Here is a 72,089-nt window from a genome sequence, read left to right on the forward strand (position 1 = left end):
ACCCATTGGGTTAATTAGATCGCTTGGATCGGTGCTGACCGAGCGGGACTTCCTCTTGGAAGTCCGCGCCTTGACTGGTCAGGCTTTGCTCGGGTCCTGTAGGGAGCCCTGTCGGTCAGTCAGTTAGACGAAGTTGCACGAAACGCTCATTTTATTTATAATGTCAACTGTAGTACATTTTTAGGTGCGACGCGTTTCATGTGTTCGGTATTTCTCTGCCGCTCAAGTATTCCAGCCGATAGGCTCCATTCTGCAGGCTTTCGGTCACGCGGAAGGGGCCTTCCCAATTCGGTGCTAGCTTTCCTTGTGCTGACTTTTTGCGCGCTTCGTTGGTTTTCCTCCACACTAAGTCTCCTCGGATAAAGCTCCTCGGTTTGACCTTCGCATTATACCTCCTTGCCACCATCCTCCTACACGCTTCAGCTCGTACGACCGCTCTTTCTCTTCGCTCGGTCGTCCAGTCCAACTCTTCACGCAAGCGTCCACAGTTTACCTCAAGATCTTGCATGTCCCGCTGAAGAGTTGGCTCCCCCACTTCAACTGGCAGCATAGCATCCGTTCCGTACGTTAAGTTGAAGGGTGATTCTCCTGTCGTTCGTGCGGGGTGCACCGATAGGCCCAAAGGACCTACGGCAGTTCATCCACCCATGCTCTCTTGGCTTCCCCCAACCTTTTCTTCAACTCCGCCACTATGACCTTGTTCATGGCCTCCGCCTGGCCATTGGTCTGGGGATGCTCGATCGAGCTGGTTACGTGGCGTATCCCCACTTGCTTATAAAAGTCCTTTAGCTTCTTGTCGATAAACTGACGGCCGTTGTCGGTGATGATGGTGTGGGGAAGGCCGAAGCGGCAGACAATGTTTTGCCAAACGAACGAATGCACCTGCCGAGCGGTGATGTTGGCCAGGGCCTCTACTTCGACCCATTTGGTGAAATAGTCCACCGCGACCAGTATGAACTTCTTTTGCGCTCGGCCGACAGGGAAAGGCCCAACGATGTCCATACCCCACTGTGCGAACGGCCAAGGGGCTGTCAGGCTATGTAGCTCGGTCGGAGCCCTCTTAATGTCGTTTCCATGGGCTTGACAACCTTCGCATTTGCATATCATGACTTCGCAGTCCTGTTCCATGGTCGGCCAATAATAACCCGCCCGGAGTATCCTTGCTTCCATCGTTCTCCGACCGGTGTGCATACCGCAAATGCCATTGTGGACTTCGTTCATGACATACTCGGCTTCTTCTCCCGATAGGCAATTGAGGAGCGGCGCTGTGAAGCCCCTCTTATATAGATCTTCTCCAATGACAACAAATCGGAGTGCTCGTTGTCTCTCCATCGGTTTTACTTCTTCTCCCGCGTCACACCTTCTCAGGAGTTCTCGCACCTCCCACATCCAATCTGCCGACCGGTCTGCTGCTGCGCATTCTCCTGCTGAGGGTCTCATCAGGATTTGCCTTATGACGGTTTTCAGCTGTCCCTTCTCTTTTCCTTCTGCTAGTTTGGATAGCCTATCGGCTTTGGCATTTTCCGCTCGGGGGATATGGTGGATGGTAATTTCTTCAAACTCCTTCATGGCCTCAACCACCTTGTGATAGTACTGCAGCAACAGGTCATCCTTATCCTGATATTCCCCCTGCACCTGCCCGACCACGAGCTTCGAATCTGTGTTGCACTTTAATCTCATTGCGCCCAAGTCCTTCGCTAGCCTTAGCCTAACAATTAGCGCTTCATACTCTGCTTGGTTGTTCGATGCTTTAAACTTGAACTGTAGGGAGTGCTCAACCGTGAAGCCGCCCGGTCCTTCAATGACGATTCCTGCTCCAGCATTGCGTTTGTCCGATGACCCGTCAACGAAGAGAACCCACGTTTGCCCCGACGGATGGGTCAGTCTATTGAGTTCGGCTGCGAAATCTGCCAAATGCTGTCCTTTGACAGATCCTCTTGGTTCATACTTGAGGCCGAACTCAGATAATTCGACCGACCAGGCAATCATCCTTCCGGCCAGGTCGGGCTTTCGGAGTATTTTGGCTATGGGGTGATCGGTTCGGACGATCACCTGATGGCTCTAGAAGTACTGGCGCAATCGGCGCGCGGCTGTCAATAGCGCTAAGGCTATCTTTTCAATTAACTAATACCTTGTTTCTGCGTTTTGCAACACCCGACTAATGAAATATACAGGTCGTTGCTCTGGATTTTCTTGTATTAAAGCCGCGCTAATCGTGTCGTCCGAGATCGATAGGTATAACTGCAGAGGCAACTCCTCTACCGGTCGGCTCATAATCGAGGGACTGTTGATCATCTCTTTTATCTGCTGGAATATCGCTTCGCACTGATCGTCCCACTTATCCGCGGTTTGCTTCTTCATGATTTTTAAAATCAGCTTAATCTTTTCAGTGAGCCTGGGCAGAAAACGCGCAAGAGAGGTTAGCCGCCCGACCAACCGCTGGATCTCCTTCAGATTCTTGGGGCTCCTCATTTCGGCAATAGCGGCGCACTTGTCCGGGTTGGCCTCTATGCCTCGGGCGGTCAACATGAATCCTAGAAATTTTTCGGTCGGCACTCCGAAAACACACTTCTCAGGGTTGAGACGCATGTTGTACTTGCGCACTTGGTGAAAGATCTCCTTCAGAAGAAACAATGGTTGAAGATGTATGATGCATGAAAATGCTCACTCATGTTATGATGTCAAGATATTTGTGCTTTTCGAATCTGGTGTCAATACATGAACGATGATATATTATGCAAATGGTTATGCATGATAGAAAGCATGTTTTCTTATTTTTAAGCACAAGGGATCAAAACATTATTGTAGAGATCAAGATCATGAAATGCATGAATGCATGATGAAAAACTTGTTATGCTCTGCATTTTGAAAATTTTTGCTAAAGTCAATTGTTCTCTTTTTAATCATCAGACTCATTGTTATAGAAATATGTAGAATGAAATTCGATGTATTTTGAAATGGAGTAATGATTGCAAGAGAGAGTTGACAAGGTATTCAAACTTTGGTAGCCATGTTCTTAAAGAGAAGAAACACTGTGTTGAAACCTTGACAGAATGTTGAAACCCCAACTTAATAAGGAGAAAAACAAGATGTAGAACCTTGGCAAAGCGTAGGAACCCTAACTTAGACAAGAGGGACAGGATGTTGAAACCTTAGTGCAGGGATTAGGGTGTTGTAACCTTAGTGCAGGGATCAGGGTGTTGTAACCTCGATATGTAGGAGAAACAAGGTGTCAAAACCTTGGTGTAGGGATTAGGGTGTCGTAACCCCGATATGCAAGAGAAACAAGGTGTCAAAACCTTAGTGCAGGGATCAGGGTGTTGTAACCCCGATATGCAAGAGAAACAAGATGTCAAAACCTTGATGCAAGGATGAGGGTGTCGAAACCCAGATATGCATGTAAAGATGAATGCCTGATGAAGACAATGTTGGTTGTGTTTTTTCCTTTGATTATTCTATGCAAGTATGAGCCAACTGTTTCATTTGCAATCATCAAACTCATATTTATTTTCAATGTTTCATGAAAGTGAGGAATGTCACATTTATCGAGGTCTAACATCTGAAATGAGTATATCTTTGACTTTCTTTTTTATGATATTAGTGCACGCATGTTTGAATTCACAAGTGAGTGAAAGCTAGAAATGTTTGGGAAGAGTTTGAAGGAGACTGAGATAGTCGTGCGGGCACGTTGTCTCCACACACCCTTCAAAGGAGAAGCAATATGTGAATATGAGGTTGAAAAACACAAGAATCCCAAAAATTGCCCCAGTTATGGTGTATGAGAAAAAAGGTACAAGGATATTGATCAATGAATGTGAGGGTGAGATATTCATGTGAAACCCATGAAACTACCCAGTTTTGGTGTTTGGAGAAGAATTTGAATGAACGAGGGATGTTGTTTCAAAAGGGGTAGCGGAAATGAAGGATTGGGTGAAAAGGATTGCCCTAGTTGGTTTATTTTTCTTTCACTTGCCTTCGGTCAGATAATAGGGAACTCCCTTCTTCATGAGACATTATTTTTCTTTCACTTTTTCTTCACTTTTGAAATCAATTCTTTGGTCTGATCAATTTATTGAAAAACTTTTTATTTTATTTCTTTTGAAGCATTATCTAAACAACATGTATGAAATTTCCGATGGCTTGGAAGGGGTTGGGTGAGATGACAAGGACCGACTAGGGAGCTGACCCAATTTGATTTAGTCTCAGGGCACCAAGTATGTTTGGGCTTGCCCCAACTATTGATGACATGAAGAAAATGATATGGACTTCAAAAGTTGGCCCAACTTGAGAGTATGGATTGGCTTCAAGGTACAAAATGTGTTTGACTTCCCCATTTATTGATGAAAGGGTTAGACAAATTAAGAGGACTTCAAAGATTTCTCTGATTTGAGGACCTGGATTGACACACAGATTGTGTTTGATCTGCCCTAGTTATAGTAAGGCATGAAGAGGTTGAAATGTGGTAGGGACTATAGACGTTACCTCTAGTGTAACCATGATGGTTAGGGTGAAAGTGCCCTATCTTGGAATAAATGACAAGTCATATGAATGGTGAAATGAAGCAACTGTATAGTTTGGATTTTAGAGAAAAAGGTTGGACAATTGTATGAAATTGTTGGATAAGTTTGGTATGAGAGTAGAGGATATTGTAGGAAATGAAGATGAAATCCATGAAGAGGGTGAGAATGAAACAATGAAGGAGGATGCCCCTTATCTAATTGATTAACCAGACTTATTTTAAGCAGCTTTAGGCACATGTGAATGAAAAACTGTCTGAATCACTGAAAGCAAATCTCAAAACATATTTTTCAATTTTTATTTTTCCCTTTTTTTTTGAATTTTGGACAAACCTTTCAGCACGTCAATATGATTTTCATGAATTAAACTTTTTGAAAGGTACCGACAATCAGTCTTGGATCTGTGTGGGCTTTATTATGCTTGTATCATGGTCAAGGCTATGGGTATGAAAGCAAATGTGGATAGTAAAAACTCAAAAAGATGTGATGGTATTTTGGAACAATGATCTTTAAATAATGTTGCATCATAAATTCATTTGCCCCTTATGTGTTCACCATTTCTCTTTTTTTTCTCTAAACATCGATTCTCTTTTTTTTGTTTCTTCTTGATGTAACCAAATCATCATCATCATTTTTTTGCCTTTTTCAAATTTTTTGATTCTGATGGAGTTTTTTATTGGTGAACCGTCTGTCAAACAAAAGTGAAAACCATCAATGTGAGATGACCCTTGTTCAAGGTAATTTGAAAGAAAAATATTTGCTCTTTTAAGTCTCAAAGGGGTAACAAAGGATCACATTTTGTGTTTTATGATAAAGAAACATGGCCACACATCATTTCCAAAACATGATTATTTTCTCTTTCAAGAAATTTTAACTCAAGAAAAAAAAATTGGTTCATGTTAAAGTTTGTCCCTTGCTTTTATTCTTTTTTTTTTTGCCTAAACCACCCTTTCAGGTTTTCAGTCTAGCAGACACTTTTATTTTTATTTTCATGCTAAGAGATTTGCTCGCAGTCTATCCAGGCCAGTGTGCCCCTTTTATGTTGATCCTCCATGAAATTCAAAATGTAGGCTTTATGGCGAAAATGTAATGAAAAAAAAAGGGATGAGTTTGAAAATCTCATGTTATACAGATTATACAAATGCTTCAAAAGATATGATATCAAACATTATCTATTCATTCAACCTACTAATTTGACCAAAGCATGTTTTTTTTTTGCCAAAACTGCCTTTTTTGGTTTTCAGTCTAGCAAACTTTATTTTCTTCTTTTCTCATTTTCCTTTTTTTTAATGAATTTTTTTTTGTCTCGATGGATTCAAGGACCACCCAACAAGTGTAGACAAGGATAAACTTAGAAAATCTACCAACTCTAAGGGTTTATGTTTATCAACTTGGGTAATACCAATGTTGATAGGGCAAATCCTTCATTGTAGGGAAGCCGAAGGATGGACTGTTTCAAACCATGCGCACACGAACGTCTCAAAAGAAAAAGTCAAGTCGTTATTCTTGATTAAACATTTGACCCCAGAAAAGCGTGACACCCCATTATTCTTTTTTTTTCAAGAAGTGAATTTGATGATTTGCGAGAAAAACAAGTGACTCAAAATGTAACAACATTTTTTATTTCCTTCCTCTCTTTTGCAGAGTCTGTTTATTCATATGAGGTGAGATGCATGATATGGATTAAAAAAAACTATGTACATGCCACTATGACTAAAAACAATAATTGCAACGCAAGTTTGTGCCCAAGAGGCACTTACTCACTTGTATGTCGATGCGATTAAAGAGTACCATGCATAATATGCAACTAATTGAAAAAACCTACATGAGATGTAATGCATGTGCCTCAAGAGGCATTTATTCCCATGATATGATGATGAAATGTGATACAAGTATTTGGAAACATCATGCATGATATGTAGAGTGACATAATGAAATGCATGAATGTAGAGTGACATAATGAAATGCATGTTTATGCCTCAAGAGGCACTTATTTTCATGAGATGTGATGTATGATATAAAAAGGCCATGCGTAATTGCGCCTAAATAGGCACTTATTCACATGTACATTAAGCACACAAACATATGATGATTAAAACAAGCAATCTCCCTTTGTGCTTAATAGAGGGTTTGGCACTTAAGGTCTAGGGTGAAGTACATGCGCTCACCGGGATGGTTCCCTAAACTTAAGGATCAAGGTCACTAGAGTTATGGCTCACTTCATGATATTTCCCACAACAGTTGGTATACAACAAGGAGTGAGAGTACCAAGGAAACAAGTAAACTCTAGTTGGGGTTCTCACAATGACCACTTGGGAAGTTCATCCACTATGGCACTGCTACACAATCCCCTCTAATTATAAGTTACACAGACCCGGGTATAAGGCCCCACTCATGATATGCACAATGTGTGTGTGAAGGGAGAATGATGCATACCCAAACCCCCCACCTACAAAACAACCAGAAAATTTCCCAGGCAAGTAGAGCAATTCCATATATATCAAAATAAGCAAAGTAATTCACACACAATTAATCCAAAAAGAAAATATATACAAACACATATAAAGACAAGAATACACAAATGAAAGAAATGGGGAAAGAAAACATTAGGAAAACCACATCAAGTTTGCATATGTAATTAAAAGGCTTGACTCTCTAGCGTCCCTAGTGGAGTCGCCATCTATCGCAACCAGAATCGCGACGGGAAGGCGAACCGAAAAAAGATGGGGTTAAAAAGAGATCGGAGTCGCCACCATAAAAATAAAGCAAGTCTGCAAAAAACCAGATTTTGAATCCGGGAGTCGGTTACGCGTAGGGAAGGTGTTAACACCCTACCGCGCCCGCCCGAGGGCGGTACCTTTAATTAAAAATGCAAAGTTGATGTGATTTTCAAAATATTAATTTTCCCCCAAAAATAATAAGACAAAAATATTAAAAAGAAACAAATATATATTTTTTAATTTTTTTGGGCTCGACAAGGATTGACCTTGGTCCTACGTATTCTCATTAAAAATGAGAAATCAGGGTTATGTAGTTCTTTAAAAAAACGATTTGGAAAACTATTTGAAAAAAAAAGAGATTTAATTTTTTTGGAGGTGAACCTGACAAGGACTGGCCTTGCTCCTACGTATCTCATGGTGGAGAATCAAGGATCACGTAGTTCTAAAAGACATTTTTGTTTGAAAAAATTCATATTTTTATATTTTGAAAATTTTGTATTTTTTTGGTGTTTTTTGAATTACTTGAAAATGTGTCATACAACGTGAGCGATCGTAAAGACACTAAAAGAGAAAGAAAACTATTTTATTATTTTTGAAAATGAGTGTCACGCAGTGCGGGCGACCGGACAGACACAATAAAGCAAAAAGAACATTTTTCTTTTTTTAAGATTTTTTCTATTTTTGTGAATTTTCATGATTTTTAAATGTTAAAAAAAATGTATACGAAAATGGAGACAAAAAGAAAATGATGGTTAAAATTGAAAAAAAGGAGTAACAAATAGAAAAGCATGGAGGGTGTAAGCACAAAACAAAGTAGGGTGCAATAAGTAAAAATCTGAAAATAAGTGAAAATAAACAGAGGGTGTGAACTAAGAAAAATAGGTGTAATCAGCAAAGGCATGAAGGGTGTAAACATAAACAATGGGGATGTGATGAGTAAAAACTGTATGCAGGAGAGGTGTAAACAATGAAAACTGGGGTGGAGTTAGCAAATAAAAACCAAAAACACAAAACAATTCAAATCTGCAAACAGGGGAGGTGCAAATATTAAAGATGGGGTGCGTAGAGATAAAAAAAGGGGTTTGCATAGATTAAAGACGGGGTGGGTGGAGTAAAGAGGGATCTGCTAGCCAAAACCCAACTTCTTATTTTTTTTTTTAAAAACAGAAACCCTAAAAGGGTTTATTTCTCTCCCTCTCACACGCTTACACGCTGTCTTCTTCCTTGCACGGTCTGCAGCTGCACCACCACGCTATGCCACCACACCGCAATGCCACATCGTCGACGCCAGCCACCACCGGAGTCGTCGCCGACGAGAACCCGACCCCCAAATGGTGAAAGGAATTGAGGGTGAAGGATGGTGGTATGAATCTGTTATATTGGTTTTGTGCAGGTTCAAAATGAAAGTGATAATGGAGGGATTGGGAGATGGTGAATCTGTTGAGTGAATCAAGGTGCAACCATGGGTTATGGTGTTTTAGTAGGAATCATGACGATGAAGGTGTGGTTTTTTGTTTTGCAGAGAACACCATAAGAAAAAGCCCCAATGAATGAAGAAGATGCCTCCCTGAATGAAGGGACTCTGATGATATTTGTTGTGTCTCTACTCTGTTCCTTTCCCACCTTGACACATGGGATAAGGCTGAAAGCAGATGTTGCTTCCTGCTCCTTCCTTCTTCAGCCATCATGACCATGTGTTTTAGTAGGAATCCTGAGGATGAAGGTGTGGTTTTTTGTTTTACAGAGAACACCATAAGAAAAAGCCTCAATGAATGAAGAAGATGTCTCCCTGAATGAAGGGACTCTGATGATATTTGTTGTGTCTCTACTCTGTTCCTTTCCCATCTCGACACATGGGATAAGGCTGAAAGCAGATGTTGCTTCCTGCTCCTTCCTTCTTTAGCCATCATGACCATGGCCAGCTAGCCATCAGAGACCTTACATTAACCTCTTGGTCTTTTTTTTTTTCCATTTCAATTTTTTTCTTAAATAATAAAACTTAAAAAAAGGAAAATAAAGAAAATTGTAAATAAAATAAAAATAAATAAAATAAGATTAAAACCAAAAAGAATAAAAATAAATAAAAATAAATAAAAAAAATATAAAAAAACAAAATAAAAATATAAAAAATAAAAATAAATAAAAATAGAATAATAAAAAATAAAATAAAATAAAATAAAAGTAAAATAAGATGAAAAGAAAAAACAAAATACATTATAACCGGACAAAATTGGGTGTTGACAAGTATCAGAGCCAGTTAACCTGAGTGTTTGAGAGTGGAAAAAGTGTGAGTGATGGCCAACAATATGTCCTTACCCCAACTGACACAAAAATCCGACTACGATAAGTGGAGCATGCAGATGAAGGCCTACCTCGGATCCCAAGACGTGTGGGATGTGGTTCAAGGTGGCTTCGAAGAGCCAGAGGATTTTGATGAACAGACAGTTGCCCAGATTGCTGTGTTAAAAAAAACACGAGTCAAAGATAGGAAAGCTATGTATGCATTGTACCAAGCTATGGACGATGCAGGCCTTGAGAAGTTAGCAAACGCTACGACTTCAAAAGAGGCGTGGGAGATCTTGGAGAAAACATATAAGGGAGATGACCGTGTGAAATATGTTCGTCTTCAAGCTCTCAGAGGAGAGTTTGAGAGGTTGCTGATGAAGGAGAACGAAGGGGTAACCGAGTTCATATCTCGGGTGGAGACTGTGGCAAACCAACTTGGCAAAAATGGGGAGTCGTTGCCTGCAAACCGAGTTGTGGAGAAAATTTTGAGGTCAATGACAATTGACTTCGACAACATTATGTGTGCTATAGAGGAATCCAAAGACCTCTCAAAGCTCACAGTGGAGGAACTTGTTGGGTCTCTAGAAGCCTATGAACAAAGAAGAAGAAAGACGAAGGAGAACTACCTTTGCCAAGCTCTCCAAGCAAGGACAAATTTCAAGGAGAAAAAGGCATTTGGAACTCAGAACATTCGGGGCAGAGGAGGAAGAGATCACGGGAATCAAAACCGAGGTCCTGGAGGTAGAGGTCGAGGACGTAGTGGTCAAGGTCGAGATGATTACGAAGACGGCGCTCCTAGTCTGCAAAATTGGAGAGGCCGAGGTCGAGGTGGAGGCCGAGGAGGTCGGTCAGGCAACAATGGTGAGTGCTACAAGTGCGACAAGCCCGGTCACTATGTAAATGACTGTAGATCGGTCAAGTGTTATAACTGTGGTAAGACCGGTCATTTTGCAAAGGATTGCCAGTCCCAAAATAGGAGAAATGAATCAACCAATCTTCTTACAGAAGAGGTTGAAGAACAAGCTGGAATATTGTTGATGGCTAGTAGCGAAGCGAGCTCGGCACATGATATGAAGAATTTGGAAAGGGAGGAAACTGATGAGGATAAGATGTTGTTGACAAGGAGCTCGGATATCGAGCTTGGTCCGAACTCTAGCACAAACACTGAGTTTGGTTTGCGAGTCCAAAACAACTCGATCTGGTATCTAGACACTGGAGCTAGTAACCATATGTGCGAAGATGAAAATATGTTTGATGAGCTCTCCAAAATTGAAGCTGGACATGTGTCATTTGGAGACGCTTCCAAGGTGATGGTAAAAGGACGAGGTACGATATGTTTTTCTCAAAAGAATGAACGAATTGGGACAATTCAGGATGTGTACTACGTACCCGACCTCAAAACCAACATATTGAGTGTGGGGCAGTTAATGGAAAAAGGGTACTCAGTCATCATGAAAGATCGAGTGCTCGAGTTGAGGGATAAACTCGGACACCTTATTACCCGAGTAGAAATGAAACAAAACAAAATGTATAAACTGGAGCTGAGGTGTTTGAAACTCGACGTCGAGGATGAAACAATGAAGTGGCATTTTCGATTCGACCATTTACACTTTGGAGGGTTGACCGAGCTAGTACAAAAAGAAATGGTTCGTGGATTGCCAAACATAGAATTTAAGAATAATTTTTGTGAAGATTGTGTAGTTGGCAAGCACCAGAGAGCCTCGTTTCCAAAGACAACTGAGTATCAGGTGAAGGAACAACTCGGCCTTGTGCATACAGATGTTTGTGGACCAATTACGCTTGTATCTTTCAGTGGTAAGAGGTACTTTTTAACATTTATTGATGATTTCTCTCGGAAGACATGGGTTTATTTTTTAAAGGAGAAATCTGAAGTATTTGGAGTGTTTAAGAAATTTAAAGTAATGATTAAGGATGAAACGGGCACAAAAAATTAAAGCTATTTGGTCATATAGAGGAGGTGAATACACATCAGCCGAGTTCATGAGGTACTATGAGGAGCTTGGCATTAGAAGATTTTTTACAGCTTCATACTCACCACAACAGAATGGAGTTGCTGAAAGGAAGAATCAGACAATTCTTAACATGGTTCGAGCAATGTTGAAAGGTAAGAATATGTCAAAATAATTTTGGGCTGAAGCAGTGGAGTGTGCAGTATATGTGCAGAACAGGTGTCCTAATGCAAAACTCAATGGACAGACACCACATGAAGCATGGAGTGGAAAGAAACCATGTGTATCTCACTTGAAGATATTCGGTAGTGTAGCATATGCTCATGTTCCAGCACAACAAAGAACCAAGCTCGAGGACAGGAGTAAGAAACTTGTTTTTATTGGATATGATGGAAAAACAAAGGGCTATAAATTGTTTAATCCAGTAACAAACAAAGTTCTTGTGAGTCGAGATGTTGTAATAGATGAGGAGAATGAATGGAACAACTCGACAGTGACAGTTAAGAGCATAGCAATGATAAGTGGAAGCTCAGAAACTACCTTTGGAAGCCCGACAAGTGAAAGAAGAAATTTGGACAATGTACCAACAAGACAACAGGAGGTCTTTGACGAGGAAGAAGAACCATTGCAGCCCAGAACTCGGAGCCTACAAGACATATATAAAACAACTAACGAGGTACATGTTGTGTGTCTTTTGGCAGAATCGGAAGATGTTAGATTTGAAAAAGCCGTGGTGGATGAGAAATGGAAGAAGGCAATGGACGAGGAGATTGCTGCTATAGAACGTAACAACACGTGGGAACTATCTGAGTTACCACAAGGAGCTCGGCCCATTGGAGTAAAGTGGGTTTTCTAGAAGAAAATGAACGCACAAGGTGATATAGAGCGATATAAAGCTTGATTGGTGGCAAAAGGCTATAGACAGAGGGAAGGAGTTGAGTATGTCGAGATGTTTGCACCTGTTATTAGGATGGAGACTGTTCGTCTACTAATTTCTATAGCAGCTCAGAACAAATGGCCTATTTTTCAAATGGACGTAAAGTCGGCTTTTCTAAATGGTGTGTTAAAGGAAGAGGTCTACATTGAGCAACCACACAGCTACATGAGGAGAGGTGAAGAAAAAAAGGTGTTGAGGTTGAAGAAGGCTCTTTATGGCCTGAAAAAAGCTCGAAGGGCGTGGAATGACCGAATCCACACTTATTTCGTGGAAAATAAATATGAACAATGTCCGGTTGAACACGCACTATATGTAAAGAAGCATGGAGGTAGGATAATGTTTATAGCTCTTTATGTTGATGACCTTGTGTTCATGGGTAATGATGCAGAATTAATCAAGAAGTTCAAAAGAACCATGGAGAAAGAGTTTGAAATGACGGACTTGGGACACATGGGATACTTTCTCGGGCTGGAAGTCAAACAACTTGAGACAGACATCTTTGTGTCACAAGAAAGGTATGTCGAGGACATTCTGAGTAAATTCAAAATGGCGAGGTGCAGCCCGGTTTCAACCCCAATGGAACCAGGTACAAAACTTTCAAAGTTTGATGGAGGAGATCACGTAGATGCCAACAAAACTTTCCTAAAGGGATCATGTAAAATTAATGTTACGAGCATAGCAGTTGGTGAGGAGTAAAATTCTGAGTTATGAGTTCTGTCCTGCCTCCTAAACTAAATATTCATCCAATTCACATCTTCATAAATGTTTCAGACACAACAATCAAAAACAAAAATGTATTCCACTATCTACTCATTTATTCATATTTAATATTACTAATATTCATGTCCCATGATCACATGACTGTTTACATATTCCATGTTTGGCAGGGATAAAAAACAAAAACAAAAAAAAGAAGGGATCACCGACGAACCCTCATTTTTCTCTCTAAGGAAATCCTGTGTCGGTGTCTCACCAAAACTTGCCGGATATAAATCCTGGGAAGAACCCCTTCAAGGACTATTACACCATACAACAAATTCGTTAATTAGATTCAGAATAACATGATGCTTCTCAGAGAGAGAGAAAGGGAGAGATGGGAATCATTAATTAGATTTAGAAAAACACTACATTGTTCTCTGTGCCTCGTCACTATTCCACCATTGGTCAACTTTGCCATGTCACTGTTCAGTTAATGTCGTCTAGCCAAACTTAACAGAAAAGGCAGATTTTAGATGTTTTAACAAAAAATGGGACCAAATTGAGACTTTTAGAAATACGAGTACCAAATTGAGATTTTGTCTCTAAAATGAGAACCAAGGACATGATTAAACCTTTTATAAATTTATAATTTTGTCATTTTTTATTTTATAATTTTATATGTAACGTTCCATCTTAATAGCATAAGTCTACTAAAATAAAACATCATAGATTTAATAATTCAAATAGATAAATCATGCACTAGAGAAAACCTATTACAATCATCCCAACATACAATCAAAATAACATGACAAGTACTAAACTACAACTTCGGGAATTAGGATATGACATAACATAATTCAATAATTTTTCAAAAAAATTACAAGAACAAGAACTTCTAAACTAAGGTCTATATAGTCGTTTCATCATCTCCCTCTTAAGATGTCTCCAATCTTGTATCCTCATCTGCTCACACCATTTAATGATCATTGTAAGAGAAGGGACACAAAACAACAAAAATCACAACCAAAGTGAGGGTAAGCTCAAAGAGAAAGTCAAATTATTAGAATGCATCCAACCTTTCCCACCAAGCATACATAAAGACATACATTTCACAACATAGGCAATTTCTAAACTCGATTATCTGTATACATGTATTGATATTTGATGAAGGATTGACACCAACCAAGGATGGAGGCACATGTTTAAGAAGACTAAACATATTTAGAAAGAAAGTTCACTAATCCTTCATCCCTTTCATTTGTGTTTGTTATTTTTGATTTCCTAAGTTGACTTAGTTGAATCAACCTTAGTTGACTTGTTGACCTTTGACTAGTTTGAATTGCTGACTTGAGCTGACTTGACTTAAGCCAACATGCTAATCTATGTTTATTTGCTTTTTAGGTTAATTAGGAGTAAGAAAGCAATGCTAGGTGGTGCATAGTGATTGGGGAGCATAAATGACGCGCAAGAGAGAGTAAAACAAAGACATAAAGCATAAAGTAAAAGGCATGAAGCAAGTGTACCTATGTACCTTTGGTCTCCTTTGTTTTTAGCACACTTTGGCCACTTTTTGGAGACATATGAGACACATTCTTTGTCCCCTTTTGTGCTAGAACGAAATTAGTCTTGCACACACCATAGTTAGCTCTTTTGTCTCTCATTTTTTTGTAACCTTGTTTGACCTAGTTTCTAGAAGCAAGGGTTAGGTTTTTGTAGAGACATCCTTAGGTATCTTTTATTTGCTTAGAGGCCTCTAAACTCTTCTATATAAGGGGTGCTCCTAGACATGTAAAAGGGTTGAACATTTTGAAGTATAAACACTCTTGTGTCTCAATCATTTGTGAGAGTTTCCTCCCTTGGGAGTGAATACTTTTAAGCCTTATCTTGCATAGCAAGTGGCGGCACACATCCACTCATCTTCAAGGCTGCCATGGCTTCTAGCCTAGCCTTGTAGTGGCGTGCTTCTCACATTTTTACCATTTCTTTCCTTTCCATTTTATGTTTTCTTCTTCCTTTAATTGTTCTTGGTTTTCTATGATTTATGTGCTTTCCATTTCCTTTTCATTTTGAATCAATTCACCATCTTCTTCTCTTGAGCTTTGTGAAAGGAACCTTCACATCTAGATAGCTTGCTATCTTAATGTCCAGTGGGGATTTCACTTAACTTTCTTAATCAACTCACACCATATTCTATAATCTTAAAATAAATCAACATAATCCTTCATCATTTCGTATCTAGAGCCTAGGTTATCTTGAATATGGTGTTTTTCATGTGCTAACCTTGTCTTGTTGTAGCTATCTTTGTATGGTTCAAATCCACTTCCATTACACACAAAAATAGTGCTGGAAAAAAATGTGACGATTTTAAAACATTAAACTGCACCATCTCAGCCGTCCAAAAATTAAGTTTTTGGTGTTAAAAGAAAGCTCTCTGAGTCTAGTTTCCAGAAAAAAAAAAACCAACGCATTTGGAGTTCTGTGGAGAAAGTTATGATCAAATGAGTGAGCAAAGGTCAGATCTGCCAAGAATACGTGAATCAACGTTTTCAGGTTCTGTTGTGGCAGTTTGGCTACGGTTTTTTCACCTCTTTAAGCTCCTAAATGTGGTTGGATAACATGTCTTTGGATGCTTAGTCTTTGAGCCTCAAATCCATGAGTTTAAATGCATGATAGCTACATGTTTGTGTCTTTGTGTATGTCATGTTGAGTCTTTAAATGTGTCTAACTTTTGCTTAAGTCATATGTCATATGTTAACTTGTTTTTCCAAGTATTTGAATCTTGCTTTCACTTTATGTCTTGCTTGATGTATGCTCCATGAAATTGATTTTGGCCTAAAACTTGAGGAACTACGTGTCCAAGCCACCTAAAACTCTTTCTCACCATTTTATGAAACTAGTTGTGAAAGAAGAAAATTCTGCACCAATTTTTGTCTAAAAACCGAGAGCAACCTTGCTCCTTGGTGAACTAAAAATGTGTTTTTCACTAGGTGTTATGCTACTAGTTTTCATACTTGAGAATTGGGTGATATTGGCTAATTAGTTCCATGCTTTAACTTGGTTATGATCTTTCTTGGTGTATGCATGATTTAAGACTTGAAGATGCTTGTCAAGTACTTTCCATAGAGTCTTTAAAATGTGCTTTTCTTGTTTTAGTCTTGTTAAAAGTCTTGTCTCAAACATTTCTTCTTTAGAGTTTAGCTTTCCTTGTTTTTGTGTTTTTCTTGCTTGTCACTAGGTGTTCTTTGTTTTGTCTTACAAGTTTTCTTTTCTTGAAACTCTTGGGGTGTTGTAGCCGAATCACTTGTCTTGCATTTGAAAGGTTTAGCACAAGTTTTTAAAAGTGTTTTCTTCAATCCTTTGGTGGATTTTGAGTGCTAGTCTTGCCTTGTTACTTTGGGAGTGTGATATAAACACTTGGGTTGGAATTGGTCTCGATTTTCATGTTGTCTAACTCCTAATTCATTTATTTTGTCTTGGCTTTGAGTGTTTTGTTGTAGGAATCATGGCAAGTTCATCAAATGCACCTACTCCAAACAAAAACAATACATTGATGAGATTGCTTCGAGATTTGGAGTTGTCTAGGAAGGAGTCCTTTGAACAATTGAGAAAAGAAAAGGAGCAAAGTGACCTAAGAATCCAAGAGCACATTTAAAGGCTTGAAGCTAAAGAGCAATAAAGAGAGGCTAGGAAAAGAGGGCATTCTAGGTGCAACCCATCACAAGAGAAGCAAACTCCAAAGATTCCTAAGTTCTATGGAGGAAGTGATCCCAAAATCTTCCTTGATTGGGAAGCTAAAGTTGATCAAATTTTCAATGAAAATCATGTAAAGAATCAAGCACAAGTTGATCTAGTAGTTTTAGGATTTTTGGAGTATGCCAATACTTGGTGGCATAAAGTTTGTAAGAATTATGACCAAGGGCCACCCGTGGCTTCTTGGATGGACATTAAAACTCTTATGCACGCTAGATTTGTTCCTCCCTCCTATAGGAAGGAACTTCTTTTGAAGCGCCAAAGGCTTCACCAAGGTTCTACGAGTGTGAGTAAGTACTTTAAAGAATTAGAGTCTCAAATGCATAGGGTTGAAATAAAAGAAACTAACAAAGAGAAAATAAAAAGATTTGTGAGTGGTCTTAGGAGAGACATACAAGACCAAGTAGAGTTGTATGAGTACTCCACTCTTGAAAATGTTTTCACACTTGCCCTTGGGATTGAAATTCAATTGAAAAGAAAAAGAAGGGCAAAGAAAAGTTACTCAACCAACCACTACTTTAGTCACTCATGAAAAGGAAAGGATAAAAAGAAACATGATAAGTTCCCTTCTAACTCTCATCAAGAACCACCAAGTAAAAGTAAGTCACCAAGTGATCACATTCACCATTCCACTTCTCAAAGATCAAGTTCCATTAAATGTTTTAAATGTTTGGGTTATAATCACATTGCTTTAAATTGCCCAACCAAAAGGACCATGATCTTAAAGAAGAGTAATGATGTTGAAAGTGGACACTCATCTCCCCATTCCCTTTCAAAAGAATCTTTTTCCTCTAGTAAAACTAAAATTTTTTAGAAAGACCCTATGTTATTAAGGCGCATGATAGGTCAAGATCAAAGTGAGCTTGAGCCAACTCAAAGAGAAAACATTTTTCAATCTAGATTCAAAATTAACAATTGGGTTTGTTCTCTAATTATTGATGGAGGAAGTAGTACCAATGTAGCTAGCACAAGGTTGGTGGAAAAGCTTAGCTTAGAGACCATTCCTCATGCTAAGCCCTACAAACTTGCTTAGATAAGTAATGAGGGAGAAATAGATGTCAATAAACAAGTCCTAATTAACTTCTCTATAGGAAGCTACAAAGATGAGGTCCTATGTGATGTTGTTCCCATGGAAGTCACACATATCTTACTAGGTAGGCCATGACAATTTGATAAACAAACTTTACATGATGGCCATACCAACCAATACATTTTCTTTACAAATGGGAAAAAGACCACTTTACTACCTCTATCACCTCAAGAAGTTAATAAGGATAGAAATAAGGATAGAGAAGAGGGATGACCTAACCAAAGCTAGGGGTAATACCCTTAGAAATGATGGAACAAGAGCTCGTAAAAGAGAGGTGCAAATCCTCCCCCATATCAAGTCGAGCTCCATCTACAAAGGCTTAAAGAATTTGTGGTCAAATTCTCTCCAAGGAGGAGAGGATGATGAAGGATTGACACCAACCAAGGATGGAGGCACATGTTTAAGAAGACTAAGCATATTTAGAAAGGAAGTTCACTAATCCTTCATCCCTTTCATTTGTGTTTGTTATTTTTGATTCCCTAAGTTGACTTAGTTGAATCAACCTTAGTTGACTTGTTGACCTTTGACTAGGTTTTACTTGTTGACTAGAGTTGACTTGACTTAAGCCAACATGCTAATCTATGTTTATTTGCTTTGTAGGTTAGTTAGGAGTAAGAAAGCAATGCTAGGTGGCACATGGTGATTGGAGAGCATAAATGATGTGGAAGAGAGAGTAAAGCAAATGTATAAAGCATAAAGTAAAAGACATGAAGCAAGTGTACCTATGTACCTTTGGTCTCCTTTATTTTTAGCACACTTTGGCCACTTTTTGGAGACATATGAGACACATTCTTTGTCCCCTTTTGTGCTAGAACGAAATTAGCCTTGCATACACCATAGTTAGCTCTTTTGTCTCTCATTTTTTTGTAACCTTGTTTAACCTAGTTTCTAGAAGCAAGGGTTAGGTTTTTGTAGAGACATCCTTATGTATCTTTTATTTGCTTAGAGTCCTCTAAACTCTTCTATATAAGGGGTGCTCCTAAACATGTAAAAGAGTTGGACATTTTGAAGTAAAAACACTCTTGTGTCTCAATCATTTGTGAGAGTTTCCTCCCTTGGGAGTGAATACTTTTAAGCCTTATCTTGCATAGCAAGTGGCGGCACACATCCACTCATCTTCAAGGTTGTCATGGCTTCTAGCCTAGCCTTGTAGTGGCATGCTTATCACATTTGTACCATTTCTTTCCTTTCCATTTTATGTTTTCTTCTTCCTTTAATTGTTCTTGGTTTTCTATGATTTATGTGCTTTCCATTTCCTTTTCATTTTGAATCAATTCATCATCTTCTTCTCTTGAGCTTTGTGAAAGGAACCTTCACATCTAGATAGCTTGCTATCTTAATGTCCGGTGGGGATTTCACTTAGCTTTCTTAATCAACTCACACCATATTCAATAATCTTAAAAAGGAACAAGATAATCCTTCATCAATATTGGATTCACTAGAGACATGCACTTGTGCTAGCCTTTATTGCTCTGCAAAGCCATTGTTAATGAGTTTCACCCTACCACACAAAGGGTTAATCCCATTCGCGTCTTAGGCCAAGGAAAAACCCAAGACTAGGACCTTTGGCTACTCTCACCATACACCCCATTGTACTTTATGTGAGTATGAATGGTTATTAGATTGTCAAGATATTTCCTTACTTGAATCCATACACCAATACATACATTAAAGAAATTACACATACTATTATGATTCCCTCCTTGGAAATGCCCTCCGATTTCCAACCCAAACCATTGATAAAAAATTATGAACTAAAACACAAAAGATTGATCCCATTCGCGTCTTAGGGACTCGCCCAGGCGAGAGAGGCCTCGCCTAAGCGAGATCCCGCATGAGCTCCTGCTTCCTTTTTCGAGCCCTCGCCTAAGTGAAGGGGGCTCGACTGAGTGAGAGTCTCTTGCCTGAGCGAGACCCTTTTGCCTGAGCGAGAAGCTGGGCGAGAAGGTGGTTAGCCTTGATGCTTTCCTTGATTCCAAATATTGACAATATGCTTGTATGGCTATTACCTCTAAAAATATGAATTGAATGACCTTTATGAATGAGATGGTGTATGAGTTGTGATTTATGAGTTTTAACATGAGATGAGCATGATATATGTATGAGATGATTCATGGAATTAAAATGATGAGTTTGGTATGAGTTCGACATGAGACGCGAAAGGGTTGGTATCAATGTGGCATGATAATGATATGAGACGGAGTTCCATGTTCATGGTTCGAGAATAATGAGTTGGTATTGTTTGGCTGGGAATGCGAAAGAGGTGAATTATGAGGAACTGTATGTGATGTATATGTATATATGTGTGTATGCATGTTGTATCCGTTTGATTGATTAAGAATGTTTGGTCCGTGTCAGTGTGTAATTCCTTGGGATCTCTAGGTGAGATTCTCAGGGTCGTGCTTCAGTGGTCGGGACATAATCCCATGGCCCCTGTTAGTGGGTATCCATGGTTGTGCCTCATCTGTATAACTAGGTAAGGATTCAAGGTAAGGTTGCATCCTCACGCTCTAAGGGGTCAGTTAGTCTCACCTAGAGCGGACTGACTCCTGTGATGAGAGTAGTAGGAGGCCTGAAATTCATTAAGGGCTAACCTTGTGGTGAGGGAAATTGATTCATTGTAACACTTGTAACACACAGCTTGGGGGTGAGCAACTCGGGGGTGAGCAGAGGTATCCACCACAAGTGCGAGCATCCGCTGAATCCGACCAAGTTATATGTATCTGGATGAGTCGAGTCATGTCTTAGTGTATTGTTTGAGAAGTCATAACATGCTTGGTTGATATGTGGGTATGGTATGGTGAATATATATTTGATATATATATTTGATTGTATGGATGAAATCTTTTGTACTTTAGTTTACCCTACTTTCATTGTTTTGTGTTCTGCTGTGTGGTACTCTCTTTTGCGATGATCATCAATTTGTTGGTGTGAGCAGATGCGAAGAACACCCGTGGACAACAGGGAGGTGATAGTTCCGCTGCATAGTCCACATAGGCTGGACCTTATTTCTTGATGGGTTTTTCCTTAGGGCTATGACCCATGTATTGCTCCATGTTTTATTACTGTACTTCGTCTGTTAGACTTTTCAACTGTTTCTGTTGGCATCGTGGTGTGCCTAGTTTTGTAAGGGTGGCGTTAAGGACCCCATGATTGCGTTGTTATACTATTTACGTGTGGCGTTTCTTTTAATTACGTATATTAATTGAATGGGACGTTACACTTTACACTCACTAATAATTATATGAAAATATATAATTATGAATGGTTTGAAAATGATATGATAGCAATCAAAATAATAAACCCATCAAATCTTATATGAAAACTCGTTGTAAGTAAGTTTATGTATAACTCAATTTTATAAAACTGACTTTAAATTAAGATTTACACCCTACTTATATATTATTACTTGACTTTATTAATGTGGGATCTTTGGTCCACATTTTTACTCTTAGGAATGATAATATCTAAATCATGAGATTAAAAATATTTGAGTGATCTAATCAAAGCCCAATGGCACAACTCCAATAAAACGAACTAGAATAAGCTTTGAATAACTCCTTACATCATCTGAGTAAGCAGGTTTAATTCAATCTTACAAAACTGACTTAATAAAATGATACTTATATATTATGTTTTGGTCATATTCCTACTTGATATAAGATCTCCAAAGACGCTCTCTCATGCTAAAGAATGAATATTTTGAATATAGTCGAACATAGGATTCAATATTTGTTGTGATCTAACAAGAACCCAATTAACGGTGACAAACAATTCAACCATAGTAAATTATATAGTAAATTATAATCACTATGTTTGTTTTTAAGAAAATAATCTTTAAATCTAATTTAATATCACAAAATCTACCTAAAAGGTGAAATTTACACCCTACTTAAATATTACAATTTAACTTGATTCCTAGTTGATCTAGGATCTGACTTACACTCTTTAATATCGAGAAATTATATAAATATCTTAAGCTTGCAAATAAATATTTGTGAATAGTTCAACCACAGTGGTGGCACAGTAACGCCAATAAATTTGAATAGGATCTTACTAAATAAGTTTGTATTTGTCAACCTTACACAAGCAACTTAGTAAACTTAGTAAAATAAGATCTACATCTACCTATATGTTACGATTTAACGTCAAGGATCTCCCATAAAAACCAATATCAACTAATTACAAAACCGTCAAGGATCTTCCATAAAAACCAATATCAACTAATTACAAAACCCGTGAAATTTCTATACTAATTGTTTCACTTTCTTGTTCTATTCTAGCAAGCGTCCTTTAAGGAGATCTAAAATAATCTTTCTCGAGCAAAGACTAAAAGACAACATAGTAAATGCCCCTGCACAGTCACTAGGCGATTCTTTTAGGGTCTACTTTAAAAGTTTAATTTCAAAAACTTAAATCCATAGTTGTAAGAATAGTAAAAATGAACATTTTAGTTTATTATAATAATAATTAATGGTTGATGATTTCTGTCCAGGAAACTTGTATTTAACTTTTGTTAGTTATGAATGTCATTAATTTTCTGCACACCGATATCTGGGATTTAAAACATTAACATATACGAATAATGCTAAAATGTATATAAACACACAGCTCAAACAATCTAACATTCAGGATTAGATCAATTATTCAACTCAATCTACTTCAGTCCTTTGTAATATGACCAACAGGTCACTTGATGTGAAATCAAACTGTTTAAAGAAAAAGGAACAAAAAATGTTTACTTGGTCTTGATATAAAACCATTTTTAGCCAATTCTATCTTAACCACCATCTTTGAATTGCAGTTACAGGAGTCTTCAGGAACGGCAGGTGACGTTGGATGACAGGATTAACCGTCCTCCCAATTTGAGCCCAAACACTCTGATGGTAAGGGGCGGTAACAGGAACATGATACATAAGCTTCAAAAGCTGCGGTAAGATAAGGAAAAACATAAAAATTAATATATGCCAGCAATAACATTTTGTTCCATTCATTTGTTGCATTGTTCAATGCAATATTTGTTACAAAAAACCGGAGAAGGAAGAGGATTGATTCAAAAGTACCACAACCCCATTTCTTCTTTTTTTTCCAATCCTTTTCTGTTGAAGAAAGAATGATAACTGTACAACTTTTCTCAATAATGTGTATCTTTTAATAAATTAATCATTAATCAGATCACTGATATCTTTTGCCTCATATGATAAACACATTAAACAGTGTTTGGTTATACACAGTCCCCTTCTTTGAAATAGAGGGGGCCTGCCTGCTAAAGGCGATGGTAGGTGGCATAGCGGTTTAGGATAGCAGATGTAGTGGAATACAAGTGCTATTTGATATGATTCCAAAAACACCTTTGAATAAGACCTTATGGCTATACTGAAGTGCTATTTTCGGGGTTTTAATTTCTAAGATTGAAAATAGAGAAAATGATTAGTAAGACTTGGCTTTAGAAGACGATGATCGATAATTCCTATTGAGCAAACTTGTTTTTGGCTTTTTTTGGAATTTACTTGTATATTTTATTTAACACAGCTATGACGTTAAATTATTGGTTATGAATGTTAATAATTTGGAGTAAATTTAATCATTTCTTATAATTAATGTATTAGATGATATAGTATTTTGTTTAGTAGTTGGACTGAGCCTATTATGTATTTTTGGATTTTGCCCATTATCATTATAAATAAACTATCCTTTGTGTAGGGTTTACATAAGGGAGATTAATCCCAAAACCCCTTTTTCATCTTATTTTACATGGTATCTAGAGCTTAAGTTAGTTTACTGTAGCCACTGCATGCCGTTCTGTCTTGCCGCTCATTGCCGCCGCTTCTACCGTTGTCACTGTTGCCTCTGTCGCCGTCGTCACCTCCATCGCCCTCGCCACCGTCGCCCTCGCCGCAGCCTCCGCTAGCACCGTCACCGAAGTTGCAGTTTCGACCGACGACCAAACAGTTTTGTTAGTCTCGGCCAAGCGACTCCAAGGCCGTAGAGATCGCCGCCATCGGAGCTCTTACGTGCCGCCACAAGCTCCGGCAGCCGCCACTTCTCCGCCACACGTGACGACGCGTCGCTGGTCGTTTGCCACGCCCATCACCTTCGCCTGAGTCGCCTTCTTGAACTCTTTCTGGATTTGTGGTTGTTGTTTCAATTAGAGGACCTTGAATTTTTAGGGTTTCCCCCTCTATGGCTTCTTCCGCTACCACTTCGTGTGTGTCGTCTTCAAGCACCCCTCTGTCTGAACCCTTTGTTTATACCAACTACGTCTTGGTGCATTTATCCATTGACAAGTTGGATGGCACAAATTACGCGACATAGGCATCCGATATCAGACTTTGGCTCAAGAGTCAAGGATATGAAGATCATCTCACCCAGAGTGTACCTACAGTTGCTGCAGATGAAGTTTCCCACTGGACGAAAATTGATGCCCAATTATGCATCGTCATTAAGTCCACCAATGACACTCAGCGTCTTTATAGTGCTTGTCAGGATCTTCTCACGGTTGTTGCTCCGCGGAGTCCTGGTCCCATGGCTGAATATTTGGGCAAAATTCATGCCCTTCTTCATGAGTTTAATGAGTTATTGCCTCTTGCCTCCACTCCAACCGAAGAACTTGAACAACGATTAAAGTTCTTTATGTTGTTGGCATTACATGGTCTTTCCGATGAATATTCCCATGTTCGCGACTAGATTTAGGGTCTCCTGTTGTGCCCAACTTCACTGCTACTAGTTCTGCCCTTTTACGTGTGCCAAGAAAACAAGTCATGGATACATCTACTTGTGTTGATGATTCCTCAGTCTTGGCCTCTTAGCGGGATGATCGCAATCATTCTTGCAAGCCGGGAAAGGGACGACCCAAGTGTGACCATTATGGCAAGTTAGGCCACAAGATTGACAAGTGTTATGCTCTTCATGGACGTCTTCCTTGGTCTACTGCAGTGGTTCACTTTGATCCTCCTCCCTGATCAGCGACTATGGATCTTGCTTCGTCTGATACCGCAGGGCACCCTGCAATTTTCTGACTTTCTCAAATGGTATGAGGAACGTCAGAGTTCTAGTTCCACTACATATGCCTATGTTGCACGCACAGGTACATCATTTGTTGGCCTGACTCACTCTGATTCTCTTGGCCCTTGGGTTCTTGACTCAGGCGCCACAGATCATATTACTGGTAACAAATCTTTGTTTTCTTCTTTGTCTTGTCTGGATCATTTACCCTCAGTTACAATGGCTGATAGGTCTAGAGTCTCATCTCATGGTGTTGGTACTGTTAATCATTTATCCATTGATTATGTTCTTTATGTCCCTAGGTCTCCTTTCAATTTATTATCCGTTAGTTGTCTCATTCGTTCTCTTGATTTTATTATTTTCTTTACCAAAGATTATGTTTGTTTACAGGACCGAAGTTCAAGACACATGATTGGCACCGGATGTGAGTCTCATGGTTTGTTGGCGTAGCTATGGAATCACCATCCCTTCTTCATGCAGAATTTGGTCATCCCAGCCTTGCCAAACTGCAACAACTTGTCCCCAGCTTGTCCAAGTTATCTAGTTTGTCGTGTGAGTCTTGGCAATTAGAAAAACATAGTTGTAGTTCTTTTCCTTGTAGTGTCTCACAACGAGCTTTGTCCCCTTTTGCATTAGTTCATTTTGACATTTGGAGACCTAGTCGTGTTAAGTCTACTTTAGGTTTTCAGTATTGTTACTTTTATTGATGATTATTCAAGATGTACTTGGTTATATTTAATGAAAAATCGTTCTGAGTTGTTCTCTATTTTTCAATCATTCTTTCATGAAATTAAAACTCAATTTGAGATTTCTATTCGAAATTTGCGGAGTGATAATGGTCATGAATATCTCTCTCAATCCTTCAAACATTTTATGGCTTCTGAGGGCATTCTTCATCAAACATCATGCACTTATACACCCCAACAAAATGGAATGGCTGAGCGCAAGAATAGGCACCTTATTGAAACAACTCACACTCTTTTAATTCATGGTGCAGTTCCTTCACATTTTTGGGGTGATGCGGTTTTTACTGCTTGTTATCTTATTAATCGCATCCCTTCTTCAGTCTTGCATAACCAAGTTCCTCATTCTATTTTATTTCCTCACGACCCTCTTCACCCTTTACCTCTTAAAGTCTTTGGGTCCACATGTTTTGTTCATGATTTTAGTCCTGGCCTGGATAAGTTGTCTCCGAGAGCACACAAATATGTCTTAGGATTCCCACGCTCACAAAAAGGGTATAAGTGTTTCTCTCCTTCCTTCAACCGTCATTTTATCTCTGCTGATGTTACCTTTGACGAGTCTTCTTTTTACTTCACACACCCCTCTTCTAGTTGTGAACCACCATCTACTACTATAGATATCCCTGTTGTGTGTGATCCTCCTAGTGTGCCCACTTCAGTGCCACCTCGGATTCTCCTCAGCCACCTCCAAGTGTACCTATTGTGGATAGACCACCTCTTCAGGTTTATAGTAGAAGACACCATTGCCAACCACCACCACATGACTCACATCAAGTGCCGAGTTATTTGTCTCCTCCGGTTCCAACAACTGAGTCTGATCTTCCCATTGCCCTTCGTAAAGGTATGTGTTCTACTCGTAATCATTCCCCTCATTATGCTGCTTTGAGTTATCATAGAATCTTTCCATCTTTCTATACATGCCTTTCGTCTATTTCCTCTTTGTCAATTCCAAAATCTTTAGGTGATGCATTAGCCCACCCTGGTTGGCGTCAGGCCATGCTTGATGAATTGAGTGCTCTCAGGCATAATGGAAGGTGGGATCTTGTCCGATTACCATTTGGGAAATCTGTTGTTGGTTGCAAGTGGGTCTATGCTATCAAAGTTGGCCTTGATGGTACTGTTGACCGTCTCAAAGCTCGCCTTGTTGCCAAAGGTTACACACAAATCTTTGGTTTGGATTATGGTCATACCTTTTCTCCAATGGCCAAGATGGACTCTATTCGCTTATTCATTGCCATGGCTGCTCTTCGCCAATGGCCTCTTCACCAACTTGATGTCAAAAATGCATTCATCAATGGCGATTTGAATGAAGAAATTTATATGGACCAACCTCCGAGTTTTGTTGCTCAGCTGGATTGGTATGTCATCTTCACAAATCTTTATATGGCCTAAAACAGTCTCCTCGATCCTGGTTTGGAAAATGTAGTAGTGTTGTTCAACAATTTGGCATGTCTCGCAGTGAAGTGGATCATTCAGTTTTTTATCGTCACTCCAATGCTAGATGTATCTACTTAATAGTATATGTTGACGACATTGTTTTCACAAGAAGCGAAAACCTTGGCATTTCCCTCTTAAAGCAACATCTTTGTCGTCATTTTCAGACCAAAGATCTTGGAAAACTCAAGCATTTCTTGGGTATTGAAGTAGCACAATCCAATAGTGGTAGAGGAAATATGCATCGGATATTTTGGAAGAAACTAGGTTAATGAATTCTAAAGCTGTAGAAACACCCATGGATCCTAATATTAAACTTCTACCTATACATGGGGAGCCTTTCTCAGATCTTGAACAGTATAGACGATTACTTGGAAAGTTGAATTATGTTACTATTACTTGTCCTGATATTTTCTTTGCTGTTAGCGTGGTGAGTCAATTCCTTAATGCCCCATGTGAAGAACATTGGAATGCAATCATTCGCATATTAAAGTATATCAAAAGCTCTCCTAGAAAAGGTTTACTATATGATTCCAACTCTGATACAAAAGTTGTATGTTATTCAGATGCTGACTGGACAGGATTTCCTTCCGACAAAAGATCCACTTCCGGATATTGTGTCTCGATTGGTGGTAATTTGATCTCTTGGAAGAGCAAGAAACGAAGTGTTGGGTCAAGATCTAGTGCAGAAGTGGAATATAGAGCTTTGGCTTTAGCCACTTGTGAACTTGTTTGGCTAAAGCAATTGCTTCAAGAATTGTAATTTGGAGATATTACTCAAATGACACTCATATGTGACAATCAGGCTGCTCTTCACATTAGCTCTAATCTTGTCTTTCATGAGAGGACTCAACACATTGAAATTGACTGTCACTTCATTCGAGAAAAATCCTATCCAGGGACATCAAGACCGAGTTTGTCAACTCAAGTGATCAATTAACAGATATTTTCACTAAATCTCTTCGAAGACCTAAAATTGATTATCTTTGTAACAAGCTTGGTACATACAATTTGTATGCACCAGCTTGAGGGGGAGTGTTAGATGATATAGTATTTTGTTTAGTAGTTGGGCTCAGCCCATTATGTATTTCTGGGTTTGGCCCATTATCATTATAAATAAACTATCCTTTGTGTAGGGTTTACACAAGGGAGATTAATCCCAAAACCCCTTTTTCATCTTATTTTACAATATGCATATAGTATACATTATATAAACTAAAAAAATAAAAATAACGGTTGTGATATAGCTGTTGCCGAGTCTTCCACTACATGCTGCTATCTAGGATTTAAAACATTGGCTCAAACCAACATTTTCCCCAAAAATGTTCAAGACAATATATGTAGCTAGCAATGTTTCAGTAAACCCCTCATCACAAAAGTTTACAGCAAGAGGAAAAGTAGTAACAGTATTGTAGCAACATGGAGTTATTAATAACAGTGATCCGGTGAATAATTAATTAAGAAGTGCGTCGCAAGTCAATGCCTAAGAGTTGTGTCTTATCCTGTATTCATCATCTCTAACTCAGTTCGAGTACGAATCTGAGATTGTGCATTTGTGCTAGAGCTGAGTATTGTCCTAAATATATTTAACAAGTTTTCCCATTTATTCTGAACCAGTGTTGTGACAGAAAACAAACCTGCCAGTACATGAATGTTTGTATTATGTTCCGCTGCCACCTGCATGTGTGGGTAAGAAATACAGTGGAGTGAGTCAAATAATACCTTGTAATGCAGAAGGAATATGTGCCACAGAAATATTAGGGAGAAGAAAGAAAAAACTGCAGAAACTGACGAGAACAATGAGATGATAAGCAGGAATCCAAGTCCAATCTCAGCATGCGATGTCAGTATATTGAGGGTAGTGTTGTTTGACTCCACCCAAACACAGGGCTCTTCCAAGTACTTCCTATATAAGCAAAATTGCGAGGAAAAAAAATATTAGTTAGATGTCGATGTATATAAAAGAAATAGTCCTTAAGTGAGAATTCAGAGATTCATTTTACATACAATAAACAATTATGCATACAGATGTTTAGATAATTATTCAGACAATGGTATAAAGAAAGTACTCGTTTAGGCCTTTCAGAGATCAAATCTAATTCTAGAAAAATGATTCAAACAGTTCAAACAGAAATATCACAAAATAACGTTGAAATTATATAAGAAATTCTATGCTTGGCTTCACAACAATAAAGATTAACAATAAGTTCTTTGTGCAAAAGGCCAAACTGTTCATTTAAAAAATGCACACTAGGGATGGCAGAGTATTTAAGCTCTTGGGTTTGACAGTAATTTAATGAAAATATGAGATAGAGAACAGGGTCAGTTCCTTGCTTACTGAGCGATGCTGTCCCATTTAGGAGCATTATTTTCTATCTACGTTACTAGTAAAATATTTTCAAAGATAATTTACCGGTATAACGTCGAGCGACTGAAATTCCGTCTAAGGAACTTGGCAACATGTTCAAGCGACCAACATAAGATAGGTATCAAAGCAACTGCAGCATAATAAAAACAGATTATAAAGAGAAGGACATGAATGTGGCATAAAGGAATGGTAACATCAATTCCTTCAAGAAGAAGCAAAGAAGAGCAAAAAGGGATTAGCTGACAAAGGAACCCACATTTAAGGCAAAGATGAGATGTAACAAATGTAAGGCAGAAGATGAAGTATATAAAATCGTTTGAAGCAATTATCGATTGAAAGTAAATTTGCAAAGCCTGCATATTCCACGCTCTTGGCTTCTGCAATGGTACAATTACAAAGTCACAACATATTAGAGATAGAAGAATCAGAACATTCAGAACATAATGCTAACTGTAATATCACAGCAAAAACTTACTCCATATTGCGAGTACATAGAGTACAAAGATGAGCATGCAGTGCCCAGAAAAGAAAGTCGATAAGCCCTATGAGAAAGATGCTTCGGTACCAGTGGAATGGTTGCAAGGAAACCAACAACAAACACCTACAAGAAAATATATAAACTAAAGGATCAGCAACAGAACTGATGCAGATCTGCAAGTATACTATTCAGGGTATATAAAGAGTTAGCCATTGTATAACTTGGCAAGTTCACAATTTCCATGCATCTATTCCTCATTTAATACCCTTTTGTCTTTTCTTCACAGATGCTCAAGAACAAAATTTGAAATGGTGATTAAAGCAATTCTGATCAGCATTAGTATAGTAGAATTTAATTCACAATTGTGTATAATTCTTAAAAAGAAAGATCCATTAGAATATAATCACTTCCTCAAGACTCAAATATAAGCAAAAAAAAAAAAACTGCTCATGTCTAGTGGACTTAAATATAAGCATATTCCAACTAACTCAATCTTATTTAATACTATTACTTAAAAAATACCCTTATACCCAAACTCGAGCACCATCTCATATGAGAACCCAAGGGAGGCTTGCTTGAGTTGGAGGATCTTTCCACTTCCAGGAAGAAACTCTAGGTTGGATCTTGAATCAAATCTTTCAAGGATTTTTAGTTGAAAAGTTATCTACAATTTTTTGAAAAAAAAAATTGAGAATATACAAAAAATGAAGATAGTGCTAGGGATTCGGAAAAACCTTGCATCACCCAAGCGTATGAGATAGATAAGCAAGTATGAAGAATCGTGACTTGTGACCTGGTTCACAAGATAAGAAACCCTAAGGGTGTGTTTGGATTGGGGAGAGGATTTTAGGGTGAGTGGGCAGATGGAATTGAAGGTATGGAGAAGAGATTGTGGTCTTTGGATTAAGGAAAAGATAGTATGATTTGAATAGATATGAAATGAAAGTTCGTGTAAAATTTGATGAATATGATAGATTAAAAAAATGTTTTAATGAATAAAATTAGATGATTACCATTTAATTCTTGAAGAAAAAATGATATAAATTTAAATACAATTAGTGAAAATTATATTAAAATAAAATAAAATTTATTATTTAAAATTAAAAAAAATATAACTTATTATTATTATTCCCCTTCCCGAATATCCTTATTCCCCATCCCGAATATCCTGTCCATTATAGTACACACCACCACTCCAACCACAAGGAAACAACCATAAGGAAGAGGCCATCCAAGGTTATTTTCATCTTTGCATGATGTTCAATTGTACATCCCTCCCCATCCCTTCCATATGCGAGGATGTTGAATTTGAAACAGTACATCCCTCTCCATCCATCAACCCTCTCTCTCTCAAATACATTGATCCAAACAACATTCATCCCTCCACATCCATCTATGCATATACCTTGATCCCCAAACATAAGCTAAGATCACATAATCTTGCCCTTGTTCACGAAAATTTGTCCCAAATTTTGAATTCTCTACTTGCTTCAAATTTCTCCTCACACCAACTTACCTTCTTGAATTACTCCAGATGATCACCAAGTTAAAACAATTCTTCAATCAACCAAGTTGCTTATGATTCATACTTTGATTCACAAACAACAAAAGAACCCATTACTAAAACCTTAAACACACTAACTTGCTAAGATTTTAAATCATGTCAATTTTGCACATCTAAAACTCATTCCAACTCTCCAATTTAATCACACTAGTGCCAGCAGCTAGAATTAATAAATCTTCTTTCAATTTTTAATTCAAAGGCCACCGATAATATGAATTCTCCAAATTGAATCAACAAAACCTGCACTACTATGCTTTATTCACGTGAATTCAAAGAAGGCACCCAAATTGTTTGATGAAGCGCTTCAATCAATTTCTATTGCCAGTGCCAAATTCAAAATCACTAACTGAATACTCATTGAATTGAAACAAAATAAACAGTGTGCAGTGTAGCTGCTTTGAATTACACCATGTTGATTCTCCTATTCAATCTGCTTTGATAAGCCCCTGGTACTAAACATGAAGGAAAGTGCTTATGAAAAATGTTGCAATAATTATTAGGTCTACTTATGTTAGTGCAGTCAGTAGGCCTAAAGTAGAGAGTCATGTGTTGGGTTATCTCTAATTATTGTTACTAGTTCCGTAGCTATGTGTTGGGTTATCTCTAATTATTGTTCCTAGTTCCGTAGCTATGTGTCTAGGATAGTCCCTTGACCTTCCATCTTTATATTGTATCAACTGTTAATCAATATAAACAGAAAAACATGAGAAGGGTCCTTTAAGCTCTCTAGAAATATGTATCTGTGTTAAATCTCAAGTTGGTAATAGAGCGGGTCGAACACGCTCTGGTTGTTTGTCGTCGGACGTAGTCACTGCTGTCCACACTAGTCCATCTCTATATATAGTTGTCCACGGCCTTTTTGAAACTGTCCAACGCTGTCAACCAAGCGACGGCCAACCCTACTAGTGTCGAAGGCTAATTCGTTTCCATGCACCGTCGAGTGCACCATTTCAATCTATTGCAGCCAAGAGCATGCTGCCCACATGCTGCCGCACCACCTCCGTAGCTGTCGCCGGAGCCCCCTCTATTGGCTCTGACCTTTGAAACTTCATTTTGGTGAAGTCCGGAAGCCACCATTATGAAATTCACCCTAGGGTTTCGGTTTTCCCGTGCTGTTGTAGCATCTCCTCACTGTTTTTTTGTTCCCTTGATCAGAAATGGCTACTGGAAGTGTTAATTCATTTTCTGGAAGTCCTTCCATTACTTCTGAAAAGCTAAATGGACAAAATTATCTATCTTGGTCTGCTGCTGTCAAAATGTGGTTTCTTGGCCAATGACATCAAGATTACCTTGAGAAAGATGGAAGCCATGTGCCTGCTGAAAATGCTGAACAATGGAAACAGGCAGATTTCCAAGTTTGTGCCCTGGTGTGACAATATGTGGAACCAAGGCTTCTAATGTCCCTTAGAGCTTTCAAAACGTGTCACTTCTTTTGGAAGAAAGCTCAAACCATCTATGCCAACGATATCTAACATCTTTATGACTCTGCAAATAAGCTTGCATCTCTTAAAATGATAGACCATGATATGGTGTCCTTCATGACTAAAGCCCAAGCAGTTGTGGAAGAACTGATAATGTTCTTGGAGGTCGAGTCTTCAGAGGATATCAAGAAAAAACTTGACAAATATTATATGGTAATGATCCTTTGTGCTCTACATCCAAACTTCCATCATATCAGAGAAGAACTTCTGACCAATCATGAGGTCCCTTCCATGGATACCTTGACCACATGCCTTCTTCGTGTCCCATCAGGAAGCTCATGAACTAGTGGAACATTCTATCAAGGTTGCCACATGAGGAAGAGGAGGATGTGGAACTAGAGGAGGCGGACATGGAGGTCGTGGGCATCATCAAAGCACATACTGTGAAAGGACGGGTCACACCCAAGAAAACTGTTACTCCTTGCACGATTTTCCTTCCAAAACAGCCAATGTCTCTAAGGTTGAGACTGCTGAATCCAAGTTCACTAAGGACGAATATTAAGAGTATTTACGACTCAATGCTAACAACTTAACACAGACATCTAAAACTCCAAGTACATCAACAACTTGCATCTCTCAATTCATGGAAGGTCAAAATTCATAGATAATTGACTCAGGTGATCTAATCACATATCTAGTAATACCTTTGTTCTCAACCATTTCCTTTCAAGAAAAACATCATTTCATAATCCTTGCAAATGGCTCTAAAAGTTCCTCAAAGGGAGTTGATCAAGTCTCCCTGTCTCCCTCCCTAAATTTAAAGTTTGTTTTTTTTGTACCTAATTGTCCTTTAAATTTAATTTCCTTAAGCCAGTTAACCAAAACGTTGAATTTTTCGATAACCTTTGATAACAAATCTTTTCTTATATAGGAGCGTGGTTCGGGGAGATGGATTGGAGAAGTATATGAAGATGGAGGATTATACCATTTAGGATCTCGTCCACGTGTGTCCTATGTTGCAAGTCCTAGTCCTAAAATGTTACATTTGGCCATCCTCATCTAACAAAATTAAAAAAAAGTGTCTTGAACTTAGTGGTCCCCAAACCTTAAAATGTGAGTCATGTCAACTAGGAAAACATGTTAGATCTACCTTTCCTAAAAGGTCTCAATGACAGTGTAATTCTAGTTTCTCTATTATCCATTCTGATATCTGAAGACCTAGTCGCGTCTTATCTTTTGGTTTTAGGTATTTTGTTACATTCATTGATGAATATTTAAGATGTACTTAGATTTATTTTATGAAAGATAGTTCTAAATTGTTACCCATCTTCACATCTTTTTTCCGTGAAATCAATAATCAATTTGGTCAAGTAATCAAAATCTTAAGAAGTGACAATGTAAAAGAGTACTTCTCATCCACTTTTTTGCACTTTCGAGTTCACATGGTATATTACACTAGTCCACTTGTCCTCATACACCACAGCAAAATGGTATAGCAGAAAGGAAAAATAGACACTTGGTTGAAACTGTTCATACCCTTTTGCTTGGTGCCCATCTTCTCGTCCATCATTAGGGGATGCCATCTTACCAACATGTTTTCTTATTAACAGGAGGAGAATAATCCTCTTTATCAATTTTCTCCTCAAGTTTTTGGTTGTGTATGTTTTGTTCATGACTGTCTCCAAGATTAGACAAGCTTTCTACTCGTGCTATCAAATGTATCTTCTTGGGTTATTCACGACTTTAGAAAGGGTACTGGTGTTACTCTCCTGAAACCAAAAAGTACATCACATGTCTGCCAATGTTACATTCTTTGAACAAACTCCTTACTTCTCTCCATTTGTTCAAGATGTTCATGTCATATAGCAGGTCCTCTCTATTCTTGTGGCTGAGTTCAATATTTCCAATGTCTCTGTCAATCCAAGTCTTGATCAAAGTCCCCTTTAACCATCATCTCCACATATTGATACTCTCCAACACAAGACCCAATGGATAGTCCAGTTTTCCAAGAACATGGTGAATCCCCTACTTCAAATTCTTCTCCCTCTCACTTAATATCATGACTTCGGGTGAAGGTGATTCAGGATGATCCATTGCTCTCAAAAAAGGTACTCGTTCCACTCGAAACCCATATCCGATTTATAACTTTCTTAGCTATCACATATTGTCGCCTTCCTATTGCTCCCTTTTATCCTCAGTGTCATTTGTTGTCATTCTCGAAAATGTGAATGAAGCACTTGATCATCTTGGACGGCGACAAGCCATGATTGCAGAAATGTAGACTCTTGACCACAAAATGATCAAATGAGCTCTCCTTATATAAAGATTGTGGTGGGAAGGGGTTATGCTCCCTTTCCTAATCCTATGTCCAAACAAAGCATAGAAATAAACTAATAATAGGAACATTCAAGCCAGGCTAAAAAAAAGATACATAATTTTTTATGATTAGGATCATCACATCAGTCTCCAATAAATATAATAAAGGGTAATTTAGGAAATGTACTTCTTTTTATAAAATCAATAAAATTGAATGAAATGAACTAACTTAATCAGTGTAAAATTAGGTCTTTTTTGCATACATTTGAGTCTGGAAGTAGTTCAACATAAACTATTCACAGACATAAGTAAGAAAGAGAACTAAGTTAATCAAAAAGTCAAATGTGGTATCACAATGGTCAACAGTCATACAAAAGTGGAGGTAGTGGGGCATATGTTAACCGGAGGATAGATTAATGCCTTGACTGATAAAGAGAGCATACCCAAGCATTGACAGAAAACATAATAGTTTGTCGATCCCAGCGCAAAGGTGCTGCACCTGCAGTTGAGGATGTCGTCCCTGATGTTCTATTAGTTGATGCTGCAGAAAAATTCAACACATACAATAAGACATGGGCAGGCATGCAACAAAGAACTAAGAAACACAAAACCAAGACAAGCATCACTGTGTTAGGTATTCTAATATTTACCAGAACTTCTTGCACGAGGTTGATTATTTGTTGCGGGTGTCGTTGTTGAGGTTGTTGATGAACGAGCAGGCTGGGATGAACTGCCACCGAGAGACATTGGTTCCACCACCAGATCAGAATCCTGTTCGGAATCCAACAGTTACAACAATTTACTAAATCAATTAAAATACCAGAAATTCTACCGTTACAACATGATGATATAACATGATAACACACACTTACACCCACACACACACACTTACACCCACACACACACATATATTAGCTCACAAAAAGGAATGTCCCTAACTTATATGAACTATTTTTATTATATCAGGATAGTAGTCAATATGAGATCTCCATCACACTTCAAAATCTTACAATCACAAATCTTACAATCACAACCGACTTACCACTTAAATGAAAATAACACACATTCTCCCAATCCAAGCCCACTCAGATATATAAACATTAGAGTTTGGATTTAAGTCTCACTCAACTCCAAAAAATAACTCATGGATGAGAGCCGCCCCTCGGTTAAATACACTATTTTGGTCATAGCACTAGTCAATATGAGCTCTTCAACCATCACTCACACCTACAAATGGCTCAGTAACATCCCCATGAATATTGTGAACAATTCGCAAATAAACACAAAAGAACATTCTGATGAATATTGTGAACTTAAACAAATTATAAGGCATAAATACTCATTAATGATGAAGTAACAATTTAAAAAATGCATGAAGTATTTTATTTTGCAGAAACCCCAAAACCCCTATTGGAAGAAAAGAGAACGACCCAATTGGCCAAAGGGCTTAAAAATCGAAACTTGACGGGAAATTAGGGAACCAATGATATTAAGTACGGAGGGAGAGAAGAATAAAAGGAGAAAAAAAAAAAACGCACAACATAGCGCTGGTAGAACTTGCGCTTGAAGTGAGAAACAACGTCGTTACGAGATGCCATGTGCGGAGGGATGAGAACGTTGCTCCAGTAATCAGGCCATCGAGAATCCTTGTCGTAGTCGTACGAATCCGCCGCTATTCGCTTCAGCCTCTGGGGATCTTCTCTCTCTTCTCCCATTTTTCCACACTCTTCTTCGGCTGATTCTGTTTCAACACCACACACTATGTACTCCCTTGGATATATTTGGTGATTTTCTTATGGTAAACGCGGATACAACAGTGTGATGTAGTCTGGGTTTCATTTAAAATGTACACTAACTAATATATATATATATATATATATATATATATATATATATATATATATATATATTTATTATAAGACATCTATAAATTATATTTTATTTAGACAATTCTTTTTCAAAATGAATTGAGGTGTATTTTAATCTCCATTAACAATTAAAATAATATTGGAATAAGTATATTTAATTTGTCCTCTTTTAAAAGCAGATTTTATTATTTGTCAATTATTATAATTTAGAAATTATTAGTGTAAAATATTTTTTTCCTATTGGCCGAGTATAATTATATTTTTGTTCCTATTGTTTATCATTCAATGGTCAGAGTATAATTATATTTTTTTATTATTTATATTTATTTTGTAAGTTATAATCATATAATTCATATTTATAAATATTTTAAATGTTATGATGTTTTATAATTTTGAATTATTCGTTTTACAACTTTATGTACTTTCAATTTTGTTTAACAAGAACTTTTATGTATTTCTGTTTTTAAATAATCTTTATCTGTATGTCAACATCATTTATAGTAATAAAATATAAAATATTAATGTTTATTAAAATAACACTAATAATATTTGTAATATCAAATACTAATCAAAGAAATTAAGCATGAATTGGAATCTGAACCACCTGTTTTAATTTATATTTCAATTTTTATTTAATATTTAAGCATATTTACCCGTGCACATAAATATACATAGTAAATTTTTAGCGATAAAAAAATTAAAAAATTTGTTAATATTTTTTATCATAACAAACGATATCATAACAAACGATAACACGAATATCCTAAATACATTTAACTCAAATTATTATTTTTTTAAAATAATTTATTTCGTACTAAAACTAACTAAGATTTTAACTCAGAAAATGATTAAAGAACACATGGTAAAATTAGTATATTAATATTTCTCTTAATCAATTTAATAATAATAGTGACACTATGACCAAACATACAACCAGTTAGCCTATATTACAATCACATACTTAACTCAGACTACATGGGATTGGAACATTTGTCCTTGACCGACCGACCTCGATAGACTCACTGCCTCCTATCAAAAGTAGCCATGAATTACAAAGCATAAGATACAAGTAACATTGTACAGATGGTCCTCAAAATTAAGCATGTGCACCTTTATTCCTTTCTCCACCAGCTGCACTCTACATGTTTGTAAAATTGAAGTGCGCCTGAGTTACCTTTTGCTGTTTGAAATAGAATTACAACTTTTTGTCACAAATGATGAGTAAATTATTGGAGTTAATAATCCTGAACATTTTTTTCTCTACATTCCATTCCAAAGTGTGTATCTCTTGTATTATATGTCTAGACAGAGACTGTTATATTATTCTAATAACAGGTTTGGTTTATTAGCCATTTAGCATAAAGAAAAATTATATATTAAAAAGCATATGGATACATACCGTATCAATCTTTTCAATGTCTCAGAGGTCAAAGTTGACACCTTAAGAAACTAGGGTACCCAATAATTTCATTAAGGAATTAACCAACACGGAATTAGAGAATTTCACAATTGTTTCTGTTCATTCAATTCAAATTTGATTGCAACTTGGGGAAGTAGAACCTAATTGTAGCAGCTGAAGAAAAAATAAAGGTGTCATGCTTTTTGTTACTATTCTCTATGATTTTGGCCATAATAAGATAAATTAGCGAGATCCTATCACCAATTAAATGAACTTGGAAAGAATGGTCTAGACCACATTTGAAGTTGATATTGTCAACTTAAAAGACATTTTGCATTTTGAAATATTTAGTGAAATATGTACTACTACACAATGATTCAGAGAAACACGTAAATAACTTAAAATACTCAATCTATTTTTTGTTGAAAGCTAAGTTAATATGTAAAGAAGTTCTAAAAGTACTCAAAACAAATAAACAGAGAATGCAAGGACCTGCTTTGAGTAAGCAGAATAACAAGCAAAGAACATACTTAGCACCATGAAATTACTAACAAAATGCTGCATGATCGGATCCATAGCTATGAATTTCAAGTGTCACAAAAGTTTCCATTCAACATAGCCAAAATAGAAGAAAACCAGAGGATATACCTGTTCTGCCAATCTGATAGGAGCTTTAATGCCACGAGCTGAAAGGCAACAGCTGTGAGATGAGAAATTCTAAGACACAACCAAAATCAATCAATAATTCTTTAGTGAGTTTTGGCTGATAAACTCCATTTTAGCTCTGCCTTGGTTTTTCATCTTCACTGCCCGTTGTTTTCGAAGGATTTGCAACCAAAGCAAGTTCTTCTGATTGTGTCCATGTGGCTTATACCTAGACTGTTTCACCACATCAAGCTTGGGATGCTTTGGTTTCTTTGAATGCCGGATGTGCCTCAGTACCCCTTCCGCAAGTCGATTAAACTGCCCAACCTGGTTTCTTTCGGACAAAACTTTTCCAGCAGCCCCTCCCTTTGTCTTCTTAACTTTTTTTTTGTTAGCACTCCATGCTTGTCTATATGGTGGAAGACATTCTGCAAGTGATTTCACGTAGTAGGTCCATGACCTTCTCTAGAATGAGTGTTACCATGATCATGATGATGATGGTGGTGAAAGATTAGTCCAAACCTCCTTAGTCTTCCAGTTGTTTCCTTATGATATCTTTCATAGTGATGTCTATAAGATTTGAAACTTTCAAATCTAGAAGGGTCATCATCCATCTCGAGATATGAATTGTTGGTCTCCTCTGAACTGTCCTCCTCATGTGCAGCATCCAGCATCCTTCCTGATGAGGGACACTGTGTTCCATCTGACAAGGAATAGTCCTCAAAGTCCCTACTATTACTATTGGCACTACCTCGCTGAGAACTCCAACAAGAAGAGTCAGAGTCAAAGTCAGACTTAGAGCTTGAGCTTGACTCCTCCTGTTCAAGATGCTGTTATAGAACCCTTGTATTCCGTGGTTCAACATGACTAGTGTTAGGAGTCCTTCTCCTGTCTCTGTTTATGAGAAATTACCTTAATGTCACTGGAGATCCAATAGGGTTGGTTTCATTACCATCTGATGAGGTGGTGATTTTTCCCTCCTTGCAATAATGGTCTTGGATCTAGCTGATTTCTGTGTATAGGAAGATTCAGAACTCATTTTCCTCGGATTCTGATCAGTCTTAGACCATGCCATTGGATTTTTTCTTGCTGAACTTTCCTTGTTTGTTTTACTTGCAAACATGGAATGTTTCTTACTATTATTGTATTGATCAAAGGGACCTTGAATACCCTTAATAGCTCGAGTCCAAAAATAGACAACCTTGAATACCCTTACTAGCTCGAGTCCCAAAATAGACATCACCGATAACTAACCTATCCTATCTGTTGGCTTAATACTATCTATAGCTATGTTTTGTTCTGAATTTTGAATTCTTTCATGACTGTTCAAGCACTCTCCTCTTGATACCATCTGGGTACCAATTTGCTTCGGTACATCTGAAAACTTATTTGCATCATTTACATCAACAAACTTGATGTGTGGAGTGTGTGGCTTCAATTCAACTTGAGCATCATCAAGTGCATTCGGATAGTTAACCGGATCATCAGTAATCCTTGTAATCTCATCTTGTGAGCAAAAATCTGCACTTGAAGTAGTTGAATCTGCTGCTTCATCATTAACCAAGTCAGTTGCAATAGTAGATGCTTCAGTTGCATCTTCGAATATTGTTGGCTCTTCAAATGCCCTTGGTTCCTCTATTGTATTGTCCTCATAACTTTACTCTTCAAAAATATCATCAACAGATAAAACTTTATATTCACATTGAGCATTATCAACATATCCATCAATAGATATGTTAGTGTGGGAATCTTCAATTTCTTCATCAACTTCAGCAATATCCAAAATATGTCCATCAGTAGACATATTACTATGAAAATCATTATATCCATCAGTAGATATATCAATGTGATGTGATTCCGCTATTGGTTTTTCAGACTGACTCTGCAAGCTTTGTGTGGTGGCATTCATCATCTCTTTTTGATTTGTCTGATTCATCTTCATCATTTCAGTCATCATTTTCATCATATCTTCCAAAGTGACATTTCTCACTGCATCATTCATTAGTTGACTCAAATCTTCAGACATTTGTTCATTTGAGTCAGCTCTGATGGCCAACTTCAGAAGCACATCTTTGATTTCATGACGAAGTTCGTTAAAATCTGGATTTTCAGGAAATCTCTGATGGGGTTGAAGGGGTGGTATTAACAGTTACAAGTAATTCTATGAAGTTGTTCTTACTTGCATCCCTCAACATATCAGACAATATTTGCTTATTTTCGTACCACTCTTGCTCAATATTTCTGCATCGTTGATCAACTCGCAACCTTTCATCCATGGACTCTAATTTCTCTATAACTTCGCTCATTAATATCATAACTTCCCTGTAGGATGGTCCTTTGGTTGCTTCAACTTGCTGTGGTGGTACATATTGTTGCTGAAAACTATTTGGAACATATGGTTGCTGAGGTGGACACTCAAAATATGGTTGTTGCTCATATCCCAAAAAAGATGATCTAGGATATAGATCATTAAATTGTCGTAAAGTTAACCGACTTATATCGGGTGCAAAAGTAGGTGTGACAATTTGTTGCTGAAAATCACGTGGTTGTTGTGGATAGCAATTATAATCCATTTGAAAACTACAATGTTGATTATTTTCGTATGCAAAATTATTTTGCATTTTTGAAAGAGGTTTTCTGAAAAGAAATATGTTGAAAGCTTGTTGAGTAGACTTCCAGGAAAGAGAGGTGCGTCTCAATGGACAACTTAAGTACCTTATCTTTCCTTAGCCAAAGTGTTTCCCAACTAGTTTCACAAATTTCCCAACAAATTCCTCAAACAAAAACTATGCTTAAAGAAAAATAACTAAATAAAATAAAATAAAATAACTAAAGAAAATAAAAAAAAATGTTAGAACAAAAATTGAGAAAAGAAAATGTTAGTGATAAACGAAAAATAAAAATAAAAATAAAAATTAAAAATTAAAAATAAAATTAAAAAAATAAAAATAAAATAAGAACTAAAATGATAAAAATTCTAACTGTGTTCCCCGGCAACGACGCCAAATTTGATAACACTGTCGTTGACGCGATCAAATTAATACTACTAAACTATAGCAACTTCAGTATTGCTAAGATAGTAGTCAAGAAAATAGAAAAAGTAAAGTAACCCAAAGTCGTCTCCCAACGAACACGGAATTGATTTTTAACAAATTAGTTCTTATAAAACTATACAAAAGAGTTAATCAAATAAAATAATAAAAATATGAGGGATAAAGATAAACAAGAAAGAAATAGAAAAGATAAAAACAATAGTAAAGAAAATAGATTGATTCCATTGCTTTTTTCAAAATAGATTCATCATCGGTTATCTAAAGATTATTGCTCAATTAATTATTGTTATAGATTTACAAATTAATCAATGTAAAGTCTCCATTAATTTATTGGCGTTCTCACTTTTAACCAAAGTACAGTCTCAATTAAAAGTGAGAACTTTTAGATTATCCACAGTAAATTCAACCAAAGTACAGTCTCAATCAAATTTACTATGCCTAATCATGTTTATTCTTTTATCTCCTCACCAAATAAAAAGCTTAATTAATCAAAGTAAAGTCTCAATTAATTTTAGTTAGAGTAAATACCTTTAATCAAAGTAAAGTCTCAATTATTGGTAAAAACTCATTCAATCACATGAAAGTTTCTAAATAAAATCAAAGTAAAGTCTCAATTAAATTTAAAAACCTTTGAACTCATATGATCAACATGCATATAGATTTAAAATCATTACTTTTTACGTGATTCAAAGATAAAAGACATAGATGAATTAAAACCTCAACAATAATAAAAAGAACAAAGAAATTAATTGATCTAACCTCAAAATCCAATTAAGAAATTACAATGGTATCAACCCAAGAAGTTTAGAACTCCATGAATGCAAAATAAAGAGAGAGGAATAGAGAGAAGAAAGAAATTAGGTCCCCCTAAGGGTTCCTAAATTTCGACGTGCCGAGCTTGTCTTCTGTTTCTCCCTTGGTCTCTTTATATAGGAATTGGATTGGGCTTTTCTGTTGCTAAAATCTCTCAAATATCTTTTAAAATAAAGATAAATATAAATATTTAAAAATATTTGGAGATATATATATTATTTGACAAATATAGTTGGTTGATAATATCAATATCTAATATAATTAAATTAATTAATTACTTAAAGATATATGATAAATTATCACCAATTAATATTTGTATTAATTTTCCAAATCAACCCTTTGCAATCTTCTCAAATTATCTTCTAAATAATCCAATATCTTCAAGATATATTTGTTTGTTGTGGATCTAAAAAGATTCCAGAAGATCTTGTCATATTTAAAAAGATTTGGTAGTTAATATCTTTTAATATTTTGATATAATTAAATAAGATAATTATTTAAAAATATCAAATAAAATATCTAAAGATATATTTTTCCCAAATTATCTTCTATCATAAAGATAAAGAAAACCGCAAGGTCCAATTTTTTTGTTCCTCTCTTCTTGGTTTAGCCAAACTTCTTCACTTTTTCAAGTTTTTCTTGTCCTCTTCATGCAATGCTTGGCTTGAATTTTTGTACTTTTGATAATTTCTTATTCTTGGATTTATCTTTAAGGTGTTATGAAGCTTTAATCAATTTATTTCCACACCTCCATGACCTCAACTTAGCTGCAGCTGCACTAACACACCTCAAAATATCCAAATGACATTTATGCAACTAAAAAGCTATTTTTAACATGTTTTTGTATCTCATGCTCAATAAACCCAATTATAGGAAATCCCAATTAAATCAATCTTTAAACACACAAATTCAATTAAATACCCAGAATTAAACACTGAATGGGGGCAAAACTACGCATTCATCACCCCTTCTACTAACCTGCGTTATATGATTAGAAAAAAATGTTTAACACTTGTTAGGTTGGATGATAACTATCCCGTTTGGTGGGGTGACTAAATTATTGACTCCCTTAAGAAAGAGACGAATTGATAAGGAATAATTGTAATGATAACACATTGTTCTTAATTTTTTGCAAATGACCAAGTCCCAGATTAAGTGTAAGGCATAGTTATCATAAGTGCAAACTTGCACTTCAGTGCAGAATCTTGATTTCCCACACCCACGTAGAAGTTGTTGGCCTTAAGTTTAGTGAATTTATGTTGTTCTTTTGGTGGATGAGGTGGGTTGGTTAGACGTGAACCCATTCCAGTAGATGGTGGTGTTAGAAGTGATTCTAGATTTAACTGCAAACTAACGTGTCCCCTTCTCCAAACCTGTGTTATATGATTTGAAAAAAATGTTTAACACTTGTTGGGTTGGATGATAACTATCACGTTTGGTGGGGTGACTAAATTATTGACTCCCTTAAGACAAAGACGAATTGATAAGGAATAATTGTAATGATAAGTTTTCCACATTGTTCTTAATTTTTTGCAAATGACCAAGTCCAAAATTAAGTGGAAAGCATAGTTATCATAAGTGCAAACTTGCACTTCAGTGCAGAATCTTGATTTCCCACACCCACGTAGAAGTTTTTGGCCTTAAATTTAGTGAATTTATGATGTTCATTTGGTGGATGAGGTGGGTTGGTTAGATGTCAACCCATTTCAGTAGGTGGTGGTGTTAGAAGTGATTCTGGATTTAACTGCGAACTAACGTGTCCCCTTCTCCTAAACTGTGTTATATGATTGGAAAAAAGATGCTTAACACTTGTTGTGTTGGATGATAACTATCCCGTTTGGTGGGGTGACTAAATTATTGGCTCCCTTAAGACTTACACGAATTGATAAGGAACAACTGTAATGATAAGTTTTCCACATTGTTCTTAATTTTTTGCAAATGACCAAGTCCTAGATTAAGTGTAAAGAATAGTTATCATAACTGCCAACCTGCACTTCAGTGCAGAATCTTGATTTCCTTCACAAACATATGAGTACCAGCCCTTAAGTATTGGAGAATATAACATGTTTTGTTGGTGGATAATGTGTGTTGGTATAACATGCACCCATTTCTGTAGGTTGCGGTGTCCAAAAGTTATCCACTGCATAAGTGCCAACCCATGTGTCTCTTTCCACAAATTGCCTTGGATGATAAGTTTGCCGCTTGGGGTTGTGATTAAATTTTACACTTGAATAATAAAATTTAATTGACACAAAGTCATAATGGAAAATGATTATAAATTGTCCACTTTGTTTTTAAGTTTTTGCATTTGAAAAACTCCCAGATTAACTGCAAAGCCGTTCTCTTATAACTGCCAACCTCAAGTTCTCTGCAAAATGGTTTTTATATCAGCCACATACAATTACATGTCCTCAATTTTTTATAATTTAACATTTTTTTCTTGGTCGATAAGTTGAGTTGGTATAACATGAAACCATTTCAATATGTGCTGGTGTCACAAGTACTTCTGCATATTTATGCGAACCCGTGTGTCCTGTTATGCTAACTTGTGTTATATGATTTTAGAAACATTGTTTAACACTTTTTGGCTTACATGATAAGTATCCTGCTAGGTGGCATGACTAAATTATAACCTTCATTAAAAAGGTTAACTCACACCAATTGATAAGGAATACTAGTTAAATGTTTTGGAGATTGTTTTAAAGTTATTGCATATTAAAAACTTCCAGTTTAAGTACAAACCTGTGTTGGCGTAAATGCCAACCTCATCTGTTTTGCATAATACTCCGTTGCCTCACACACATAGAAGTAGTATCCCTTATGATTTGGGAATTTAACATGTTGTTTTGGTTCATCAGGTGGGTTGGTAAAAAAATGCACCCATTTTAGTAGGTGGTGCTGTAAAAAATGATCCACAATGTAAGTGGCAACCCAATACTCCATATCACCTAACCTCCCTTATATGATTTGAACATAAATGTTTAAGAAATATTCCCTTCCATGATAAGTATCCCGTTTGGAGGCATGAGTAAATTATAGACTTCGTTTAAATGGTAGAGTCACAACAAATCATAAAGAATTATATTTATATGTTTTGGAGTTTGTTTTAAACTTATTGCATATGAAAGAGTTGCAGTTTAAGTGCAAAGCTCTGTTATCGTAACTACGAACCTGAAGTTTCCTTCAAAGCAAAATTTAGGTCCACAATCCATTCACAACCTAACTGCCAAAGAACATGATATGTGTACCACAACCACAGTTTAAGCAATGACATAACTAAATAACGGGTCCTTACATGCCATACATTATAGTCAAATTAAAAATCAAAATACCCATAATGTTTTGCATAACATAACGTTTGATAGAATAAAACTAAACTTAACATTGAGTTGGGGATTTCATCGAAAACCATAATATATAACGGCATATACTTGGTATTGTGGTTGTGACTTTGATGATTGCCCTGCTTGAGTGTTCTTGAATTTCTTGAAAGGATAAACTAGCCTTTTAATTCTGTCATCAATGCTCATGTAGGTCATTTCCTCATCTTCATTGCTATCTTCTACAGTCTGCTCAAGGATTTGGTCCAGATACTCCATATTTTGGATCCACATTCATTTCCACATTTTGCTGAACAATTGCTTGAACATCAGGATTTACAGTAAGTGGTTTAGTTTGGTTTATCTATGCCTGAACAAGTTGTTGGGGGTGGTTCCTTTTCTATATCAACCCTGTTTGAAGATCCTACCTCTTCCATTGTTGGATCATTGATATCATGGTTGAAGACCTATGCATTTGTTTACAACATAATCAATAATGTGTTTAAGTATGACACAATATGATGAATAAGGTATTAAATATACGACCTTAACAATATTCCTTAGAGTGATGTTTAAGTACAACTTATCTGCCTTAGGATTGAATACATACACTTGTTTTAGTAAAATCACAGCCCCAATACCAAACAGTGGACCACATTCAGGATGTGAAACTGCTTTATTGTGAACGCTGGCCTAGGCAGTGTGCTTTGGGTCCTGATTAAATAGTTAACCACAATTATAATGTTTGTTTAGGAGTTTGAGTGGGACAAAATTTAGGAAATTAAGAACACAATATAACTTTAAAAACCTTAACAGTGACAAGCAGAACCCCTAACCCATTTCCTTTATACTCCTTCACAACACATGCCACAAAGGGCAATTTTTTAAACAACTTTTTCGTGTACATGGGAGTAACATTTTTTATGTCACCCCCTTCCACCAAACCTGCATTTGGCATTATTTAATCCACTCATATTTTATCACTCATGAAGCTTATAATCAGGTTCGTAGCATATATGTATAACATGGTGTTTGAATCATAAATTACCGTGGTGTTTGATGAACATGGTCGTCCATTTCCAAGCATTTGATTCAAAGTCACAAGCAAAAGTTGCAGTAGCAATGTGCTCCATAAACTGCTACATGGACTACTGTCTTCCTGCCTTAGGTTCATGATCACAGCTTGATAATTTCTTACTGGACCAGGGATCAAAGACGTGCTTCCACTGCACCGTCGCATGAAGCTTTGCAGCTCCGCTTTGTCTAACTCCAAAGACTCCCATTGTTCCATTTTCTCTAATGCAATATCACCCAATGACACAACGTCCAAATTGGAGCTGAAGAAAATCACTTAAGTCTATCTGATGCAGAGTTATTTAAGTGACGTGACATTTTCCCACTCTAAAGACGGTCCCGTTGCACTTCTTCTATGACTTTTTAAACAAGCCACACACACCCGTCCCGTCAACCATCAACATTTAATTGCATTCATTGCAAAGAAGGGGAAGGTCTGAATTTTCAGCTTACAAAAATTAAGAAAACAAAAACACCATTAAAGCCACTAAAAGTAGATTGAAGCTGGAATTAATGTTGAGCGAGTAACAAGGGCTGACATTTTGGCTAGCATTGAAGACATTAGAGAAGAAGTTAATATGAGCTTTAACTGCCACCAACAACCAATTCGACCACTTACAATGGTGCGTTATAATCTTCTTATTGTCTTCCATTTACGTTATACTTATTTAGTAGGTTTTTTATTTGCTTAAACATTCTGAAATCTAATCCTAAGCTAACTGAAATATTATTTCTGAAATCAAATGCTACCTTGACATGAATCACAAACAAAGTTCTAAAATTATGACCAAAAAATAAATACCTTAACTGATTCAATGCCCATTGGGATGTTGGAGTTATGAATGAAGTAAACTGAATGTGAATTTACTTTGATGAACATATGCAAAATGGGGAACATGATAACCCAATATGCTTGGACGACATAACTTTACTTCATGAAGACTGTGGTATAGGCACATCTGATGGGGATGAAATGTATGATAGTGCTCAAGTCATTAACAACAATCAGGAGGGTGTTGTGCCCACTGTTGGAATGCGATTTCAAAGTGTAGAAGAGGTTAAGAGTTTCTACAAGCAACATGTTGTGAAATGTGGTTTTGGTGTTCAAACTCGTACATCAAAAAATGATGACGATAACCAGTTGTGTTACCTCAAATTAGTGTGCTCAAGGGAAGGGAAGTACGTGTCCCAAATCCCGCCAGAATTGAACACCCACCAATCCAAACAAGACAATGTCCAGCATGCTTAACAGTAGTACAAAAACCAAAAGCATGGATACTAAGCATTGTGGTACATGATCACAATCATGACATTAGTCCAACCAAATCAAGGTTAATACGTGGGAATAGAAGATTGAATTTCCAAGCAAAGCGAACACTTGATATTAATGACAAGGCTGATGTACGTTTGAACAAGACATTTAGGTCGTTGGTTAGTCATGCATGAGGTTTTGACAACTTACAGTTTCTTGAGCGAGACACAAGGAACTACATCGGGCAACAAAGACAAGCTTTTAGCAAGGAGGGAGATGGGCAGGCTTTGATGCAACATTTATAAAAAATGAGAGAGTTGAATAATTCCTTCTATTATGAAATTGACACTGATGCTGAAAATAGAATCATTAATGTGTTTTGGGCAGATGCAAGGAGTAGAGCCGCGTCAGTGGATTTTGGTGATGTCATATCATTTGACACTACATACCTCACCAACAAATACGACATGCCGTTCACACCCTTCGTTGGTGTTAACCATCATGGCCACTCAATTCAACTTGAATGTGGGCTGCTCTTTGCAGAGGATACATCAACTTTCACATGGCTCTTTCAATGTTGGTTAAGGTGCATGGGGAACAGGGCACTAGATGGCATCATAACTGACCAATGTAAAGCAATGAAAAATGCTATTGTTGTTGTATTTTTCAACACCAGGCATCGTTGGTGTTTTTGGCACATCATGAAGAAAGTCCCCAGAAAATTTGGTGGATTGACAATGTACAAGACCATAAAGCATGATTTGAAACAATTGGTGTACGAGTCCACCACGACAATTAATTTTGAGCTAGGTTGGGAACAATTCATATCCAGGTTCGACTTACATCATAACGAATGACTTTCTACACTTTACGACGAAAGAAGTAGATGGGTTCCTTGTTATTTGAAGTCTCAATTTTGGGCTGATATGTCGACCACTCAAAGAAGTGAGAGTATGAATGCCTTTTTTGATGGTTTCGTAAATTCAACCACAATATTGAAACAATTTGTCGTCCAATATGACAATGCGCTACGGTCGAAGGCCGAGAACGAAATTGAAGCCGATTTTGCTTCTTTAAATACCACCCTACCTTGTGTCACTCAATCATTTGTTGAAAGGCAGTTCCAAGAAGAATACACTCATGCAAAGCTAGCTGAAGTTCAGCAAGAGTTAAGGAGTAAGATCAATTGCACTATCAAAAGTTATGAATGTGATGTAATCTATTCAAAGTACATGGTTAAAGAGGAGTGCATACGTAATGGACAAAGTGATGACAAAATGAATGAAGTTGTTCTTGATAAAGTGAGGCAACAAATTGGATGTACTTGTCTTTTGTTTGAATTTAAAGGTATTTTATGCCGACACAACTTTCTTGTACTAACATAAGAAGAGGTCAAAAGTGTATCACCAAAGTACCTATTAAAGAGGTGGAGCAAACGCATTCGACGAAGACACACTTACATAAGAACTTCATACAAACATAATAAGGACGATCCCCATGTGGAAAGGTATGACTTCATGTGTAAGAGATTTTATGAAATTGCAGAAGTTGCATGTCAATCTGAGAATGGGACAAATTCTATGTTAACCCAACTTGAGTCCATGTATGCAACTCTTGACTTACCTATATTGAATATAGTAAGTCTTCCTTCCCAAAAGGGGAAGGAAAAATTAACCCAACATCCAACACCCACTATGGACAACATGGTACGAAGCCCATCACATCTTAAGAGGAAGGGTCGACCCCGAACAAATAGACTTCAATCAACAGTGGAAAAGGTTTCCAAGAAACGAAAATGGAGGGCAACATTGAATAAATCGACAAGGAATCTTGATGTAAGTAATTCATCCACATTATAAATATATGGCTTAAATAGTCATTTGGTCCTAGTTTTGGTCGACTTTTTTCACTTTGGTCCTACTTTTGAAAATGTTTTCAATTTGGTCCTACCTTTCGTAATTTGTTTTCAATCAACTCCTTTTCGTTAACTCCGTCTAAATCGTTAACAAAATAGTGCCAGCGTAGTGATTTTGTGTGATGTGGATACTGTTTAGTGACATGTCTGTTTGCACTATGCTGACCATTTAATTGAAATTGCAGATTCATTTTAGGGTTTAAGTTGGATTAAATTGGGTTTAGGGTTATTTATGTCAAATTGGGGATTTGGGGGTCGAATTGGGGATTTTGTCGTCGCTCTTTGAAATTCTGGAATTTCGCCTTTGAGATCAATTTCTGGCATCCAATTTCGTCACTCATCTTTGTACAATCGTTGCGGAGGGAAAAATGTTTTCATCGTGGAGGTATGTCCTACTTTAGGGTTTTATTTTTGCTAAGTATTGATTGCGTTTAGTGTTAATGATTAGGGTTTTGTTTATGCATTCCATGGAATATTTTAAATTGTAGTTGCTTTTTTGGTGGTGCATTGTTTATTGTTTTCGTTGGTGACCCACCATTTTTAATTGCTTGTGTTGTCGCTATCTGTGGTGGGGTGGGTTTCATGGTTAGTTGTTGGTTTGTCAATTGTAGATGGAGTATTTGTTCCCCATTTAAACATTGTTTACAATTTGCATGTTTTTTTCTGTTTTTTTCTGTTTCCAATGTCTGATGAAAGGTTTGAGGTTGTGGTCCACCACCATGGTGAATTTGTTGAAAATGAGTGGTGTAAGTATGTTGGTGGAGAAACTACTCATTGGTCATGCGATCCTAACCGCTGGAGTTATTTCGAAATATTGGGGGTCTCTTAAGGAAATGAGGTATCATAGCATAAAGGGGTTGTGTTATTGTATTGAGATGTTGTTGCACCCCTTGGATGATGACAGGGGTGCACTTAATATGCTTCATATCGCAAGGCATTATGGTGAAGTGCATATGTTTGTTGTGCATGGAGTTGATGAAGCCCAGGTAGAGGATAATATAGTGGAACCTGAAGGAGATGTTGTGAGACCTTTAGAGAGTGGTGAAAGCAGTCATGCTGTTAGTGAATTTGAGGTACTAAGAACTAAGATTGTAGTCAGGTCTGCTCCACCTGAAGATGTAAGGTCTGCTCCACTTGAAGATGCTAGGAACTAAGAGACTGAAATTGGATCAGACGAAGGTGAAGTGGTTGACAGTTTAAGGAGGTGCGCTTCTCCTGCTCCTAAAATTGTAACTGATGATGTTGTGGGTGAAGGTATTGGGCATTTGGAAGAAGAAGTGGGAGTTGAGAATGTGGGTACAGGTGAAGAAGAAGTGGGAGTTGAGAATGTGGGTACAGGTGAAGAAGAAGTGAGAGTTAAGAATGTGGGTACAGGTGAAGAAGAAGTGGGAGTTGAGGATGTGGGTAATCCGGAAGTTGATAAAGGTGATGATGAAAGGGATTGTGATGATGAAAGGGTTGAGGTTGATAGTTGGATTGATTCTGATGCAGACTATTTAAGAGATAATGATGGAAAGGACTGGGGTTGTGGTAATGGAGGTAGTGAAGGCGTAGTTGATGTAGAAATAAATATTAATTATGGTCAAGGTTTGGGGTCAGGTGAAGTTGGTCCAAGTTCACAAAACCATGATAGTGAAGATAATGCAAGTGAGTCAGAACATGATAGGATAAGTAGAGATAGAAGACTGTCTGATAATAGTTGGGAGTCAGAAGAGTTGTTTAGCATTAACGGCAATGCTAGTGAGACAAAACATGATGGGATGAGTGGTTATTTTGGTACATTTAAGAAACCAAAGTCAATGGGTGATTACAGATGGGAGGTGGGGACAACCTTCGTGGACAAGGAATAATTTGTTGATGGTGTAAGAACGTATGTTGTTCATGCTGGGAGGAACTTGAAGTTTGACAAAAATGACAAGGAAAGAGTGTGCATGAGATGTTTAGGGGCTCAAGGGAAGTGTGATTGGTCCCTTTATTGTGGATTTCTGGTTTCATGTCAAACATGGCAGCTGAGAAAAGTTCAAAACCGTCATAAGTGCAGCAGAGAATTTAGTATCAATTTGATGAATTCAAAATGGTTGAGTAAAACCTTAGACAACACATTAATAGAAAATTCTAATTTGAATTTGGTTGATATACGTAATAAAGCTGCAAGGAAATGGAATACAAAGGTGTCAGTTTCAATGGCTCATAGGGCAAAGCAACTAGCAGCAAAGGTGGTTAAAGGATCTTTTAAAGATTAGTATAGAAGGATTTATGATTATTCTCATTAGATAATTAGATCAAATCCCGGATCCACAGTTAAAGTTAAAGTGGAAGATGTTAATGATGAGAAGATTTTCATGCGAATTTACACTTGTCTAAAGGCATGCAAGGACAGTTTTGTGAGCTGTCGACCCATCATAGGCTTTGATGGTTATTTTTTGAAAGGACAATATGGGGGTGAGCTACTAACTGTAGTAGGTCGTGACGCAAATGACTAGATGCTTCCTGTAGCCTACGCAGTAGTTGAAGTTGAGAACAAACACACATGGAGCTGGTTTCTGGAGTTGTTGATTGAGGACCTGGGAGGTGCTGATATATGTAGGTTCTGCACATTTATGTCCAACCAACAAAAGGTAATATGTTTCCATATTTTTTTATGTTCATTGTACTTCTATTTTTTTAATATGAAAACTAACTCACTAGTACATACACAAGGATTGCTTCCTGCCATACAAGAGCTATTGCCTGGCGTTGAGCAAAGATTTTGTATGCGCCATCTATACAACAATTTTAGAAAAAAGTTTGGAAGCAAGCAACTAAAAAGCTTCTGCAACCAGCACGTACCCAAGAGCATGGGAAAGAGAAATGCATAATATTAAAGAAGTGAACGAGGAGGACTTTAAATACCTAATAACAATACCACCAAGGTTAGTCATCAATATCATTGATTCTGTTATCATTGGTCCAAATATTGGTTTCTCCAAATTAACAAAATATTAACAAATTTCACCAGTGCAGGAAGGGCCTTTGGCAGCGGTTGTTTATCATATTCTGCACCGGTTCGCGAACCGAAGCATATTGGGGCGAGGCCAAAAGAGCACAGCTTTTGGCCTCGGTTAAGGCCCGAAGCCATAGAGTGCCCTTCTGCCTCGGTTCAGACGAACCCGAGGCCATAGAGCCCACCTTTTGGCCTCGGTTTTTTGTGCCACCCGAGGCCATATGAGCTGCTTTTTTTTTTTTTTAAATTCGAAACCCTTTTGGTGGTTTCGGCAGTGTTTTTCGAAACCCTTTTCGGCAGTGTTTTGCAGGTCTACGGTGGCCATGGTGGTGCGCGGAACAAGCTTTGCGGAGGCGTGAAGGGTGAACACTGCTGGAGGATGGCCGCGCCGCTGCTGGTTCGTGAAGTTGCTGCCATGGCTACTGCAGTTGCGTTCGTGAATGGCGCAGGCATGGAGGTTCTGCTCACGGTGGTTTCCGGCGAGAAAAAGATGGTGCGTTGCAGTTCGTGGTGCAGATCTCGCTGATGGTGGCGCGGTGGTGCGGTGGCTGCCGGCTCGCGTAGAAGTGGAAGGAGGCTCGAACAGTGGTGCGGTGCAGATGCGACTGTGAATGGAGATGGTGTTGCGAACAGGTGCAGGGACGTTGGTTGAAGATGATGGAAGCTTGCAGGTTGCAGGTGCGTGGTTCGAACTGCTGGAGGTTGTTCTATGGTAGCAATGGAAGGCTGTTCTGGTTGTTGCTGCCGCTGGTTTTGCTCCTGCAGAGAGAAATGGAGGAGAGAAATGGAGGAGCTGCGCGCGCGAGGAAGAAAGGGGCTGCAGTTTTGACCTAATTAAACACTATGGCCTCGGTTCAATTTAGAACCGAGGCATATACCACCTTTTGCCTCGGGTCCCCACCATCCGAGGCCTAAAACCACTTTTGGCACCGGTATTCTCACAACCGAGGCCTATAAGTCAAAACGAGAATGGCATTTTTGAAATTTTGGGCATCCTTTTTGGCTTCGGGCCTTCTTAACCAAGGCCTAACAGGGCTTTTGGCTTCGGGTTTTTTACAACCGAGGCCTATCACTGGTTTTGGCTTCGGGTTGTAGGGGAACCGAGGCATAAAAGTTGCCAATAATTGCAAAATTGCCACCGCGCCATTATAGGCTTCGGTTCCTGGCCAACCGAGGCCTATAAGGCGAGGTAGAAATCCTATTCTGCACTAGTGTTTGGTTCTCCAGATATTGGTCCAGGTCTAGGTTTACCATGCAAGCCAAATGTGACACGTTGGTAAACAACATGAGTGAAGCCTTCAACAATGTTATTGTGGATGCAAGGTCCAAGCCAATCATCTCAATGCTGGAAGAGATCCGTTTATACATTATGAATAGGTGGTCCAAGAACATATCCAAGGTGCAGAAGTACGAGGGTGATATCTGCCCTAGTTTAGGTTTAGTACTTTTCAATTTGGTCCTAGTTTAGGTTTATAACTTTTCAATTTGGTCCTCGTGCAGTTGGTCAGGTCAGAAGTTGTTTGAAGTTAGACATGTCTCATTAATTGGAGACAAGTTCACTGTCAACATAGAAAGCCAGGAATGCAGCGGTAGGAAATGACTTATGTAACATCCCGTCCGGATATTACGATTTTAAATAAAATAAAATAGAAAATAATACGTCAGCATCATTTAATAAATCTCATTTCCCAAAATGCGGGAAAATTTAAAAACTTCATTACATAGTCAAATAAACTAAATCCAAATCATAAACTTGATTAAATCATAAGTATCACAAAATGTTTAAAAAATTATTCCAAATCATAAAACAATAAAACTCTGAGAAAACTCTTTATCCCAATCTAGCCCCCCTCCGGCTCTATGCCTCACCAGATCCACCTGTAACATCATCTGCTCCCGTGTACCGCGTACACGATCATCGCCAAACACAAGCAGATAGGGTGAGCTAACAAAATAAACACACACACACACACACACACACATATATATATATATATATATATATATATATATATATATATATATATATATATATATATAGTACAATTATATATAATACAATCACACCAAAGGAGTTCCGTCCTTTGATTTGACATCACATGGCCACAACCATGTGAACCGTGTTCTACGTCTCCTAGTGATTACTTCAAGATGACTTACTGCCATACCTATCGGCCACAACCGATAGAGCACGTGCGGGAAACACCGTAACGCCAGGTGGAGTCCCCATATACGAACATAGTTCGCATCGTCCCAACACTACCAAACTCGTCAGCCAACTACTGAAGAGGGCAATCTATCTGGACCCAACCGTACTGGCCACAACTAGCACACTCACACTGGCAACACTCGCCAACCCGAGCTACAACTCAAGGGTTCCTCGTGGTCATCCGCCATCCCGAGCCACAACTCAAGAGATGCTATTCCGAGCCACAACTCAAGGAATACCACGTGCTTAACCCCTATCCTGAGCCACAACTCAAGGGATGCGTTCCGAGCCACAACTCAAGGAACACCAGCAACCCGACCTTTAAGATATCTAAGAAGCCTTGTAGATCAGGCACATCATAGCAAGCATAACACCAATCTACTGCAACAAAATCGTTTGGTGGGAGACACGTACCGCTAGGCGTTGCCGCTTCCAGATCGCTTGGCGGGGGACACGTACCGCCAAGCACCAAGTGCTAAGCGCCTTAGTCTTCACTGCCACTGTAACTATCGCCTGGCGGAACTTCCTCTATCGTCAGGTGCCACGTGTCTAGTATTTACTGAACTGTAGACTCCGCCTGGCGCACCCCACCTTATCGCCAGGCACCACCGTGATCTTGAACCCTTATTTCTACGTGTTCGCTTGGCGGGTCGATCACCACCGCCAGGCGCTACACCAGTACTTGCGTAGTACTGGTTTAAGTTCAGGTTCAAGCACACTTCACACTGGTTGCTCTAATTTGCTTTCATTCTAGAGTACCCCTAATGAAAAACATTGTCATCTATAATATTCCAGGCCTTACAGCACCTCACATGTGCATTCATCCCCAGTCATATTGACCATCCCAAGCATGCTCAAACAAAATATAAGCAACAACACTCTAACAATTTTAAGCACATGATCTTATACACAAATGCAATTTAATATTGACACCCATGCCTTCACCAAACCAATTCTCCACATGTGACTAACAAGTTGATAGAGACTTACCACATAACCCAATCATGCTTTATTGGAAGTTACTTGAACTAGTCAAGGGCTTATTCATGTATTTTACAGGCTCCAAAATCAGCAATATGGAGTAACGCATATCTCTAGCTACTGACCTCCACATCAAATCTCCACCGTTCAAATTGAAGAACTACATGTTGTGGACCACATGTCAAAATTTCACCTAAATCAGACGTTTAACGAATAAGGAAATGCAATTTTACGGAAACTACGCGAACCAGAAAAATTGGTGGCGCCTGGCATACAAACCCAGCGTCGGGCGGTTCCTGGTCCGCTAAAATACGAAAAATAGCCTTTTTCGTGAATCAGAACACCATGCCTCTCTTGTATGGCGCCTGGCGGCCAAAAGGGTGCTGCCAAGCGGTTCCTACACTTGCGAACCTTACCCCCTTCACAACAACTCTGATTTCCATCAATTTCTGACTCCATAGGATACAATCCCAATTATTGGGATTATGGTTCATCCCTAACACTTTCCATTCAGGAATTCATTCACATTTTCCCCTTCGATTGCTGCCACTATAGAAATTCCCAATTCATCAATCCTAAGATAATATTCCTACTATTTCATCCAATTTAGCCATTAATTAAATGACTTGCAATGATGTTTGACATCCAATCACCCCTTATCCATTAAAGTTTGCTTTCCCTCCGATTAGAGTCATCCCAAAACATCCACAACATCAAAATCGAACCAAAATTGGTTCGCGTCGCCTGGCGGGTGTTCATCACCGCCAGATCCTTCAACCAAAACCCACTAAACTGGGTAAACAACCAAGCGTCGCCTTGCGGTTAGGCTCACACCGTTAGGCGGGTCCACCTCTGGAACCCAAAAATAACACGAAAAAGGCATAGGTCGCCTGGCGGCTTTAAATTCCCGCCAGGCGGTTCCTGGAAATTTTCCAGAACTTAGAAATTCAACATAACAGGCACGAAATGATAAGTATACAGTATATTCGTCATGCAATTAAACTTAAAACAAATAAGTAGCGTTTCTAGCTCCCCTAACCTGGACTCCTTAGCTTAATTTAGAATTGTTGTGAATTCTTTCTTGATCACAAATGATCTCCCTTTTTCTTTCTCTCCCAATTCAGCTTCAAAGCTTCACTCCAAGCTGCTTACTCTCAAAATTTGTGCTCTGTTTTCTGAGTGCACTCATAGCTTGCTAAAACCTTCTTCTTACCTCACTTTGGTCTTTTAAAAGGTGCCTTAAAGCTATGTAATTACCCAAAAACGAATTTAAGGTTTAATGATAATGTTTATTACCATTCATTGATTCTTCGTGGTCCGTTTTGCAACCACCCTGGGCTGCCAATGCATCTAGGGTTTACTCAATCCTTCACATTCAAGCCAAAACCAAAAATAGCAAAAATAAAGTTTAATTTGGGTTCTCCAAGGCTTGAACCCATAACCATACCAATGCCAAGTCAATGCCAAACCATCATGCCAATTCATGTTTCTTACTAACTAATATAATTCAATTATTATATTATTCCAAAACATGATCAACATATATTTAAAAAAATAACAAATAAATAACACACAATTGGCATATATAAGACTCGAACCCAAGTCCTCTCACATAATTAAAGTACTCTCAACCACTTGAGCTAGTACTTTTCTACATCATACAAGTTAGAATTTAATGTCATAAAGGCTACCACTACCCGCATTAATTAATTAATTAATTAAATTCTACGGGTCTTACAGCTTATTAGCGGGATCCCATGCTTCCATGCAATTGCTGCACTGAACTTCCTCAACTGAAAGGCAGAAGATTGCATTCCACATTGGTTCAGATGTACAACATATGAAGAGATATAAAACTCCATAGTTCTTCCTGCCAATGGTCACCTTTTCTGGGAAACAACTATCTTTCCTGATGTTCTACCACCACTTAAAAGAAGGCTGCCAGGGAGACCAAAGAAGAAGAGAAGGCTGGAAGCTTGGGAACTTAGAAAAGATAACACCCAAATGAGGCCAGGTGGTCATAGAAAGAGATGTTCAGTTTGTCGCGCACTTGGGCACAAGAGGAACAATTGTCCAGCACTTCTTGTCCATGGCTGTGAAGAATGTCCCACTGAAGCTACAGCACCACAACCAACTCAACCCACACAAAGTGAACCACCACCAAGTCAACCACCTGTAGGACCCACTCCACTTGCAACACCCACTCCACTTGCAGCACCCACTCCACCTGCAGGACCACCACCCAACACTATAGTACAACAACCCAGCCAACCAACTTATGGAATTAGAAGATGAGGCCAAAAATGCAAATAAGAAGGCCACCATGTCCATCATGAGATTACTGAATGTATTTTGGGGGAGGGGAATATTTTGTTATGTATTATGAATGTGATAATTGGAAATCAAGATGTACTTTAAGAATTTCTGGATTTTGATCACTGATATTTTGATGGAAGGCTTAAAAGCCTTAATTAGTAATGCATTATGATTTTCACTTTTTAGAATTTTATCTGCCTTCTTCATTTTCAAATTGTTCGTTCTTCAGTTCATTCAAATTACACAAAAAATAACAAACAATTTTAAACAGCTGAGAATATGTAATTAAAGATAAAGGAATATCATTCATTCATTCAAGTAATTATTCAAGATTGCCAATGGCAATTACAACCCATAAAAACCACTACATTCATTACAATAAGAACACCTATCACAACTAATGACAGTTGCATCCGTTTCTTCCAAACATTCAATGCATTTTCAATATAAGCAATCTTCTGCCTTTGCCTAGCGATAATGGCATCTCGCTCATCAGCACCCTCTTCGTAACACCACTTGAAAAAGTTGCATCCCAACACATCTTCACCACATCTCTACAACATAAAAAACCATGTAGATGAAAGTGAAACACTGAAAGTGAAAGAAACACCCAAAGCCGAACACTGGGAAATAAACCTTAAAGTTCGCACAGCCCCAAAATTGTTTACTCAAGTTCTTTGTAGTTCTAGCTGTGTGTACCACTGCAATGTCTCTGCAATCGCAAATTGGGGGTGAGCCTGAAACCCTAGAACCACCATGGCAGGAATTGCAAGTTCGGTGAACCCAGCTATTGCAAGAAGATGAAGATGCCCCACGAGACATTCGTTTTCAGCTGAACTTTAATGGAACTCTAAACCACAATGAACACAAACCCTAAATTTCAATTTAAAATTTGGGCTATGACAGCACGAACATGTCACTGAACAATATCCACGTCACACAAAATCACCATGCTAGCACTGTTCCGTTAACGATTTAGACAGAGTTAACGAAAAGGAGTTCATTGAAAACAAATTACGAAAGGTAGAACCAAATTGAAAACATTTTCAAAAGTAGGACCACAGTGAAAAAAATTGACCAAAACTAGGACCAAATGACTATTTAAGCCTAAATATATTTAAACGGATTGAATTAAAATTAATTCATTACACCCAATTTACGCTGTTACATTTTGCACCAGGTTACCCTTAATATGGAAAGTGGAGCGCCCACAGTTTAGCTACCCACGACCATGGGTAATTCAAAAACCTCTTATCACTCTCACCTTCCACAAGTTTTATGTCTCTCCTAGCGTCACTAGAGCACAATATCGATACTCGAATATCTACAAATGAAGATAACATTAGGTAATATATCACGCTGCTGTTATTTATTAACATCCAAACCATTGAACATATGTCATGACTTTTAATTTTCTTTGTAGAAATGACTGACAACATTTGGAGGGTTATTTTGTATTGTCTTTTTGGACGTGTTCTATATCTGTCATTACGAAATGGTGGATGAAGGTTGATTTGGTGGATGGAGGTTCTTTCTGCGCTTCTGCTGTCATGCCCACTTTTTTGTATCAGACAGTATTAACAAATATTATTTCCAGCATAGTTTAGCACATACGTTGTTGTAGGTTTGCAGATAATTTCTTGTCTACGCTTTGTTAGAATCTTTTAGATTTACAACATCTTGACATTGTATGGTCGTATACCTGACATGTACAAACTATACAGGCAAAAACGTTATTGAAGAAAAACTTTTTATGTTTTACTTCACATAACCTAAATAATTGTAGACCAGGATGGCACTACATTATGCATAGCTTCACAATTATTTTAAACGAAGTAAACAATGTTAAACAAAAAAATTCCGTTAACTCCAAACAACATTAAATGGCTAAGCTTTTTTTGTGTCCTTTCATTTTTTAACTCCAATATGGATATCAATAACAAATAACACATACAAATTCGCATTTACGGACTCACAGGTTAGCACATAAACTGCATATTGTTAATTGGCAGCACAAATAACGGTTCTTTAAAAATTAGTCACCTAGGTTAGTAGTACTTATGTCATTGCTTTGCACTTTCTGAACCAGTGAAGACAAACTTACGAATGCGCATATATGACTGTAAACAATATTAAAGATCTCCTGATAATATAAATATAACTGAAAAGAAAGTAGTACTGCTTAGCAGTTATTAAGGCACGGGTTAGCACATAAACTGCACCCTCTTATTTGGCAGCACATAGAATATTTTTTAAAAATCATTCACTTGGGTTATCAGTACTTATGTCATTGCTTTGCACGTACATAACTAATTAAGATAGACGAAACCATGCACACATATCATTGTTAACTATTGCAGGATGGAGTACAATGACAATTGAAGGCCTCCTCACAATATCAAAATAACTGAAAATAAAGTAGTACTGCTTAGCAATTATTAACGCACAGGTTAGCACATAAATTGCACCCTCTTATTTGGCGACACAAAGAACATTTCTTTCAAAATCATTCACCTTTGTTAGCAGTACTTTTGTCATTGCTTTGCACAAACATAACCAATTAAGATAAATAAAACCATGCGCACATATCACTACTAACTATTGCAGGATGCAGTACAATGACAATTACAGGCCTCCTCACAATATCAATATAACTGAACACAAAGTAGTACTGCTTAGCAGTTATTAAGGCACAAGTTAGCACATAAACTACACCTTTTTATTTGGCAGCACAAAGAACATTTCTTTCAAAGTCATTCACCTTGGTTAGCACTACCTATGTCATTGCTTTGCACATACATAACCAATTAAGATACACAAAACCATGCGCATATATCACTATTAAATATTGCAGGATGGAGTACAATGACAATTACATGCCTCCTGAAAATATTAATATAACTGAAAAGAAAGTAATACTGCTTAGCAGTTCTTAAGGCACAGGTTAGCACATAAAGTGCACCCTCTTATTTGGCAGCTGTTATGACTTTAGCAAGTTCACCAAGTCACGCAAGTAGTAACCGGTAAGACCGGGATATCGTTTCCCAAGAGACTCGAGTATACTAAATAATTGCGTAATTAGTGACTAATTTAAACTAATGAATAAATCCATAAGTTGGATTTTTGTTTAAGAATTTAAATATTTCATAAACAAGTAAAATTGAACTTGGATAGTTGAAGACTCTAGAAAATGGTAAAGACTAGAAATGCAATGGATTGATATTGTTGGAGTTAGACCTCACCTACTTCACTCTCATGTATATTAAACAATAAAACTTTTCTCCATTAATTACTAATGTCAACCCACAAGTCTACTTAAACCCTAATCCCTTAGTTGAATGAGCCTAGGTTTCCTTATTTAGAGCCAATTCCTTGAATCCCTAAATAAACAAACCCGCTTTACAAATTAGGGTTTAAGACAACTAATGGGTCAAGTTCTATTCCTAGATACAAGTTCCATTAGGTATCTTGTTCCAATTCTAGGTTTCAAGAGATATTTTCTAATACCTAATGACCCAAATATAATGCAATGAATGGTTAAAACAAAGCAAGCTTTAAATACATAAACAAAGAAACTAGAAATCAATGGAAGAAGCATATATATATATATATATATATATATATTCAAACCATTCAAAAATACATGAAAGTTCAGTGGCTACATCTAACCCCAACAAAAAGGGTTTAGCTCTCCATTGTCATGGAGAGCTCAAGCTTTCAAAATGGAAGTGGAAGAGGGAGGAGATACAAAGAGGAAGAAAGGGTAGTTCCCACTAGCCCTAGCAGACCTCAAAGCGCTCCAAAACGTGTTGCTCGAGCTCCAAACTGTCTAAGATGAGTTTTCCTTCACGAAAACAAAAGAAAAGGGACCAACTTGACACATCAGTGAAAACTGGCGCTTGCCGTAAGCTTCCCACCGCCAGACGCTAGCTATCAAATAGTGTCCACGTCCCGCCAGGCGGTGAGCTACAGTGGCGCCTGGCTGGCGCTTGTCTGGCGCTTGGCAGTGACGGTGGTGGAGCTCCAAAGGTGCATGAAGAGCTCCATGGGCAGCGGAAATGGATGAAGGAATGGAGGCAAGTTGGAAGGCACTTGCAAGCAATGGAAGGTGAAAGAGGTGATAGGATTTCCTAATCTATGCTAGCCTAAGGAAGGTGGCTAGAGGTAGAGAGAGGAAATCTCTAGAAAGTGGTGACTCTCAAAGGCAATAGAGGGAGGAGTGCTCTCAACTCAAGTTGCATCTATTGCATAAAATTTCAAGAGTGTCTACAAATGAGTGAAATTTTGGCTTTTATATGAAGCCATTTACACATGAGAAAGGAGAGCCTTTGGATGGAGTGGGCCTTGATCTTGGCCCTTAGATCAAGCTTGGAGAAGGAGGCTTGATCTTGGCCATTGGATGATGCCTTGGAAAAGGAGGAAGCATTCCTAACCCTTGGATGCTTTGGATCCATGAGGTGTAGGAAGAAGTGTTGACTTCCACTTAGTCCACCTTGGCTTTTTTTGATATCTCATGGCCAAATCTCCTATTGGGCTTAGTCAAGCCCAATTTTATCAATTGAACTACTCATTGTTTGACTTATTATTCTAGAAAGCAAAGCCTAAACAATGGGCCAATATTATTGCTATTCTATTGCTCTTTGAGAAACCTCTTCAAATCTTCACATCTTCTTTGGCCCATGTGAAGAGTATGAGAAGCCCATGTGGGTTTGGGCCATCTTGAATGAAGCCCAATTGGATCTTTTTTAGCATGCTCCTTGTTATTGGGCCTCTTGATGGGCTTGGGCTTGAAGGTGCATGTGGGTCATGTATTGGGCCTTGAGCATGATTTGGGCCTAGGCGTTGACCTAAGCTATAAGCCTTGTTGGGATCACATCAGACGGCCTCTTGCGCCTGGCGCTGCATTTATGTCACTAGGCGCTTCTTGTTGACATTTTTGCTCTTCTTCTTGCTGTTTTGGGTTACTCATTTGTTTGGACTTTTGGAACAAAGCTTCCAATCTATAAATAGACACAAAAAATGGGATTAGTGGTATATTTAGATCAATGTAACCCAAAATGTATTTATTTACAAAAGTAAGGTAAAATTGAGGATTAAGTAGGTTAAAAGCTTTGGAAGAGATGATTTTGCCAATAAAATGTAGCTTGGATAATGGTAAAAATTAACATTATCAACTCTCCCAAACTTAAAATCTTGCTTGTCCTCAAGCAAAAAGGTAACTTGGCCTAGATGAACAACACAATTACAATGATCTTGCAGCTCAAGAGAACAAAGTTAAACAACCAAAATAGGTGTCAATTGTTCTTGCTCTTATTTGAAAGATTGTTGAGCACATGTGTTTCATTAGCAAGGCAAGTTAAAGCTATGGTGCTAACAAAACAAAAGCTTCACAAGTGCATGCAAAAGTTTATAAGGGATCAATAATCATGGCGAAATGTTTCCTTGATCAATGGAAACCACTTCTCACAAGAACAAGTGTTTCACTCAAGCCCACTGGTGTATGGATATAAACAACATTCTCTCCACCATCACAATGTCACACAATTCAACTTTGCTTTTTGTTCAAAATGGCTAAAACTTTCACAAGCATGTTATCATCACAAGGGCTTTTATGGCTTGTATCGTGGCTAGGCTAAGAAGGAAATTTGATTTTTCAGGATAGCAAAAGTACCTTGAGCTAAGAGAGCAACTAATCAAATCATGAAAGTATTTTTCTCCCTTCTCTATTGAACAAATGAAACCAATTCCCAACTTGCTTGCACCAATTTTATTTTATTTTCTTTTTTTTAATTGAATTGAACCAAAAACTTTACAAATTTTCTCATGCTCCCTTATATCAGCAATAATTCCCCCAAACATGAACCATACTCATGACTAACAATCATTTGCTCTCTCAAGCTCAAAGTAAGGTAGTCAATATATTTACTATGCTCAAGGTTCAAGGAATGACACATTTTATCTTTAAGGCTCAAAGAAGACTCAAAGGGTTTGCACAAGAATTCAACTTGAAAAGGATTGGCTCAATTATATAACAAGAAAAAAGAAAGATTGCCTTGATCATCTGTAGCATGCAAGTATTGATTAGCAAATGAACTCAAGCAAAGTCAATTATGAGTCCACAGTGATAGCATTCACACAAATCAACTATGGGGCACAACCTCTCACAAGGTACTTTGGGTTCCACAATTGTCAACATATGCCAAAATCATTCATCACAATTAAAATCAAGCATCACTATATCAAAATGAGAACAACCATAAGCTCATGCTCACAAGCCAATTCAACATCATTTAATAACAAGCACAAAAGATGATCATGAAAAGTACCAATTCAATGCAAAAGATTAGTTCACCAACCAAGCTACAAAGTTCAACACTAAGCTACAAAGTTCAACACTATCAAAAGAAAGTTAAAACTGAAATCTAAAAGCATAAATTAAATCAAGACTATCAGCAAAACAAGTCTTGCAAAATATGATTCACTCTCTCCAAGCTTAGGCGTCATCCTCGTCCTCTTCGTCTAGCTTCTCCTCCTCATCATCTCTGATAGCTGAGGCTCCACCTCCCCCAGCAGAAGTGGCATAGGCCCCAAACCAAGCAACAATGGCTGCAAACTCCTTAGCTAACGTGGTGCTCAACTCTGGAATCGTTAGGGAGATGCTCCTAAGCATATCTGCATTGGCCATCCCCAACCGGTATAAAGCTTGCATCTGGGGTTCCAGGAGCTGAAGATGATTTAGCTTGGCCTCTGAAGCTTGCAATCGCATATCAATCGTGGGAGTTGCATCGTGCTCGGGCTCTAGCTCAGGCTATGTCTGTGGCTGATGGCGCCTCCTGGGTTTGGGAGCAACTAAGCAAAACCTTTGAAAATATGAAAAGTTTAGGTCCTGCGTTGCTTTCTCCAAAGGGGGTACAGAGATGTCCACCCTTGCCAGGCTGCAAAGATGGGTGATGAGAGAGGGATGACCAAGAGCGGCCTTGTCTGCAGCATTGGCACATCAGTGGATCTCATTGGCAATATATTGCCCCACATCCATCACCTGACTTGTCAGGATGGTGTACAAAATGGTGGCACGTCCCTCCGTGATATTAGACACATGGGAGCATGAAGATATGTTGGCATGCACAAAGGCTGACCAGAATCAGGCCAGGGGTGAAGGGAACCTCGCTGAATCGTGCCCCTATGAAATCCTTGACCCGCCAAGCAGAATGCTTGGATCAGCTCTCCGGGCGCCACACCCTCATCATCCAACGATGAGAATTGGCATTCCACATCATCAACTAGCTGGGTGCCCAAAAATTCATTGATCATGTCAGCATCAAAGGGCACCCTTTTCCCCCGCACATAATTGAGAAAGGTGGGAGCTGTAGAGGTGGTAACCTTGGCATTGGCATAAAATTCTTTCAGCAAGGTTACACTGAATGTGCTAGGGTAGCTACCCAGCCTTTCCTAACCGCATCTGATCAACTCCAGCTGGAATTCATTGACTTCCCCGAGCTTCAAAATAACTTTCCTCTCTGCCACAAATTTTCGCTGCATGATTATTGTGGGCTTACTGATTTTTATGAGTGTTTTGGTTTCCTCAAGTCTTTTAGAGTAGTCGATGTAGTCTGATTACTTCTTTAGCAGCTTATGCCGTAATTGTTCGCATGTCGTCCTAGGCTGGCTCTTCCTTTAGCGACTTGGGTTATCGGTTTAGGCCGGTTAGACCTAGGTCAGCGTAGGCCGGCTACCTGAATTATTTTCCGTATAGATGTGGTGATCGTTTATTATTATTATTATTTGGTTGAGTTGGCTAGGTGTGGTACATTTATCTTACCACAACATTTGAGGCTCTCAGATGGATATTTCACGGTCATGTGTTCGTGATATCTTTATTACCGGATACTTGGTGGAACATGGGAGGTTATCTGCAGTGTACTTTTGGCTTAGTGGTAATTTTAGGTTAGTAGTTTTTGGATTGACGGTTTTCTGAGATAGGGCAATCTGGCCATTATAGTACATCAAAATTAAGGTATGTTTCTTCTTGCACCCATCAAATTTCTTCTTGCACTCTATAATAGACTTCCAAAAATTTTTATTTAGAGTGAGATAATAAGAGTGAGATAGATGAGTTTCAGAATTGTTAAGTGTATTCTGGAAAGCAAAATCCAGTACGATGGAGGTGTAGAGAGAAATTTGATGGTGTAACGAACAAACATCCAAATCAAGGTTTGAAAAGTCCGAAAAAGTGGTTCACTTTTACAAAAAAAAATTAAATGACGATGTTATGTGTAACGTCCCATTTAATTATTAAGCGAAATTAAAGGAAAACGTCACATAATAGTAATACTGTAGCGTAGTCTTGGGGTCCTTAACACAACCCCCACAAAACTAGGGCACACCAGGATGCTAAAGGAAAGCCGAATACAAGTCTAACAAAGAGTATAGAGTAGAAATGCATAAAGAGATACATGGGCCATAGCCCTAAAGAAAACATGAAGAAAACTCCAGCCCAGATGACTAAGCGGCGGAATCACCATTCCCTTGTTGGCCACGAGAACCTCGCCCATCTGCTCCCATCAATCAAATTGATGATCATCGCAAGAAAGAACAGCCACATACAATACAACCATACAACAAAACGGGTAAGCTAGAGCCAACAACATATTCATCATGCAATCAAATATATTTTCATCATCTCATATCCACATAACAACCAAACATGTTATGACTCCTCATTCAATACACTACGACTCGACTCGACTCATCCAGATACGTATAACTTGGTCGGATTCAGTGGATGCTTGCACTTGTGGTGGATACCTCTGCTCGACCTTGAGCTGCTCGATCCTGAGCTACGTAATACAAGTGTTATGATGAATCATATCTTCCTCACCACAAGGTTAGCCCTTAATGAATTTCAGGCCTCCTACTACTCTCACCACAGGAGTCAGTCCGCTCTAAGTGAGACTAACTGACCCTTTAGAGTGTCAGGATGCAGTCCTTACCTTGAATCCTTACCTACTTATACAGATGGGGCACCACCATGGACACCCACTAACAGGGGCCATGAAATTACGTCCCGACCACTGAAGCGCGACCCCAGAGGTCTCACCTAGAGACCCCAAGGAATTTATACGCTGACACGGACCAACATTCATAGGTCAGCAATAAATGAACATAAAATTATATTTACATTTCCATACCAACCCCTGAGATCAATTCCTCATACGCATCATATTTCGAATCCATACCTCTGATCATCACCACCCCATGAATCTAGGGCCTCATCTCATATTAATACCATGTTCCTTTAGTTCCACACCACTCATTCATTTCACATGCCAATTTCATATCCAACCCGTCATACACAATTCATAATTCATGCCAAGTACACATAATATTCCATTATATACATGTTTCTCATCATACAATTCACACTGAAGTCAATATCCATTGTCCAAGAATAAACAAGCACCCAAACAACATATTGCCTCGCCCAACCCCTCGCTCAGGCTGAAGGGTTTCGCTCAGGCGAGACGTGCTCGCTCAGGCGAGCCCCTCCTTCGCCTAGGCGAGGGTTCGACGAAGCACCCAGGGAACATCATGGGATCTTGCTTAAATACCAAGGCCAATCCTTGCCAAGATACACTTGTAAGAGGTTTCAAAGATCACACAATTGTCTAAGTGTTAAGTAAATAGAATCACTTGAGTCACTAAGCACAAAACAAGCAAACAAGACTCAAAGAAATTTAACACTAAAAACGGACCCCTAAATGGCAAAAGATTAGAGACTTTGGTCTCACAAATCAAGCCACTATGCAACGTGAAAACATGAATCTAAGCTATGCAGCCTAATGTAAGGTGAGAAAGCACTTAGAACTTTCAACACACTTACCACTAAAAGCGAATTACTAATGGATGAGAAAGGTTCTACTTAGGAGATGGGATTGAACACCTTGTGGTTCCCCAAGACACCTAAGTAGGCCAAAATACAAGTTCAAAGAGAGTTAAAATTGGTACACAAAATTTAGGCAAAGAGGAGCAACCCAAGAGCACCAAACTTTTAGAGAACTTTGAGTAGAAAATAAGGCACAAAGGATGCTCCAAATTGACCAAAAGAAGTGACCAAATTGTAGAAAAACTAGTAAACTAAAAGATGCAACAATTACAAGCCACAATGGCCAACAAAAATGCTTGAAATTGGTGTTGGAAGCTACTCCCAAGGCCAACTTGAACAGCACAATTTTGGACAGCAAAGTGATGCACTCCCAAGAGCACTTTGGTGCCAAATGAAGCCTTAGTTGATGGCTTTGAAGTATACACCAATTGGAGGAATATTTGGACCCCTTGTGGATGCAAAATGCAACACCAAACAGCAACAAAACCTGGCCAAAATAATGAACAAAAATAGCAAACAAACTATGCCAAAGGCATTGGTTAGCTCTCACTCAAGCAAGAAATTGATGGCTCAAAACTTTCCAAAAGATGGTGAAGGTGAGAGGAAGAATTCAAGCACACTCTCTATAGTTTTACTTCTCAACCACCACCTAAAATGCTACCTTAGACTAGCAACCAATTTGGAAAACAAAATCACTTAATTCACAATCAAGAGCATTGAAGCCAACATTACTTGCCAATTGAAATGTATAACACAAGAAAAGCTAATTAAGAAAGTTGAACCACATTGAATATGATTTGACAAGACTGAATTGAATAGCCAAAAACAAGGACAAGCAAGAAATTAAGGCTTGAAAGAAAGGAAAGCACAACAAAAGGAATCCTAGAATGGAACTAGAATAGAGTAAAAACCAAAAACAGAAACTGCAGTGCTCATAAAATGCTTATGGTATTCATTGCATGTATGCCAATGTGAGGGAAGTAATCCACTCCAAATGAAAGCAATTGATGGCAATATTGAATACACATATAAACAAGCAAATGTATAGACCAAGAGCACTGAAATTCTGAAGCAAAACACACCAAAAATGCACTAAACAGTGATTTTTTCGAAAACACAGCACCAGAAAACGCTGACAGATGCCTTAACTTTGAAGAATTTTCATATTTTTTGTACTTGACATATTTGAATGATTCTTTTTGCTAATTTTTCGTCCAGATGTTAAGTAAATTAGACAAAAATCAGAAGGTGATTCGGTGCTATGAATCGTTACAGTTAAATCACACAAGAAAAGTGTGCGTCAGGACACAAGTGAAAACAGCAGCAAACTGGCACTGAAAAACGCAGAAAGTTGCCTCTATTTCAAAAATTTGTATAGAATTCAATTCTCAACATAATTGAATGATTCTTGTTGGAGAATGTTCGTCTATGACTTAGCTTTTCGAAGCAACAATCAGCTTAAAATTTGGTGCACTGAGTCACTCGTGACACTTCTCAAACAGAAGGTATGCAGTGGAAAAAAAAGTTGAAAACAGAAGCAAAAGCAGAGTGAAAGGGGAAGATGTTCAATAGACAAATCAATTCGATTTGGAGCTTGAGTATGATCTAGAATCAAGCATAGATGAAGATGAACATCTTAGGACACTCTAAGGCACAAACCAATCGGTGAAATGGCATTAAAACAGTGAGGAAAGCTGACTCAAACAACCACACGCATAGCATGAAGCTTCATTGCATTTTGGAGTGGAGTTTGGCACGGTTTCACTCAAGCAAGTGCAGAAAATGAATGTAAACGGTGGAAAATTGAAGAAACATGTAAAAGAAAGCATGAACAAGACATAGAACACAACTTGAACGGTGGAAATTGAAAAGAAAAAAGAATCACCGAATAAAAATGACAAGAAACACAATGGAAGCAAAAAAAAAATGGTGCTGAAATGTAAAGGAAAGCTAGTAAAATATGTGAACCATAGCAAGCAAGGAAATCTACAAATAGAGTGTAGAACACTCTTGTAGTCTCATAGTTGCATGGAATCAATGGAGAAACACAATATAATAGACAATGAATGGTAAATGTGAAAGAAAAACAAAGAAGAAGAAGAAGAAGATGAGAACAAGACGGAAAATGAAGGAAACACAAGACTAGGAAAGAACCTTACCAAACCTTGAGATACCATGGTTTGATGGCTCTTGATACCATTATGGTGGAGCTCCAAAGGTGAATGAAGAGCTCCATGGGCAGCGGAAATGGATGAAGGAATGGAGGCAAGTTGGAAGGCACTTGCAAGCAATGAAAGGTGAAATAGGTGATAGGATTTCCTAATTTATGCTAGCCTAAGGAAGGTGGCTAGAGGTAGAGAGAGGAAATCTCTAGAAAGTGGTGACTCTCAAAGGCAATAGAGGGAGGAGTGCTCTCAACTCAAGTTGCATCTATTGCATAAAATTTCAAGAGTGTCTACAAATGAGTGAAATTTTGGCTTTTATATGAAGCCATTTACACATGAGAAAAGTGAGCCCTTGGATGGAGTGGGCCTTGATCTTGGCCCTTAGATCAAGCTTGGAGAAGGAGGCTTGATCTTGACCATAGGATGATGCCTTGGAAAAGGAGGAAGCATTCCTAACCCTTGGATGCTTTGGATCCATGAGGTGTAGGAAGAAGTGTTGACTTCCACTTAGTCCACCTTGGCTCTTTTGATAGCTCATGGCCAAATCTCCTATTGGGCTTAGTCAAGCCCAATTTTATCAATTGAACTACTCATTGTTTGACTTATTATTCTAGAAAGCAAAGCCTAAACAATGGGCCAATATTATTGCTATTTTATTGCTCTTTGATACACCTCTTCAAATCTTCATATCTTCTTTGGCCAATGTGAAGAGTGTGAGAAGCCCAAGTGGGTTTAGGCCATCTTGAATGAAGCCTAATTGGATCTTTTTGAGCATGCTCCTTGTTATTGGGCCTCTTGATGGGCTTGGGCTTGAAGGTGAATGTGGGCCATGTATTGGGCCTTGAGCATGATTTGGGCCTAGGCGTTGACCCAAGCTATAAGCCTTGTTGGGATCACATCATCCCCTTCCACTTG

At 38.1% G+C, this 72,089-nt stretch overlaps 2 protein-coding genes across 2 annotated transcripts; both read right to left on the reverse strand.

The window, feature by feature from the left end:
- Window positions 1-627: 627 nt before the first annotated feature.
- LOC114191222 lies at window positions 628-1,989 on the reverse strand. The gene has a single exon (XM_028080398.1). It carries the CDS (start codon window positions 1,987-1,989, stop codon window positions 628-630), a length of 1,362 nt encoding a protein of 453 aa, XP_027936199.1.
- Window positions 1,990-22,524: 20,535 nt separating this feature from the next.
- On the reverse strand, window positions 22,525-37,126 carry LOC114191572. The gene is made up of 9 exons (XM_028080818.1): window positions 36,837-37,126; window positions 35,949-36,069; window positions 35,742-35,839; window positions 29,995-30,120; window positions 29,776-29,896; window positions 29,565-29,649; window positions 28,944-29,057; window positions 28,789-28,828; window positions 22,525-22,897 (listed from the first exon to the last, which is right to left on the reverse strand). Exons 1-9 carry the CDS (start codon window positions 37,011-37,013, stop codon window positions 22,745-22,747), a joined length of 1,035 nt encoding a protein of 344 aa, XP_027936619.1. The 5' UTR covers window positions 37,014-37,126; the 3' UTR covers window positions 22,525-22,744.
- Between the last annotated feature and the right edge of the window lie 34,963 nt (window positions 37,127-72,089).

This window comes from Vigna unguiculata, chromosome 7 (genome assembly GCF_004118075.2).
Source record: "Vigna unguiculata cultivar IT97K-499-35 chromosome 7, ASM411807v1, whole genome shotgun sequence".
NCBI classification, from domain to species: Eukaryota; Viridiplantae; Streptophyta; class Magnoliopsida; order Fabales; family Fabaceae; genus Vigna; species Vigna unguiculata.

Bases quoted from the DNA above. Each gene is read 5' to 3' on its own strand.
- LOC114191222 (XM_028080398.1), bottom strand. From the start codon at position 1,989: ATGATTGCCTGGTCGGTCGAATTATCTGAGTTCGGCCTCAAGTATGAA.
- LOC114191572 (XM_028080818.1), bottom strand. From the start codon at position 37,013: ATGGGAGAAGAGAGAGAAGATCCCCAGAGGCTGAAGCGAATAGCGGCG. The intron at 35,840-35,948 runs GTAAATATTAGA...ATTTTTCTGCAG, and splicing joins ACCTCGTGCAAGAAGTTCTG to CATCAACTAATAGAACATCA. The intron at 28,829-28,943 runs GTCAGTTTCTGC...CCACACATGCAG, and splicing joins CTTATCATCTCATTGTTCTC to GTGGCAGCGGAACATAATAC.